General features: G+C 44.0%; 1 protein-coding gene across 1 annotated transcript; it reads left to right on the top strand.

The window, feature by feature from the left end:
• Positions 1–28315: 28315 nt before the first annotated feature.
• Positions 28316–55160, top strand: LOC126456528 (uncharacterized; the record flags this gene model as incomplete). The annotated part of the gene is made up of 2 exons (XM_050092276.1): positions 28316–28541; positions 53927–55160. Coding segments are annotated over 2 exons (678 nt in total), but the record flags the coding sequence as incomplete, so codon positions are not given.
• Positions 55161–72089: the final 16929 nt, after the last annotated feature.

Genomic DNA, 72089 nt, shown 5'->3' with positions numbered 1-72089 from the left:
GCGGCTGGATGAAGCGGCGAAGTAACTGTAAAAAGTGCCGGTGTCCCTCTACAGGTGGCGACCGTCCCAAATCCGTGTTCCAGGCACTTCTCCAGCAGTCGTGACAACCGGAGACATCCGGGAGGTGTCCAGCAACACACGCCGCTGCAATTACTGCAGCGCGTCCAGACGCCTACTGCAGACACAGTCTCGTATCTAATCTACAGACGTGCTCCGTAATAAGAGTAATTGCGAGAGAGAGAGAAGCACAACTGACGACGGTTCCATTCTAACAGATACTGACCTAACTGTGACGCCGAAATGGGCAATTATAAAAGCGCTGCGAGACGAATTAAACCGATGCTAACCGACTTTCCCGTACCAGATAGGTCGGAAAGAAGTGGACCACAGGATTGCTTAATTAGTTAGAGAGTACCATTTCAAGTAGATTAGCACCCCTAATTTAAACATAATCCAGAAATGGGAACCTATCTCCCGGACCGTGCGTTGGGATGGTTTTATGACAAGGTGAGGTTTAGCTACTAAACATTCGGTATACAAAAGTGGTCAACAAGCTACTTAGAGAAGTGAGCCGTGTTGCAGCTCACGTTGGTGCCCTTGGTAGGTTGCCATCGTGTAATGGGGCTGATGGCTTCTCGTTTTTTTCTTGTGTTTGCTGGCGCCACTACGTTTGCTAGCGTTGTCTGTCTGCGAGTGGCAGCAGCAGCTGTTATCGATACCTAGTACCGTGGATGCTATCTTTGGAAGGATGTCAATTGTTTTCTGGGTGTGAATGTGTTGCGGAGCTGGGTTGGGACGGAGCAGCAGCGGGGTCCAGCAGTGCGACGACATGCTGGGACCGCTGGCGGTAACGCAGGCACTGCCGGATCGGGGGGCTGTAGTTGGGAGGGCCACAACCTCGTTGTCCACCTGACCCAGGACGTTTAAGTTGAGTGAACATTAACCCAGTAGTGAAACCTCCAGTGCCGCGCGGGATTAGCTGAGCGGTCTGAGGCGCTGCAGTCATGGACAGTGCGGCTAGTCCCGACGGAGGTTCGGGTCCTCCCTCGGGCATGGGTGTGTGTGTTTGCCCTTAGGATGATTTAGGTTAGCTTAGGGACTGATGACCTTAGCAGTTAAGTCCCATAAGATTTCACACGCATTTTGTAACCACCAGTATTTTGAGATCACGCCATTTCTTCGTGCGTTGCTGCTCGCAGGGTCGCTGAGACCAAGAGCAACGAGTGGAGTGTTTGATGTTGGCGAAATTAGTTAGCCATCCTCCGCTTCTTATTATTAATCATTGAATTCCTTGCGTTTATTGGCGAAGTTCAACGAGCGGTATTTTTGTGCCTAGTGGCCGCTAGGGCCCCAATTACCAGTCCTCGAGGTTAGCTTATTTTTGCGGCAGTGTACCTTTTCTCGCCTTGTCACTGTTGTCCGGTAAGGCGTGTAGTTAGACAACCTCCTGTAGTTCGGATATGTTGTTTCTGTTGGACTGCTTTGGTCGTAGTCGTTCCTTCTGCTTCCGGATGTTCTAAACGCCGGATTCTGAAGATGCAGTACTGTTCGCCGGTTCCGCCTAGCCTGGCTTATTGCATCGTTGTATTGGTTATCAGACGTTAGGCAGATTTTGAAAGAGTGTTGGTCTGTGTTTAAACTGTCACTAGTTTGAGTTGCCAACCGGTTAAGTGAATACAACTCTTGACTGCCTGTCTCATCGGTTACGAAGTTGAGCGACTTTCCCAGGCTGATCCTTGGAGCACTGTCTGAGGCCTACTTCTCTCTTGGTTGATCAGATTGTGATGATTGTTTTTTTTAAATATTTTAATTTTGATTTATTACTGTTGGGGCCTTCAGCTGACAAGTAATCTGAATTTCTGGACGATAAGGCCTTCAGCCATGAATGCAGTTTGTCTTAAGAATTTTTTTTTTGTTTAGACATTGTGTCTTAACAGTCAAATTTGATAATTGTTCCTTATTGTGAACCTTATTTGCAATTGGTTCAAAATAAAGTGGACGTGATTAAAAAAAATACTGAGCAACCAACGGTAACTGAGTAAAGCCCTGTCCACACCGAATCCTGCCTTTCCCTAAGGACCATGTTTCAAGAAGGTCTGTAACAGAAAGCGCAAATGCTGGAGAAATGGTGACGTGCAGACATACACAGCAGGGTTTGCCGAAGATATGCAGAGACCAGGTAGTTTGATTACGCTCCCCGGGGACGAGTTGGCCATGTCCGGAAGTCATCCCTTTTAAGAAGTCGGCTGCGCATCTTTTCCGACACCGCCGATACAGGGTGATTCCGTGATAATGTTTCAAACTTTTAGTGGTGATACAGAAAGATAAATGTATCACTTTGAAGTAAGAGTCCTTGGTTCGGAAACGATCGAATCGAAAGTTCTAAGCGACAGTGGAATACATGTATCGTTGCTGTTGTTGATAAAATTGTAGGATGGACAACTTTCACAGGTGGTAGTGTGGAACAAAACGAGAAAAAAAGTCTATTAAACATTGGCTCTTAAATGTATACCTTAAGAGCTATGAGCGCTGTTGAGTCTTGATACTGTGAAATACATCTCTTCTACTGAATAAAAGCCCACAGTTCTTCCGATGGTAAGGATTTTAGAGTCGATAGTCACTGGAAATTTTTTTACTGCCTTGTTCTATACTACCACCTCTCAAAGTATGGAAAACAGGGAGCTTGTAGCAAAAGACATGTGTTTCACAGTATCGAAGATGAACAAATGCCTATAGCTCTTAAGGTATGCTTTGAGAGCCCATGTGTAGTAGACTTTTCATTTCTTGTTTTTTCGCCTACCCCACAATCTTAGAAAGAACAGCACCGGTACGCGGATTTCACTGTCAGCAGCAACAGAATATTTTCGCTTGTAACTTTCGGCCCGTTCGTTTCGGGCCAGGGTACCTTATGTCAAAGTGATACAGTTACCGTCCCCCATCACTCCTGAAATTTTATAACATCATCACGGTCACCCTCATAAGGATCCGCCTCCGGTAGCTGAGTGGTCAGCGCGACGGAATGTCAATCCTAAGAGCCTGGGTTCTATTCCCGGCTGGGTCGGAGATTTTCTCCGCTCAGAGACTGGGTGTTGTGTTGTCCTAACCATCATCATTTCATTCCCATCGATGCGCAAGTCGCCGAAGTGGCGTCAACTCGAAAGACTTGCACCCGGCGAACGGTCTACCCGACGGGAGGCCCTACTCACACGACACAAACACACACACACCCTCATAATGTTAGTCCTTCCATATATTGAAGCCACCAACACAGCGTCAGGTACAATATTTTCATTCGGAAAATGATAACTGTTTACTGCTGTTTTATTAAATTAAGTAATTTCTCCTTCTGAATGCCTTTATGTGTTTCTTCGTTATGAATTCCGTGCTATACAGGATGTCCCTAACAGGAATGATCAATATCGAGGATATGACAGGAATGCTCATTAGAAGCGGAAAGCTTCATATAGACATGTGCCCTATTCCGAATTGTTTCCCAACCAGAATACACTTAATGTAAGGGAAAGTTGGGTAAAGTGGCCAGGGCGGAAAAAATGGCCACAGCATATTTTTTGTGCTGAACAGTGCTGCCGCCTGCCGAGAAGTGGTGAGACTAGTTTTAATAAGCACCACAGTTGTTGCCTGTGAGTTTGGCAGACGAAGCTTCTTCGGGATTTTTCTTTTTTGTTTGTACAAAATTTTCTGATTTTCAGTCGACTGATGTAAGTAATTTATATTGTTCTTGTTACTTATCTCACTTGTGCGTCGAGAATGACTTATTTACCCTACCAGCATTGAAACAACGTCTTTTGTCCTCCATAATAGTGCCTTGTTGTTTTTATCGTTTTGATAGTTTCTTCTGTGAACCGCTAATGTGGACATGGTGTTCGATCGGGAAAAGTGGCCACGCTACTCGTCGGGATAAGTGGTCAAGGTTTTTACCCAGTAAGAATTACTCGTGGTTACTTCCATAGATCACGCTTATTACTACAGATCAGACTGACTTCTAACCCTTTTATAAATAAAGGGCTCATCCAACATTCTATCCTTTTCTAAAGATTTTGAACTAATTAATTAATTAATACGTCTTTGTTCAGTTATATTTGGCGCAATACAAAACTCCGTTTGAAAATAGTCTGCTCCAGGTGCTTCGTATTCTGTCAGATGATAGGCAGCATGATGACTAAAAATATATCTGGAAATCAGAACAGAATGCTGTTGCGATGGCAATGGCCACTTAACCCTCGTGGGTAGGGAAAAAATGTAACTATGTAAGCCTTTAGCCTATGTAGCTCTCACACGTTATTTTCTTTTTAACTGACAAATATTTGATATGCTACCTTATTATACGTAGATTCAGAATGTGTAAATGGATGTGTAAATGCTAACATTCTATCAGTAACCAAGGTTTGCTGAAAATCCAATTTCCCTGAGAGTGGTCACTTGGCCACTTGGTCCCACCTTCCTCTAAATTGTTATTTATTTTCTGTACTAATCAGTACATTGTCAGGTTAACACATGTACGCATGTGTGGCACTGTCGCAAGTGTGAAGAATGTGAACATATTGTGTGTGAAACGGCTACTGGTTTTCCTCATGTAATGTTCGCTATACACGTTTTCGTGGGGCTTTGATACGTGCAGAAAGTCATCTTTTGGTAACGGTAGGACTAAGCTGCACCACTTCAACAATTTGTTGTTGTTCCTTCACAGGCTGTTGACCTTCATGTTCCGAAGAAAAATGGGAACTTGGAATAATACCTGTATCACGCAATGTGATGAAAATTCTGGTTAACGCTCTACGATCAGGAATTCGACGTGTCCGGAAACGCCAATAGCAGTTTTCCACAGCAGGAACCGTAAATATACTCTGCATCTAAATATTCTTCATCAGGGTAGATGTGTGGCATTTTATCCAGCGCATGTACAAACACAGTTAACCAGTGCTGCTCTCTGACACACTCTCAAATCCCTCGCACTACTTCACTCACAACACACCATGGGTAACTGCGCTTTCAGTGGACTAATTTAATGGCAAAAAGACGTTGAGAGGAAAGAGCCTGAAAGCAAAGAGGTATTTTGGACTGCTATAAAACATCAAAGACGTTAGTTGGGTAAGACGCGCGTGCAGCCAGATTAAAAGCAAATGCAGATTAAATGTGTTCTATTTCGGAAACCATTCGGAATAGGGCGTATGTGCGTATGAAGTTTTTTGCTTCAAATGAGCTTTCCTGTCATATCTCTGAATATTGACCATTCATCCTGGAACACCCTGTCATACTGAATTATTGTTAAGGAAAAAAAAAAAAAGAAAGAAAGAATTTTTCTCCTTCGTTGAACCAATCTTTTATCGTTATCCCATTGTCGACAAGTAATTTGATTATGAGGCTGCCCACTACTGAAAAGACAGAAGTTGAAATGTTCCAAGCCACTTCGTCAGTCCTTAAAACCGGTCACAAAGGCTGTGTCGCCCGCCAACCTTAGTTCGAAAATGGTTCAAATGGCTCTGACCACTATGGTAATTAACATCTGAGGTCATTAGTCCCTTAGACTTAGAACTGCTTAAACCTAACTAACCTAAGGACATCACACACATCCATTCCCAAGGCAGGATTCGAACTTACGACCGTAGCAACAGCGCGGCCCCGGACTGAAGCGCCTAGTAAAACTCGGCCACAGCGGCCAGCGCCAACCTTAGTACTAGTGTCTGTTTCCACTGCATTTTTAATGCACGTCCGAAAGCTTCTTGCACTTTCTTTGTTCTTTCTTTGATGTTCATCGTGCAAATAAAATATTACTCTGAGGTTCTCATTTCGAAATGGTTGTGTAAACTACAACTCCCGAGACAGTTGTAAGCACAGTAGACAGCGGTAATGCAGACACACCACTGAATTTCGCCGTGTAGTTAAGCCCAGCTATTCGTCCACTTGCGGAGTAATTGCAGTTCATCGATCTTGTGCTAGACCATGATAATATAAGTCTTGTGCTAGACCGTGATAGTATAATTACGCTCTCTCAAAGAAGCAGTGCAAGAGCAACCGAGATATTACCGGTCAAATGGCAGTTTTGAACAGTTGGTACTTCTTTCGTGTACGGAGTAGCGTTGTGGGGCATTTATAGTGACTGCTAGTATTTCTTCTTTCAATTGTCTTTCGCACATTGTAATTAAGCCCGGGACACGAATGCTGTTAGAAATATGTTTTCTATTTGGTTCATCATTACATCATTATTCACATCTGAATTTATGTGTAAAAAGAAGTTCATAAGTTACACACACACACACACACACACACACATACACACACACACACACAAAAGCGAGCGCGCGCGCACACACTCACGACGCATTATGTCAGAGGCATAAATGAGAATAAGCAGTATTGTTTATACTCATATTAGTTCAGAATAGGTACAGGCAGCTGATGGACCCCGGTAAAAAAATTAGAAATTTGTGGTAAGGTCTTATGGTACAAAACTGCTGAGGTCATCGGTACCTAAGCTTACACAGTATTTAATCTAACTTAAACGAACTTACGCTAAGGACGAGACACACACCCATGCCCGAGGGAGGACTCGAACAGGGGGGGGGGGGGGGGGGGGGGGAGGCGGGGGGGAAGCAACGCGGACCGTGACAAGACGCCTGAGACCGCGTGGCGTGTGAAGATCCAGATGTAGTTTGGACTGTGTACATTCTTTTATCGGTGCGTACTGAGGCTGAAAACGACGCCACTTACGAATATCAGAAGCGTTAAAGGTATCGGAACATGGTTTTCGACCAGTGATTGTAGGAGAAACATAAAGAAATAAGCAAGAATAATACTATCATATACATATATATATATATATATATATATATATATATATATATATATATCATATATATACACTCCTGGAAATTGAAATAAGAACACAGTGAATTCATTGTCCCAGGAAGGGGAAACTTTATTGACACATTCCTGGGGTCAGATACATCACATGATCACACTGACAGAACCACAGGTACATAGACACAGGCAACAGAGCATGCACAATGTCGGCACTAGTACAGTGTATATCCACCTTTCGCAGCAATGCAGGCTGCTATTCTCCCATGGAGACGATCGTAGAGATGCTGGATGTAGTCCTGTGGAACGGCTTGCCATGCCATTTCCACCTGGCACCTCAGTTGGACCAGCGTTCGTGCTGGACGTGCAGACCGCGTGAGACGACGCTTCATCCAGTCCCAAACATGCTCAATGGGGGACAGATCCGGAGATCTTGCTGGCCAGGGTAGTTGACTTACACCTTCTAGAGCACGTTGGGTGGCACGGGATACATGCGGACGTGCATTGTCCTGTTGGAACAGCAAGTTCCCTTGCAGGTCTAGGAATGGTAGAACGATGGGGTCGATGACGGTTTGGATGTACCGTGCACTATTCAGTGTCCCCTCGACGATCACCAGTGGTGTACGGCCAGTGTAAGAGATCGCTCCCCACACCATGATGCCGGGTGTTGGCCCTGTGTGCCTCGGTCGTATGCAGTCCTGATTGTGGCGCTCACCTGCACGGCGCCAAACACGCATACAACCATCATTGGCACCAAGGCAGAAGCGACTCTCATCGCTGAAGACGACACGTCTCCATTCGTCCCTCCATTCACGCCAGTCGCGACACCACTGGAGGCGGGCTGCACGATGTTGGGGCGTGAGCGGAAGACGGCCTAACGGTGTGTGGGACCGTAGCCCAGCTTCATGGAGACGGTTGCGAATGGTCCTCGCTGATATCCCAGGAGCAACAGTGTCCCTAATTTGCTGGGAAGTGGCGGTGCGGTCCCCTACGGCACTGCGTAGGATCCTACGGTCTTGGCGTGCATCCATGCGTCGCTGCAGTCCGGTCCCAGGTCGACGGGCACGTGCACCTTCCGCCGATCACTGGCGACAACATCGATGTACTGTGGAGACCTCACGCCCGACGTGTTCAGCAATTCGGCGGTACGTCCACCCGGCCTCCCGCATGCCCACTATACGCCCTCGCTCAAAGTCCGTCAAGTGCACATACGGTTCACGTCCACGCTGTCGCGGCATGCTACCAGTGTTAAAGACTGCGATGGAGCTCCGTATGCCACGGCAAACTGGCTGACACTGACGGCGGCGGTGCACAAATGCTGCGCAGCTAGCGCCATTCGACGGCCAACACCGCGGTTCCTGGTGTGTCCGCTGTGCCGTGCGTGTGATCATTGCTTGTACAGCCCTCTCGCAGTGTCCGGAGCAAGTATGGTGGGTCTGACACACCGGTGTCAATGTGTTCTTTTTTCCATTTCCAGGAGTGTATATATACGCTGTAAAGGTATATAAATACCGAGTCTTCCGTGGCAAGTGTCATTCCGATTAAAATACTTGTGGATGTACTGTTGCGTCATCTTATAAAGTACTTAAAATGCTTAAGATAGTAAAATATTTTTTGTATTGTAGATATTTTATTACCTGACGCAGCAGAACGTCCCCCGTAAAATGACAAAAATAGTAAAACATTTTTAGCATTTCGAGTATTTTATAAGCTGAAACGGTGGCACATCCAGTATGAGACCGTAAACCTAGTTCGTCAAGGATATCGGAAAATATTTTCATAATCATTTACATAAATATAATTCGATATGTACTATTCCATTTGTGTTACCAACAAAGTTTTATAGTACTTTTCGTGCTGCTCACGGTGCTGCTATCATTGCAACAAAATATTTCACTACGTACAAGAGGTTCAAATGGTTCAAATGGCTCTGAGCACTATGGGACTTAACTTCTGAGGTCATCAGTCCCCTAGAACTTAGAACTACTTAAACCTAACTAACCTAAGGACATCACACACATCCATGCCCGAGGCAGGATTCGAACCTGCGACAGTAGCGTCGCACGGTTCCAGACTGTAGCGCCTAGAACCGCTCGGCCACTCCGGCCGGCCGTACAAGAGGAATTGCTATGTATTTGTTATCTCTGTTGCTTCATTATGGCTTTTTTTTGTTTGTTACGGGTAGTTTAACTGGAAATGACACAGCCTAAGTCCTTCCTTTCCTGACTTGTGATTCATCTGCAATGAAATCGTCACCGCTAGAACATTAAATCCTTATCTTCCTTTCATGTTTATCTTACTACGCTTGCTAAGCATAGTCCTCATGCATTATTGCCAGCACAGTAAATAAAATTTTCACTTGCTCTAAAATGTATTGTGGTATTTCTGGACAAATCAACTCCGACTAGCTACACGTCTGCTTGCAGGCCGAGACAGAAAGCGTCGTGAGAGACTCGGTACTTTGTTAAGCTGACATCTTGAATGGCTTCTCCACAACAATTTCACTGCTGACGAGATGCTATGATAGAGTTCATTACACGAGAGCTTTTTCTGCTGGTGCACTTTCGTGTCGGAAGACGTCCACTTTTCCACTAAGCCCGTTTAGGTGACGCCACGGTCGGAGACGGCCACGAATTCGCGACGCTCCACTTTCTTTGAGAGACGCTCAGAGGAGTGGTGGACATGCCCTGGGCGGAATGGCAGGGAAGATTTTGAACGGATAGTTACGTTCGAGACAAAAATGGTATTGGCGGGCAATTTCGTCACCTAGCGCAGGTAGTGATTACCAACAACTCCATTAACGGTTTAACACGCCATAAAATAACATACGCCTGTCCGGACCGGCCATCGAGCGGCCGGAGAAGGGAATTTGATCCGGTCTATTAATTCTGCAGTGCGCAGGCGCAAGAAAGGGAGACCGCGCGTGCCGTGACGGGGCAAATTCCAGTGCGCATGCGCCGTCCATCCCCGTTAGCACGGCGTCTGCGGCGGCAGTTTTTTGTGCCGTCTGCGGTTCGCGGCCGGACTAGCGCTGGACTCAGGAAGCGGTGTGGAGTCGCTGTACCATACCGGACTGCTGCTGCGAAGAATGACGACCTCCGCCAGAACACTTTGGAGAACCAGAGCACAGTATTCGAATGTTTTGTGTACAGCAGTAATTGCCGTGACACTCCCTCGAAGTTTTTCCGAAGCAACTTTGACATCTCACCATTTCGTTACATTCAGTGGTGACTCAGCGAGTGAGGTGGGGCACACCGGATTTGCATCCAGGAGGACTGCAGCTCAAAGCCCTGACAGACCATCCAGATTCAGGTTTTCCAAGATTTACCGCGCGGTTAGAGGCTCCATGTCACGGATTGCTCCGCCTCTCCGCCGGAGGTTCAAGTCCTCCCTCGGGCATGGGCGTGTGTGTTGTTCTTATCATAAGTCAGCTTAAGTAGTATGTAAGTCTAGGGACCGATGACCTCAGCAGTTTGGTCCCTTAGGAATTCACACACAGTACTGGCTGGTTGCTATTTTATTCTCTGCAAGAATTAACATGTATTACGTGGGACTGCTTTTCATCAATTTTATACACCGAAGAGCCAAAGACACTGGTACATATGTCTAATGTGTAGGGCCCCCGCGAGAATGCAGAAGTGCCGCAACGCGACGTGACATGGCCTCGATTAATGTCGGAGGTAGTGCTGGAGGGAATTGACACCATGATTCCTGCAGGGCTGTCCATAAATCCGTAAGAGTACGAGCGGGTGGAGATCTTTTCTGAACAGCACGTTGCTAGGCATCCCAGATATGCTCAATAATGTTCATATCTGGGGAGTTTGTACGGCAGGCGGAGGTGTTTAAAATCAGAATAGTGTTTCTGGAGCCACGGTGTAGCAATTCTGGACGTGTGTGTGTCGCATGGTCCTACTGAAATTGGCCAAGTCCGTCGGAATGCACAATGGACACGAATGGATGTAGGTGATCAGACAGGATACTTACGTACGTGTCACTTGTCAGAGTCGTAGCTAGTCGTATTAGGGATCCCATACCACTACAGCAGCACACGGCTCACACCATTACAGAGCCTCCACCAGCTTGGAAAGTCCCCTGCTGACATGCAGAGTCCATTGATTCATGAGGTTGTCTCCATATCCGTACATGCCCATGCGCTCGATACAATTTAAAACGAGACTCGTCTGTCCAGGCAACATGTATCCAGTCATCAAAATTCCAATGTCGGTGTTGACGAGCCCAGGCGAAGGGTAAAGTTTTGTGTCGCCTTCGGCTCCGAAAGCCCTTATCGATGATGTTCCGTTGAATCGTTGCACTTCTGCCACGTTGAACGATTCTCTTCAGTCGTGGGTGGTCTTATTCTTGCAGAATCTCTTTCTGGCCGCAGCGATGTCTGAGATTTGATGTTTTTTCCGGATTCTTGATATTCACGCTACACTCGTGAAATGGTCGTACGGAAAAATCCCCATTTCATCGCTACCTCGGAGATGCTGTGTCCTGTCGTTCGTGCGCCGACATAAGAAGACCACGTTCAAACTTACTTAAATCTTGATAACCTGACATTGTAGCAGCAGTAACCGCTCTAACAACTACGCCAGATACTTGTCTTATGCACGCGTTGCCGGCAGCCGCGCCGTATTCTGCCTGTTTATATATCTCTTTATTAGGATACGCTTACCTATACCAGTTTCATTGGCTCAAATGGCTCAAATGGCTCTGAGAACTATGGGACTTAACTTCTGAGGTCATCAGTCACCTAGAACTTAGAACTAATTAAACCTAATTGACCTAAGGACATTACACACATCCATGTCCGAGGCAGGATTCGAACCTGCGACCGTAGCGGTCGCTCGGTTCCAGACTGTAGCGCCTAGAACCGGACGGCCACTCCGGCCGGCGTTTCTTTGGCGCTTCAGTGTATTTGTCCCCCATATACTTGTGGCTCGACAGCTTGGTGGCCTGTCCTCTTGCACACCAGCTACCGCTTAATAGTGATGTAATAGCTGAAACTGGCCAATAAGTAACCAATAATTGCAGTCGATGGCGGAAAAGGGGTCATTTCAATATTTTTGTACGACTGTGGTATCTGCCCGAAGGAAAGTACTGTCATCAGTTTCAAAATGAGCAACTTACGAGTATTTTAGCCTCGTCAGCACCGCAGATACTCACATTCCATGTTTTTTTCCCCTCTGTGAAACCGAAACCCTGCGAGCGCAAAGCGTGTGTCTTCCTGTCGACACGGCAAGGCAACAAGAAACCGGAGCCCCGGGGCCAGCTCCCGAGACTAGCGTGTGGATGTCGCCACAGCACGCATGTTTTGTCTACACCTAGGAACCGTCGTCGTTCCCACGGCCTCATTTCGCTGCCGGAGGTTTCGCCAATTTCGGCAAAAACCGCGGGTCCTGTTCGTAGCCCGGTTCCCAAGGTCTCGACGGCGCTACTGTCCTTCCGGTCTGCTTCTGGCTAACAATAGGCCTACTCCTGGAAGACTGAGCAATATGATACAATAGCACAGACTGAGAGAAGCACGTAAGAATAGGTGAAACAGTGCATCTCTAAAGACAGACCTCGAAAGAAGAAAGTAGCACGGAATGCATCTCGAGCAGCTTTGCACAAAGTACATACCTCTTGCTCAATTAATTATGTCTTTTTCTACCAAAAATCCCTCTGTTTCCCACAATAGAAGACCCACATAAATAAGTTCCACCGCAAAACTACATATGACGCCCGGAGTACTACGAGAAACAGGATTTATGCTGCTACGTTCTCGAAATTTAATGGACCAACCATCTTTTTATTTCGATCAGTATTATTGTTATTATTATTATTTACAATGTCATAATTATCATTAGTTAAATGAACTCTGATAAATTTTTTGTGTATGTAAAATCCATTTGTAGTGTAAGAGAACGCTTCAAGGCGTTTTTTTATTTTATTTATTTATTTTAAATTTTGGAATATGGTTTAGTGCGAAAGTGGAGGAATATTAAATGGGATTTCATAAAAATTTCCTACGGATATCCAATCAGCGTTGTTGCAAGAGTGGATATCTCAGCAGTAAGTCGAGAAGTATCTGCAACCTTATCGCCATTTCTACGGAGTGTACCAAACACAGTTTAGCAACCTGAAAACGCGGCCGCTATCACAGGCCACGCTCCACACGCATAACGACAGTTGGTCAATAGATTCATAACATCAAAGACATCTAGTGGTGGAGCTTGCCTTAGTGACAATCACTAAATAGTTCAAAAGGTACTAAATACATGATATATTTCTATTGTCATAGACACTACTTACATATGTAATCAAAATCTATGGTTAGCACTCTAAATTATGATGTAATCAAAGTCTATGGTTAGCATTCTGAATTATGATGTAAGGCATTATTTATTTATTTGTGCACTTATTTTATTTGACAAGATTTCATCTAACGAGACCTCCATACAGAATGCATGATATTGCATAATAATAATATTTACTGAAATGCATACGGATATGACATTAACGTCAGTCTTACGAACATTGCGCTAAGCAGTTTTTTCACAACACAATGTTTCTGTTCAATGGGAGTAATGACATACTAACGAAAATGCATAGCAGCTGTGCAGAATAAATTAATTTGGAAAGATAGAATGGTCCTTTGAAAAGTGGGAAATAATGGGTTGAAGTTATCAGAGGCAGAAGAAGAAAATAGAAACAGAGAGAGATGAATGCTGAGATAGTACTGATAATGTGTCTTGTTAGACACAAATAATACAGTTGGCGTAAGACGTGCGAGAAGTTACGGCGATACAAGAGACAAAGGCGTGTTTTGGAGCAGACACAGGTCACTGGTTCGTTTGGCCCAAAGTCGTATCGCGAAAAATGAGAGGGAGATGAAGTGAAGTTTAGCGCTTTGCGTAGGAGCAGTGAAAATGGTGTTCGCCCCCGGTAGCTGAGTGGTCAGCGCGACAGACTGTCAATTCTACGTTGTGTTGTCCTAATCATCATCATTTCATCCCCATCGACGCGCAAGTCGCCAAAGTGGCGTCAAATCGAAAGACTTACACCCGGCGAACGGTCTACCCGACGGGAGGCCCTAGTCACACGACATTTATTTATTTTAGTGAAGATGGTGGACGCATCCGCTCTATCAGCGCAATTATTGTATGATGGTAGGCATTTGACATCACAGGAACGGTATTGAGGAAACCAGTTACTAGGAAACTGAATAAGGGAACAATTAGTATGAAAATCGCATCACCTATTTAGTCGTATCTACCGTAACTGAAAACAATTACCCAATATTATCCATTTGTCTAATGCAAACGTTCATGGATAGATAGAATTGCCTTTTGCTTTCGCTGTTTCGGTCATGTAGAACTACATCAAAATGTAGATGAAAATATATTTCTCTTTAGTTCAAATGGCTCTGATCACTATGGGACTTAAATTTCTGAGGTCATCAGTCTCCTAGAACTTAGAACTACTTAATCCTAACTAACCTAAGGACATCACACACGTCCATGCCCGCGGGAGGATTCGAACCTGCAACCGTAGCGGTCGCGCGGTTCCAGACTGTAGCGCCTAGAACCGCTCGGCCACTCCGGCCGGCCCTGTTTAGTTGCACGTAGGCAAGAGAAGGAGGTTCCATGCATTTTGTGACAGTTTATTTTATTGTTTCCGGTTTAAATTCTCACCCAAGATTATGCCGAGATTTTTTACTGTTTCTGTAACAGTAACTGGATGCCGTCAATGAGGGCATGACATTTAAGAAATACATTCAGCCCAATCTTTCACCTCTATAATGACAAGGCCATCATTGTATATGACAGTAGACACCTGAACTGCAGAGAATCCGAACACGTGCGCACTGCAATTTGTACGGTATCAGTGTCATCGTTCGTATAGCACGACTCAGATTCAGTAAGCATTGCTGTTATTATGTAATTCGCAGCAGCTGTAGTATTTTCTGTCCTCAGTGTGAAATCTTTGACCGTTGACACACTCAGCAGCGCTTGCATCTGGAGGGCATTTGAGGTTAAGCGGAGCTTTTTTGATGTGTTCCCATTGCACGGATCCGTTAACAATTACTGCCGTCGAATCGCAGTGGCTTTTCTTACTCGAGGTCGGGAAGAAGCGCGTGAACAAGTAGGTTGGAGGCTGTTTTGCAAGAAAGAGGGAGCGCCCGCCACCGAAAGACTGACTGACGCCGTTGTTGCGGCGGCACGATTGAGGCTAAGGACGTACGCTTCTTCCGACCCAATGCCAGCAGAACAGCGCTCAGTTATTCGGCACCTGTAGCCGTGATCCACAAATCTGACGGAAAAAAAATGGCTCTGAGCACTATGGGACTCAACTGCTGTGGTCATAAGTCCCCTAGAACTTAGAACTACTTAAACCTAACTAACCTAAGGACAGCACACAACACCCAGCCATCACGAGGCAGAGAAAATCCCTGACCCCGCCGGGAATCGAACCCGGGAACCCGGGCGTGGGAAGCGAGAACGCTACCGCACGACCACGAGATGCGGGCTCTGACGGAAAACTACAGTGCCCAACGCAAAGAACTGTTAAAGAAAAAGGCCACTGGCTCCGACTCACTGAAGAAAATTTTGCATCACCATACATTGATGATGCAAAAAAACATTATGGACACCTGCTTAAGAGCGTGTTGGTCCACCTTTGGGGAGCAACACAGAGGCGATTCTGCGTGACAAGGATTCGAAAAGTTCTCGGTAGGTTTCCGAAGATAAATGGCCCCAGATGTCTGCGCACAGACGACGTATACTGGTAAGCCAAAACTTTATGACCATTGCCCACCACGAAGTTGGATCCGCCTGGCGGAGTCGCTGACACTTGACGCAGTAATAAAAGAATGTAAGCGAAGTAGACGCGGACGGGAAATCATCCTAGCGAAGGTATGGGTGCAAATGTGGTGACCCATCGAGATGAATGACTTTGTCAAAGGGCAAATTATTACAACGCAGGGCCTGTGAAATACTCTCTCGAAACCGTCGAAGCTGGTCGAATGTTCACGTGCTCCTGTCGCGAGCATCTACGGAAAGAGGTAGAAGGACAGTGAAATTACCACTAGCCGCCAAATGCTTTCCTGTCCACAACTCTTCACAGAACGTGGGGTTCGGAGGCTTGTCTGCTCTGTGAAGTAGGGTAGATGGTGATCTGTGGCATCTCTGCCGAAAGAACACAATGCTGGTGTACGCACTAGTATTTCAGCGCACACAGTTCATCGTACATTGTTGAACATGGAGCTCCGCAACACTCACCCCTAAGTGTTCGAAACACTTGTTGACTCAACGACATCGTCACTTATGACTGCAGTGGGCACGGGACCATCGGGATTCGACCGTCGATCAGTGGAAACGTGTCGACTCTTCGAAGACACTCTGGCAGTTGCGAACCACCTACATCCCTTCGCCGGCTAGAGTGGCCGAGCGGTTCTAGGCGCTTCAGTCTGGAACCGCGCGACCGCTATGGTCGCAGGTTCGAATCCTGCCTCGGGCATGGATGTGTGTGATGTCCTTAGGCTGGTTAGGTTTAAGTAGTTCTAAGTTCTAGGCGACTGATGACCTCAGATGTTAAGTCCCATAGTGCTCAGAGCCATTTGAACCACACATCCCTTCATGCTTGAAGTCTTCCCCAACGGCGATGTCGTCTTTAGACAGTATAATTGTGCGTGTAAAATTTTGTGTTTGTGGGGATCCACTGCCTCCAGATGCTTAACAAACGTAACCATGGTCCGTAGTACGCTGTAACGTGATTTTTAATTAATCGTGCGGTTAGCTTGTCATTGTCAAGCACTTGACAATGACAAGTAGTCGAAATTAACTAATCGCTCGATTAAATAAAAATCATGTTACACCCTACTACGAACCATGTTTACGTTTATTAATTGGGCGTGTCTCGGAGACGGAACCGTGCTACAGCGGTTTGAGGAGTATTATAGTGAACTCACGTTGATAACTCTGCGATCAAATTCGCCTGTTGTAAATCCTATGCAACCCATCTGGGTCACTATCGGGCACCATCACCGCGTACGCAAATCAGCAGCAAATTATTTACGCGAATTACATGACCTGTGCACGTACCTCCTCATTAGCCGAGCGGTCTAAGGCGCTGCAGTCATGGACTGTGCGGCTGGTCCCGGCGGAGGTTCGAGTCCTCCCTCGGGCATTGGTGTGTGTGTGTTTGTCCTTAGGATACTTTAGGTTAAGTAGTGTGTAAGCTTAGGGACTGATGACCTTAGCAGTTAAGTCCCATAAGATTTCACACACATTTGAACATTTTTCGTACCTCCTCAAACTGACCAACAGACTGTCGGTTTTCTGACAAGCAAAATCAGTGATGTATTTCGTTCCAAAGACGGACAAACGAATGATTAGGCAGGTGATCATAATGTTTTGGCTCATCAAAGTAAGTTACGGGATGATGGTTTCTGGGCGTACTAATTGTGTCCCATCTGGTACTGATCAGGCGAGTTTGCTGCCCAAGACATCAACATTAGTTTACTATTATGCTCATCAAATCACTGTGGAACCATTCTGGACTTGAGACACGGGCAGTTGTCTTGTTGAACCATGGCATCACCGTCGGGGAAAATAACAAGCACGAAAGGATCTGAGATGGTCCGCACTCCACGTCGTGGTGCTTCGGTTATTGCTGCAGGACCCGCCGAAGCCCAAGTGAATATCCCCCAAAGTTAATAGTGCCCCCACTGACATGCGTCCATGGCGCTGTTTGTGAGTTCTAAAATTTCCGAAAATTTGGAAAATCTCGGAGGATTTACCGCAGTGGTGACACAAATTTCCGATATATAGCCGAAGTTAAGCCCTGTCCCCTTTAGGTGGGTGACTTTCCAGGTCTGCCGAGCGCTGTCGTTTTGGCAAGCACGCTTCACTCAGTCCTTATGAGGCCAACTGAGGAACTACTTGAATGACAAGTAGCGGGTCCGATCACGAAAACCGACAACGGCCGGGAGAGCGCTATGCTGAACACATGCCTCTCTGTATCCGCATCCAGCGACGCTTATCGGCTATGCGGTCGCTCAATACCTTTGGACCTTCCGAGGCCTTTTCGGATGGACTTAAGTTTTTAATTTTATTTGCTTCAGCAGATCCCGCTCGATTGACTGTCCCTTTCCTTCTGCGCCGTCGCTGTCTCTCGTTAACGATTGGAGGCTATTGTCTACCCTCCTTTGTTCCTTTTAGTTTGTTGTCAAAAAAGTCTGGGGTTTCTTTTTCTGCCAACAGCTATGGCTGGGCGCTAAATTCCAAAACAAAGGACAATATTGCCCAAGAAACTGCAAGGAATCGATTAGCAGCCTAACTGGAAAAAGATTTGCACTTCTTCTCTAACATGCAAAAATGTTGTCCCAGAAATTTTTCATTTTAGTGTACATGCAGGTCAGTGCATGTGGAGAAGAGTGTGGTATTTCTGTTGTGGATGGTTCAACGTAGAACCGACATCAGGCGCCAGCAAATACTGGTCTCCGCTCAAATGGACACAAAGGGAGCCGACTATTTTAACATCCTCGTCAGTCGGAAAAAGGTCACATATCGACATTCCGTGAAGCTTTACGGATAAGTTTGGGATTTATTACAAAATTTTGTAATCCCACAGTGTCTGATCGTTTAGCATGTACTACACACGCCATCCAGCAGCCAGATACGTATCTTCGTAGCGGGTTTGCCGCCACTATGTTAACACTTCGCTGGCAGCATGGTGCTGTAGAGTAACCTTGTCGAATCATGTTCCTACCAACATGCATGGGTGACGCTTGGATTTTATTAACCGTTTGCGTTTTATCATCTGTGGTCATTTTGTCGATTGTGTGCATTTTTTTTTCAACTGGATTTCTGTCAAGACACGTATACTTGAAGACTGCGTTTTATGCTTTTACTTCATGTAATGTAACACTGCAGTTTTATGACAAGTTCTAGAAGATCAGATGATGGTAGCATAAGACTACTGAAACCGATCATCTTGGAACAATGAAGTGTCTATACTACGATCGCGGCGTACGAAGTGTGTTCATTTTCAACCATACCAATCGCCCCACAGCACCGCATGTAGTCCGGAAAAAATTTCCGGCACCTTAAGATAGGAAACCCAACTTTACAGCCATCCACACGTGGGATGAATGATGTAACCTTGGTTGTCTAGCTTAAGGCGCAGGAATTATTTTCCGGACTAGTTTTACATTGCCCACCATAAATACAGGGTGTCCTGGAGGAATGGTCAGTATTCAGGGATATGACAGGAACGCTCATTTGAAGCGAGGATCGTCTTTTGGACCTACGCTCCCGGTATCCGTGATAGAACACATTTAATGTACATTTATTTTTTGGGTAAACGGCGCGCACTTGTGTGTTTTACCCACCAAACTTTTTTGACGTTTTATTCTAGCCCAACCTACCTCGTTGCTTTCAACTTTGTTCGGGATACCTTTCTGCCATTAAACTGGCACGTTGAACACGCACTTATCCACGGTGTGCTGTGAGTGAAGCAACGGAAGTATTAAGAGCGTATCAAACAGAAGAATCGGTTAAGTGTTTGTCCATGCGCTAGCTAAAGTGCCGCACGTTTACACTGATGAGGAACATGCAGACATAGTTTATGTTTACGCCTGTAGCAGTGCTCTTGCTGCTGTGTAAGAATAATCAGAGTTATCAGTACATTGTGTGGAACAGGTATTCTTCCAAGTTTCATTTTTCTTCTGAACATATTGTTCAACAACTTGCGCAGAAGCAACAAGACATTGTTGAAATGTAATGCAACTTTTACGGTATTGGATAGAGGTGAATGTCTTAAAATTACGTTTTTGTCAGTTGAAACTTTGTGAAACTCATATTACAATGAATAAGCATTTTAAGAACTTCTCAGCGAAACATATGTATACATGTAAACCTGACAACGAACTGAATAACACAATAAATAAATTAATGTACATTAACAGTGTTTTACCGGAATAGGGCATATGTCCATAAGAAGTTTTTTGCTCAAAGGATCGTACCTGTCATATCCCTGAATACTGATCATTCTTCCTGGGACTCCCTGTATACCAAAAATAATAACAGCTTTGTGACCCTCTTTCAGAGTACTCCGAAAATATACATCTATCCATTTCGTCCCATTAAGAACTCCGCGTCGAGATCTATGTGTTAGGAAGTCCTGGATCTGATCAGATATCCTGTAAGCCCGTATTTCGTTCACTAAAACGACGGTGTGGAAATGTATATAATGCCTTCTGGAAGTCAAGTAACACAGCATCAACGTGACTGTAACCAAACTGCAATATCTATGGGCTAATATATTGCGATGAGTGCTTGTTCACCTTTCTCCATGACTTTAACCATTAACTGACTGAAAGTGCTGATCATTTAGGGAAACGGATGATGACGGAATCGGTTGAGAACAATGATTGTTAAGAGATCACGAACTGTATGTTTTATTACGGATACTCAAAATTATGGACACTTTAAATTACACATAGCTAAGCCACGTTCCACATGCCGCCACATGTTACCGATCTCGTTCATACTAAAACTTACACGGTAACCGACCGCACAGCGAATAACCATTTTAAGAACTCGTTAGCAAAACTGCCTAACAGCACCGGCTAATTCACTGCTTCGACTCAATTCCCAGACTACTCCGCTGCTAACTATTACACTCGTTCTCGTGACAAACAACAACAGTTACCGTCCTCTGAAAAGTATTGTCTGCTGTCAAATATTATTTCGTGTTTCTAACTCGGCTAAACAAGAGAGAGCTATAATACACAGCCTATGACGCGGCGGATCGGTAACTTCGCCGTTAAAATTAATAGATGATGTCAAACATCTTGCCGTATGATGGTACCGTATCCTCAAAAGCTCTTCGGTACCAAAATCTTAATAATGCAAATTTCTGTCCACACGCAGGGACAAGTGATACGCCACTAACTACTCTGCCATTGGATGTATCGAGACTCGGTAAAGGGCGCGTATCTCTCCGATCAACGAGGCGGTTTCAGCACAAACGAAAAACCACGAATACGTGCTCGGAGTTGGCTTCGTTATCTTATTAGCGTCTGTGAAGCATTCGCACGTTCCACAGCGCAGACAGAAGCCGATAACGCGAGGCGAGAGATTGTGTTGCGGACATCAAAGCGACTGCACTTGGCTCGCGCAGTATGAAAGAGAACGGTAGACGGGCTGGAGAAACGACCGCGGTGCCCTTCACCTTGATGAGAGGTGCGGATAAACGTGCCGACACGGCGACCTGACCGGCGGCAAGGCCGTTCGGGGAGAGGGGGAGAGAGGGAGAGGAAGAGAGAGAGAGAGAGAGAGAGAGAGAGAAAGAGAGCGGCCTTGCAAGGCCTGCAGCCCACGGCACGCCCCGCTGCCCGCCCGGAACGTCCGCTGCGCGATACTCGGAAGACCACGCAGCACGGAGCTCCGGGAGCAATGGAGCTACTGGAAGCGGCACACCTGCAGCCTCAACGCTCCGATGTTGAACGCACAGAATTCTGGAATAGATAGCAAAATCTTAAAGACTGGGAAAGAACAATGATACGCTCAATTATGCAACATTGCTATCCTGTTCGGAAGCGAGAAGGAGTTGCAGGACCTGTTGAATGAATCACGGTATGAGAAATTATGGCAGAATACAGAATCGTCAGCCTGGTCAAAACGTGTCTGGAGACATACTGTGGCTCACTGTTGAGAATAAAACTGGACTGAAGCAAGGTGAGGCGTTATCTTCACGTATCTTCAACCTCGTCCTGGACGAAGTAGTACGAAAAACTAAACAAGCAACAAATTGCAACATCACAGATGACCAACCAAGTCTACTGGCCTACACAAATGTAGTTTTAGTAGTAAATAACAGTGGAGAAACTGAAACTAAATGAAATCGCCATAGAAATAGGTTTAAAAAATTAATGAACAAAAGACAGAGTACATCGTCAAAGAAAGGGAAATTATGACTTTAGAACAATGTTATGACCTCCATACACACAGTTTAACGGCTATAAGTGCAGATATTTCTATTGGTGAGTGAGGAAAGTGTACTGAACAACATTACATCAGTATTTACATCATTTGCAGAATAATAGCTATAATGACTGCAAGTTTTATGCGTTTAGGTTGGTTAGTATCTGCCAGTACATGCGGCAACAGCAAGCAATTAATTCCTCTGGACTGCAGGTCAGGTGTTGAGGTACGACACGTGGACACAAAACAGTTAATCTCTACCGACAGCTATAGTCAACTTAATGGTGTAGTTACGACCGTACAGAAAATATAGAGTTGTAAAATATGTGATGTGTCTGCGAGAAGACTGTTAGACATAGGTAAAGAACAACAAACAGACTGATGTGTGTGCGTCCTAGGATACCATATATATCTAAATATCTGAATATATACCCCCCGTTGCACCCTGCATAAGGAGTAGCCAATAGAAAAATGAAACACATGGGAAAATGCAAGTAAACTGTTTATTATTTCAGAAGTAATTGACATAGCTATTGGTACATTTATCCTACGATAGGAACAAAACGATCAATGCCTTCATTGAAAAATGTTTCTTGTTGTCTGCGGAACCATGGTGTACCCAGGTATGCACCTATTTGTCTGAAGCAAATCGACCGGCACGAATGTCTTTCTTCAGGGCCAGCTCACACTTGCCAAGATTGTTCCGACTACACTGCGAAAGTTTTGCTGGTAAGCCCTTATACATCCTCCATACAGTCTGTATCTCCACCCATGCACTTTTCCAAATATTTGGAGCTCTGAATAAAGACATTCATGGTTCCAGACGAAGAGGTGCGCGCCTGGGTACAATCACCGTTCCATTCGCAAACATTTTTCCATGAAGGCACTGACTGTCTTGTCTCATAGTGAGATAAATGTATTAACAGCTATGGTGATTGCTTTTGAAATAATAAACAGTTTACTTACTTTCTTCCATGTGTCTCATTTTCATTTGATTGCCTGTTACAATAAACTACACTTTCAGGAACATCCCCAACTTCAGACACATCGGCGTAAATGTTAATGACTGTAATAGAATAGAAGACGGATACCAAATTAGACAAAGTTTACTTTTCACTCCAAAATCTTCTATCATACAAACATCTGACCAGGAAAACCAGGCTGAAACTCTATATCGTCATCACCAGTCCAGTACTAGTGCACGTAGCGGAAACATGAAGCGTTTACAAAAAAGAGAAGAGCACCAACCAGCATTCTTCAAAAATAAAGTGTACAGGAAAATCTGTGGACCAAATTTGTTGGGTTGGGTTGTTTTGGGGTCTCATCTGATTAGGGAGGGACGGGGAAGGAAGTCGGCCGTGCCCTTTTAAAGGAACCATCCCGGCATTTGCCTGGAGCGATTTAGGGAAATCACGGAAAACCTAAATCAGGGTGGCCGGACCCGAGATTGAACCGTCGTCCTCCCGAATGCGAGCCCAGTGTGCTACCCAAATATGTCCACGCAACACAAAGCTGGGTGTATACATCCAGTGCAGAAGTAGTTTGGCTGGTCGCGCAACCCTCGACATTGGAAATCGGTAAAGCGATGTGTTTGCAATGGGCAGGCTATGCTGTGAGAAAGTGTCCCAGTCAGAATAGTCCGTCAGATATTTGACAGGAAGATTTAAGGCTCAACACGCTATGGAAGGTGAATAATTAGTTGGGAAGATTAGAGTTATGGTCCCGTCGACAGTGGGGTCATTAGCGACGGACACAATCTCAGACAGAGAAGGAAATCGACTCTGTAATTTTCAAAGAAACCACCCCGGCATTTGCCTGCCTGGAGCAATTTAGGGAAATCACAGAATACGTAAGTCCGGATAACCGTACAGAGATTTGAACCGTTTTCCTCCCGAATGTGAGTCCAGTGTACTAACCACTGCGCCATCTTGGTGTGGCAATATTACGTGAACTCAGACTGCTCAGAGATGGGTATCGCTGGATGGAGGAAGCGGCGCAAGGCAGGAAGAACTGGAGGCAGATATAGTGATGTGGGATCGTCACATCCCAAAGAAGACAACGGAGCGAGTGTGACAGCTGAGTGGAATCAATAGTTCTCTGGATTGAGAGATAAGACTTAAGTATAGAGGCGCAGCAGAAATGAGATTAGCGACAATTTGCCATCATTAATTGGGACAATATAGTAAAGGATGTGCAGGAACCCTTCTACTTCCCCTCCCCCCGCCCAAGAAACCTTGGAGCTACTAGGATCAAGCATAGGCATTGATTTGAGGAACACAAACAGAGGAAGAGAGGATGTACGTCTGAAGCACACCACTGTACGGAAGTGAATCATAAACTGTGAGAAAACCAGAAACGAAGAGAATCGAAGCGTTTGTGAAGTATTTCTACAGAACTATATCAAAAATTTGATAGTCTTATAAGAAATCAGGAGATTTTCTGCAGAACCGGCAAGGAAAAGAACATGTGTAAAACACTGACAAGAAGGGATGGGATGATAGAACATGTTAAGATATCAAAGGATAACTACCAGCGTATTTGAGAGAGATGTATAGGGTAAAAACTGTAGAGGAAGACAGAGATTGGAATATATCCAACAAATAAATGAGATCGTTTCACACAGGTAGCTGAAGGGGTTGGTACAGGAGAGGAGTTTATGGCGGGCCGTAGAAAACCAGTTAGAAGATTGATGACTCAAAAAAAAAAAAAAAAAAATCAACTTCTGCATAGCACCAAGTCTTGATGACTGGCATTTAAATCACTATCTAGGAACAAGAATTATCAAGCACAGTGATGTACTCTGACCTTATTTTGGAGGGTTTGGCGAAAGGGGGGGAGGGGAGGATCATGACTGTTCTGATTGCTCTTGATTGCTCTGATGCACTCCGTCGCGACTTCCTCTCCTGTGTGGACCACTTGATTTTTGATTAGCACTTCGATTCTCTACTTCTCTGGTTTCGCCACAGTCATGCAATACAGTGCTCCAGACCTACAGTCTCACAGATTTCTTCCTCATATTAATGCCCACGGTTGACACCACTAAAATCTTTCTGCCGAGAAAAGTTCTCTTTGCACGCGCTAATCCGAATGAGAACATGCATGCGAGAGACCAGGTGCTACGTAAGCCTGCGAAGTGCACTGAGATCCATTTCCAAGTTGTCATTCTTTTATAAACTTATAGTTTTTGATTGCTATGAGCACTAGAATGAACGGACAGCAGGGCAGAAAAACGAGCAGAAAATTTCATACTGACCATTGAAGCAGCCAGATATAGTAAATATGCGGAGATGAAATGATTGGCGTCAAATACAAGAAGTATATGGACGGTATAAAACCAATAGAAAGACTTTAAAAGAGCTGAAACTTTTATTACTTAACGAGCACACTCTACAGTTTAAAAAATTCAGAATATGAGTTCACAGTATATAATACGCTTTTCCTTAGTTACAGAAATGCAATTCTGCATTAAAGCGCTGTGAAAACAATGTTATCTTTCTTTTCATTAAATCTACCATTGACAATATATCTCTGGCACTATTCCAGTACCTGTTTCACTTGATCTCAACTTTACTGCAGTTTTTCAGTATGCCACCTCTTTATGGAAATCTGGCTCCAGTCGTCTGCCGAATAACTGGTCGACCGACACTGTTCTTAATGCCAACGATGTCTGTTAATTACGTAAACTCTGGCGAAATGGCCGTTAAGTACCAATCTAGCTCCAAATTATTGCAAAGAACCAGTTCTTAGCGAAATTTGCCGTGCTTTCCATGCTTCGCGTGATTGCTGCCATAATTGCACTGAAAGGGCAGACGCTCTCTGTTCGATCGCAAACTTTTTGTTTTGCGCCGTCAATTTTTTTCCACTGGTTATATGAAATTTTCAATTTTTCAGCATACTGTATGCCGATCTCCTTGTCTCCACGTGCTTATTACAGCCCAGTACCTCAATTAACGGAGGCATTTGCAGCAATCTTCGTCTTGTGTTAGGACATTCCTCTCTGCTTAACATCCCTCTAGCAGTCTGGCTAGCCCTAAATACTACTCACTCGCCTACTGTACTTCGGTATTCCGCCGTGACTCTGAAGATTTTTATGAAGCACCATGTATATAACGAATGTAGTCACTCCACATATGGCTGTTAAAATATTTATTGCTATTTCAGTTTCGACATTTTTTCATTTTCAAGCACACTGAAAGTAAACTCTGTCACCTAAAGAAATGCGCGTGCATTAAAAAGAATCTAACAGAACCCAAAACTGAAAACATAAGCACACGATGTTCTAAAGCACACTTTACAGCTTCATGACATGCTCGAACATAGCTCCCAGCAGTCTGGATGAAAACGTATTTTGGTGGTAAAAGTATACCAGCGTCCAATGCTTCTGCACACCATACAAGCACGAACCACGTGCCGTGCCAAGCACAACAAAACATTTTCTGTGAAAAAATGTCTCTCCCAATGTCTTTCCCCTGAGAGATAACTTACTGAATGAGAATTAACAATAAATTCAAATAAAAGTTTCAAGACGATGGCGATAGCTGTGCATATCAGGTTCTACGACCAAACTAGGACGTTCAGTGATTAGCAGACTGTATTCGTATTCCGTAAGACCGTGGTTCAAAAAGGCTTTTGAACTGATGGATCATGCATCGCCATACTGGTCCTCCACTCGGTATTATGGTTTGAGGAGGTATTAGATTCCACTCCCGCACCCCCTCCCTTCCCCTCACCACCCCTAGTACGCATTGCCGTTACACTAACCAGACAGCGTTACATCTCTGAAGTAATGGAGCCTGTTGTCCTCCCGACGGCCACAGTACAACAGGATAATGCGCGACCACAAGTGGCACGCACTGTTCCAGACTTCTTCTTCGCCCATCTGATTGCTTAGCTGCCTTGGCCTCCCTTTGCTCCCAATCTCTCGCCTATCGAAAACTGGGTGATGACAGTGGGACGAATGGCCCGGAATACCCAACCCGCTGCTGCACCAGATTTACTTCGGCAGTATGTGGATGCATCGTGGGCTGCTGTGCTCCAAGGAAGTGCTGTACCCTGTAACGTACCCTGTCTGTTATGTTATTGTTGTTTTGTGTTATTGTAGTTGTAGAGACATGAAATTATTGTAGCGGTTTGCTTAGTCAGCCGTACTTCGGAATTTTTGACACTAAATGGAGCCCGAAACTTGCGTAATAAATACTTCGCGTGAAGTGCGATTTGCTGCATAAACAAAAATTAATTGCGGAGATGTAATCCACTGAATATTACCAGAAAAGCTTTAGAACAATGCGCACGACTGACTAGGCACATTCAGAGCGTACGTACATTCGCGTGCGAGTGGTTGCGATCTGATGAGAAAGATCTATCTTAATTTTTTTAAATAATTACGTCGTAACACACTAGGAGATTGCGAACGTACAATCAGGGTAGAGGCACGTACGTTCTATCATTCCCCGTGGCCTGGGTAAAGGAATTGCAATTATTTAAATTTAAGAATATTTCTTTTTCTATCGGACTGCTATTTTTATACGAAAAGTAAGATTGCAGGTTCTGAATGTCTCGGCAAAAACACATCGGAATTGATCTTAGCGGCCACCAAAGGAAAGTAGTGAGCATAATCACATACCTCCATTGTTGAGCAACACCGTCGCGAAGATCGTCGCTCCATCTAAAATTCGCCTTCTCGAATTAACAGAATAATTTGTACTCCATTGGTATGGGATTTAGGCTTGATCTTGACAGAAATTATAAAACACATTTTTTATCATTTAACACCTACATTTAATACACACATAGACATGAAATTATACAGTACGTCTTTACGCCGGCACATCAGAACAAAAAGTAGTTAATACAAGAAGTAATAAAAGAATCTCGAAATTAGTCCTTTGTCTATCAAGGATAAAACAGTTTTTCAGAGTATTCCTCTGGTATGACAGTCGAACAAAATTTTCTTATTGTATCTTTGAGATTAAATTACAACACTTTTTAGTTCCTTTTCAACCCCAACAGCGGATCCAGAGCCTCTTTGGTTCAACGCCGAGGCGTGTAGCTGTGGTTATTGCCAGCATCTCCCTCACTTCACATGAGGCAGTAATTTCGATCACGTGATTTTTGTACACCGTGTTACCTCCCAAACCAATCTGGCTGTGATACCTCCGGTCCTTCTTGGTGTTGCATTTTGCATGACCAGCAGTGTAATTTCGTGCGGACGTTAAAAGTGGGCCAAAATCACACTGTCCATCACCATATTAACCATACCTTTCTTATTATTGTCCAGGTCCTCCACGAGTTACGCGTCGCTCTACGCTGCAAGGGCGCTGCTGCTGATTCTACTTTCGACGGCGGCGAGGGCTGCGCCAGTGGCGCTGCAACAGCCGGAGGCGGCTGCGGAGGCGGCTGCGGAGACGCGGCAGTCGGTGGAGGAGGAGGCGGCGCCGTGGGCGGACCGCCTCGCGCAGCTGGCGGGCCTGGCGCAGGTGGCGGCCGAGTGGCCGGGGGCGGCAGGGGCGGCGGGGGCGGCGGACCAGCAGCGGTGGCGCGTCGTGCCGTGGCCAGTGGGCGTGCCGCTGCCGCCGGGGGCCGAGGTGGTGGGCCAGTGGCCGCCCCCGGGCCAGGCCCCCGCCGACGAGGGCAGCGCGCAGTGGCTGGCCGACGGCGACGCCGAAGACCCCCAGAGACGCAACGACAAGGCGCTCGCCTACTTCCAACTCTTCCAGCCCTACCTGGGCTACGGCGAGGACGAAATAGAAGGTACGCTTTTGCAAACCCTCGTCGCGTTTTGTAAACGCCTCGTCGCTACGGCTGTGGAGGCGAAGAAATCTGGAACAGTGCGTGCCACTTGTGGCCGCGCATTATCCTGTTGTACTGTTGCCACTGTTATTACGGTAGGCCAAGTTTGTGAGTTCGTGAAACGGCTTCTGGGGAAGTACATCTACATCTACATTTATACTCCGCAAGCCAGCCAGCGGTGTGTGGCGGAGGGCACTTTCCGTGCCACTGCCATTACCTCCATTTCCTGTTCCAGTCGCGTATGGTTCGCGGGAAGAACGACTGCCGGAAAGCCTCCTTGCGCGCTCGAATCTCGTGATCGCCTCGGGAGGTATAAGTAGGGGGAAGCAATATATTCGATACCTCATTCAGAAACGCACCCTCTCGAAACCTGGACAACAACCTACACCGCGATGCAGAGCGCCTCTCTTGCAGAGTCTGCCACTTGAGTTTGCTAAACACGCTATCACGCTTACCAAATAACCCTGTGACGAAACGCGCCGCTCTTCTTTGGATCTTCTCTATCTCCTCTGTCAATCCGACCTGGTACGGATCCCACACTGATGAGCAATACTCAAGTATAGGTCGAATGAGTGTTTCGTAAGCCACCTCCTTTATTGATGGACTACATTTTCTAAGGACTCTTCCAATGAATCTCAACCTGGCACCCGCCTTACCAACAATTAATTTTATATGATCATTCCACTTCAAATCGTTCCGCACGCATACTCCCAGATATTTTACAGAAGTAACTGCTGCCAGTGTTTGTTCCGCTATCATATAATCATACAATAGAGGATCCTTCTTTCTATGTATTCGCAATACATTACATTTGTCTATGTTAAAGGTCAGTTGCCACTCCCTGCACCAAGTGCCTATCCGCTGCAGATCTTTTTGCATTTCGCTGCAATTTTCTAATGCTGCAACTTCTCGTATACTACAGCATCATCCGCGAAAAGCCGCATGGAACTTCCGACACTATCTACTAGGTCAAGTACATCCCTAAGGCAATTAGATAATAACTGTAGAAAGGTGCAAAGTACCAAATTTATGAAATGAAGTTATTACAAACAGTCTGTAGTGCAATGTTTTAACTATTTGTTCCTCAAATTTTTCCATGTTACAAATGAGAGTATCTTGCCGTATATTAGTGGTGGTTTCATGACAATTGGACCTGTTTGGGCTGAAGGAAATTCAAACAGAAACGCTTGTGAAAGCTGCTAAGTGCCATCGATTTTTTGTTCTTAGTCGTTCTCCACAGATCCGTATATAGTATTCTTTATGCTCATTCTTTTCCATGTAAGGTATCATAGCCTTTAAATCTTTCTTCTTTTCATCTGTAATTGAGTGGATTGAGGAAATAGTTTCGAAATTAGCAGATTGAATGTTTCATGCATGTTTCCCTTTTTTGAGCACATTCACCTGTCGGATCCTTTCCACGTCAGTGTAACATTCTCCTATTGCTCTTATTGCTGCATCTGTTGAATCATATGAAAGGCTTATTTCAATAGTGATACAAGTCCATTACCTCCACTTTTCTGTCTATAATGTTTCTGAAATTAATGTTCCAAACAAACAGAAAGAAAGGTTCATCTCTAGCAAGAAACCATATGTTTGAATATTTCTGGTATCTCAACTGCAGATTTTTCAGCGCTAATTTAACTGTAGGGCTCTGTGTCTCAAAATGAACAAAAATGGAATTGTACCGCTACTGAAATAAGCCCTTCATATGTGATGCTGACATCCTTTGCAATGTTCAGCTTTTTTGTAGAGAGTTTCTCGTCTGCTACACCTTGAATATTAAAAAAATCGGAAGTATTCACAGACAATACTTTGAAAGGTCTAACAACCTTTGCTTCCTCGACCATTTTGCGTAGGTCGCTGGGTACAAATGCCTTTTTTATTTTGGGCCTCCTTCCTCCCCTATAGCCCTAACTTTTCCTCTCCAAAAATGCCGCCATCCTCTAGTGTCGACGCAGCACGTAAAGCAAGGTGCTGTTAGTAGCAAGACTTATTGCCAGAAACCGAAAATAAAAGCGGAGGCATACTCTGCTATGCCTCAGGGGGCGACGACACACTACTCAGAAATACACCTCTCTCTGCAGGTGTGAAGCAAGTGATGAGTTTAGTAACTAAAAAGCAAGAAATAAATAAATACAGAAATGAAGGCAAATTAAAAACGGGGACGGCAGCAGACACAAATGAAAACGAAACTGGCGAGATAATCCCATCGCCCATAGAATTAACGAAGTAATAATCCTCTAAGATGGATTACATGTTTTCTCATTTTCCAATAATTTATCATACAAGGTTCACACAATTCTCATGTTACCAATTGCCGTATTATCAGTAGCATAGAAACGTCTACGCTAGTGATGCCCAGAAGGCCAATGTCAAATCTTGGGTATAGGCAAGTCAAGGGTAGTTTGAAAGTCCGAGTGACACGGATCCAGGGGTAAACTCAGGCAATTCCTGGACGGGGTGCCTTAGTCAACCCGGAACACCTTTTGATAACCATGAACCATTGCAACTTTCAGAAATCTTGCAAAAGTAATGGTATATTTCCGGTCAGATTCCGCCAGGCGATGCTGGCTCCACAGGTAGTCCATGAAAGAGACAGCATCGGTGAGGGAAAGGTCATAGATCGTGAAAATGGTGTGGCCCAAGAGTCACACCATTGCGTTACGTCGTGGTCGGGGGTTGGTCTGAATATCAGGGGTAAGGAACCAGTCGATTGACACATTGTCTGGTGTCGTCCCACCGATCAGTGCTAATAGCACACGTGCAAGGTCCCACACTTCTGTGACGTGAGGGCATAAGAGAGGATGCTCTCTGGTGTCTACGTCACCACACGGGCCGCGAGCAGCCGAGGGCCGTAGGCGGATGGCCGCCAGGCGATGATTAGTGGGGATTAAATTGTTTACGACACGATACCATAGCGCTGAAACTTCCGTGGGAAGGGCTGGGTTGTTGATATTAGCCCAAGCTTGGTGCCAGATGACCGACGGTCGTCTGTCCTCTAATTTATGTGGTGTGGGCTGGCCTCGAAGGGCCTGGTAAAGGCGCTTCGACGTGCGTGCCTTGTCAGTGGCCACTGTTAGGACGTAACTTTGATTGAGGTAATAGTCCTTGACTGTCGTCATCCGGAACGGAATATGTGTCAAACATACTGCTGCACGCGCCGATCGTGGGCGATAACGGTCGAAAAGAACCGCTGTTGTCCCACCTGGGTCAGTTTCACGCAAGGTGGCGATACGGTGAATCAGGAGGGCCGCACATTTGCGGGGAAAGTCAATGAGTCCAAGGCCACCATCGACCTTTGGCAGTGTACAAGTCTGCGCATCAACTTTGAACAGTGCATGCCGCCACAAGAGCCAATATACTGTTTTTGAGATGGCTCTGCCGGTTTGTTTCGGTAGCGTACGGAGTTGTGCTACATACCATGCCCGTGATAAGATGTAAGTATTAATCAGTTGGATTCGTTGATGGAGGTCGAGTCGTCGATCAGCGTGACTCACACCAAGTCCTCTGATGCGCGTGAGAAGCCACCTCCATGTGAGTGTTAACATGCGCTGCGGACAGGCAGTCACCTCAAGGCCCAAGATACGTTGTTCCCCCACAACTCGGTACCATGGGCGTTCGATGGTCAACGACCGTGGTCCTAGCGGGATCAGCACCGTTTTGTTGGAATTTAACATGGCACCGGATGCTCGTTCATAAACGTTGAGAACTCGGCGAACTGAATCGATGTCCCTGGCGTTTGCGACGAACACACTGACATCATCCGCATATGCCGCACTGCGGAAGGTGACGCCTGGGAGAGCGACACCATCGACCATCCGTCCGATGTCACGCAGCATGGGGTCCAGCGCTTGTCACCGACTTCCTTCTCTCTATCAAGGCAAACTCAGAGTCGCAGGGGAGGAAGCTGTGCCCACTAACAACAAACCGTTGTTCTGTTCGTGTGAACAACCCATTTGCCACCAGAAAAAGAAATATCATCATTCAATTCTTGTTTTGGGCAGCACAGTTGTCACTCCAAACAATAAGGTTTTTAATCAAAATATCCACGGGTGTGCTGCCGGTCTATAGTGTCCAACGGGCACAATATTTCGGCGATCATACATGTCGCCATCATCAGGTGAACTGACGGACTGAGCTCCTGTGAACGTGCCGGTACGGAGATCCGTACGCTATGGCTGCTCAGAGGGAACTGGGTTCGGTCGCGGCGGCGGCCGATTTAAATACCCTCCGCCCGCGGCGCGCTCCCTCCGCCGTCCGCGCCACGCGCCACGGTCGCGCGGTGGAATAGATTGCGACGGCGTCTGAGATGACGTCGGTGTGATGGCTCTGTCCGCCGTGGTCGTCACAACTATACGTTTGCTCGATTTACTCTTGATTAACCCGATCGCTGGTTCCCAAGCCTTGCTAAGATTATAGCCACAGTCACGGTTTATGAGGTCGTCATTGGCGCGAATTTCGATGGCCTCTCTAACAATGCTGTCCCAGTATCTCGACGTCTGTACCAGAATCCTCGTGCGGTCATACTCCATGGCGTGATTTTCTGACAAACAATATTCAGCGACCGCCGGACGGCGGGGGGAGCGCGCCGCGGGCGGAGGGTATATAAATCGGCCGCCGCCGCGACCGAACCCAGTTCCCTCTGAGCAGCCATAGCGTACGGATCTCCGTGCCGGCACGTTCACAGGAGCTCAGTCCGTCAGTTCACCTGATGATGGCGACATGTATGATCGCCGAAATATTGTGCCCGTTGGACACTATAGACCGGCAGCATACCCGTGGATATTTTGATTATCAAATACGCCGGGAGAAACTCAAGAATCACAATAAGGTTTTTCTCCGTTATTATCCCGGTGTTTAACACTTTCAGGATGCATGACGCTATTCCATTTCCACCCCTACCAGCGATACTCTCATCCCACGTGCACAGGTAAGACTGAAGCGTGTCACAGACACTGCCATGTTGTAACAAGACACCTTGGTGTGTGTTAGCTTGGGTTCAAACATAACCTGCTGCGTATCAATCGATATGCACACACAACTGAATGGCACATTGCACCATTCTTATAAAATCAGCCGGTAACTTAGCACCATTGCCATCTTGTGGTGGCAAAGGTACCCACTTGCAATTGTCGGTGGACACAGAACTTTTCATATGTAATCCTCCTCGATGTCCTGCACGTTTCAAACCACTTATCACCGAGCGGGGTAGCCTCGAGGTCTGGGGCGCCTTGTCACGGTCCGTGCGGCTCCCCCCGTCGGAGGTTCGAGTCCTCTCTCGGGCATGGGTGTGTGTGTTGTCCTTAGCCTAAGTTAGATTAAGTTAGATTGTGTGGAGGCTTAGGGACCGATGACCTCAGCGGTTTGGTCCTATGAGACCTTACCACAAATTTCAAAATTTCAAACCACTTAGCACATTTTTCATGAATTTGGTACTTAGCACCTTTCTACAGTTAAGTATCCAATTTCTCTCTGCCACTATTACACAGCTATGCCCCAGTGTCGCGTTGCAGGTTAGGAGAACGAAGGGTCTACAACAGTCCAAAAAATTAGTAACAAAGCCACACAAATGAGTTAAAAAGGTTTCCTTATCTTTGTGGCTTGTCGAATAATAAAGTCTGCAACACTGCATGTAATATAACACAAAAAGTCGCTCAGTGGCTAAGTGTAAATAATCGTAGGTAACCTTCACAGTACACAGCAAATGCAGTTTACAACAATTGTGTGTTCACTTCTGAGAGTTCACTAAAAAATGGTTCAAATGGCTCTGAGCACTATGGGACTTAACATCTATGGTCATCAGTCCCCTAGAACTTAGAACTACTTACACCTAACTAACCTAAGGACAGCACACAACACCCAGCCATCACGAGGCAGAGAAAATCCCTGACCCCGCCGGGAATCGAACCCGGGAACCCGGGCGTGGGAAGCGAGAACGCTACCGCACGACCACGAGATGCGGGCAGAGTTCATTAAACGACGTTCCCTGTCTTAGTCAGCCCTGGACAATGATCTATAATCAAGTGGCTGAGACCTACCGAGTAGGCTTCTGTCCATTGTTTTCCGGTCATTGGCGGACTGTACTCGGCCAGCAATTGGCCGAGGTGAAGACGATATCTTCATACTCAGCGCCGCCCGTTGTGCTGGTGGAACTCGTGCAAGTGGCGAGTCTGTATGGCACTGGCTCCAGCCCGCATCTTTGCGCCTGTGGTGCATTTGCCCTGGCTGTGCCTTGTTCGGATGACACAGCATAACCGACTGCAGCAGGGTCTCAGGACTATCTCACGCGACATGTCTATCACTGGAGGCTCAGGTCAAATATTTGCTTATTTATTAAATAACTACCCCCTGCATTATTGACCGCGGTTAAACAGTTATTTATGAGGAAATATTAATACCGAAACTCACTACCCACGCGCATGCTCCATCATAAAAGATATCCCATGGAGGCAGCGGGCGCGAGCCACTTGCCACTCACCAAACCGCGCAACAAGAAAAAAAAAATACACCAGATTTTGAGACGATGGGAGAAGCTGACAGAATAAGTGTCGCTCACAACTCCCTCTTTTATTCAGGAAAGACATTTTTACACTACCGAGTAGCGAATTACAAAATGTGGCAGGCAAGGGAGTAAATACACTTCTGGAAATTGAAATAAGAACACCGTGAATTCATTGTCCCAGGAAGGGGAAACTTTATTGACACATTCCTGGGGTCAGATACATCACATGATCACACTGACAGAACCACAGGCACATAGACACAGGCAACAGAGCATGCACAATGTCGGCACTAGTACAGTGTATATCCAGTGTATGCCATTTCCACCTGGCGCCTCAGTTGGACCAGCGTTCGTGCTGGACGTGCAGACCGCGTGAGACGACGCTTCATCCAGTCCCAAACATGCTCAATGGGGGACAGATCCGGAGATCTTGCTGGCCAGGGTAGTTGACTTACACCTTCTAGAGCACGTTGGGTGGCACGGGATACATGCAGACGTGCATTGTCCTGTTGGAACAGCAGGTTCCCTTGCCGGTCTAGGAATGGTAGAACGATGGGTTCGATGACGGTTTGGATGTACCGTGCACTATTCAGTGTCCCCTCGACGATCACCAGTGGTGTACGGCCAGTGTAGGAGATCGCTCCCCACACCATGATGCCGGGTGTTGGCCCTGTGTGCCTCGGTCGTATGCAGTCCTGATTGTGGCGCTCACCTGCACGGCGCCAAACACGCATACGACCATCATTGGCACCAAGGCAGAAGCGACTCTCATCGCTGAAGACGACACGTCTCCATTCGTCCCTCCATTCACGCCTGTCGCGACACCACTGGAGGCGGGCTGCACGATGTTGGGGCGTGAGCGGAAGACGGCCTAACGGTGTGCGGGACCGTAGCCCAGCTTCATGGAGACGGTTGCGAATGGTCCTCGCCGATACCCCAGGAGCAACAGTGTCCCTAACTTGCTGGGAAGTGGCGGTGCGGTCCCCTACGGCACTGCGTAGGATCCTACGGTCTTGGCGTGCATCCGTGCGTCGCTGCGGTCCGGTCCCAGGTCGACGGGCACGTGCACCTTCCGCCGACCACTGGCGACAACATCGATGTACTGTGGAGACCTCACGCCCCACGTGTTGAGCAATTCGGCGGTACGTCCACCCGGCCTCCCGCATGCCCACTATACGCCCTCGCTCAAAGTCCGTCAACTGCACATACGGTTCACGTCCACGCTGTCGCGGCATGCTACCAGTGTTAAAGACTGCGATGGAGCTCCGTATGCCACGGCAAACTGGCTGACACTGACGGCGGCGGTGCACAAATGCTGCGCAGCTAGCGCCATTCGACGGCCAACACCGCGGTTCCTGGTGTGTCCGCTGTGCCGTGCGTGTGATCATTGCTTGTACAGCCCTCTCGCAGTGTCCGGAGCAAGTATGGTGGGTCTGACACACCGGTGTCAATGTGTTCTTTTTTCCATTTCCAGGAGTGTATGTAGATATTTCTGGTTCTCGACGCACATGGGCAGCCAACTTGGATTTGTCCCTGTGGAAAACATTGCGTGCCCAGGTATTTGTCACTTTTAACGTTTCTCCTTGACAGTTAATTATATTTATCCCGATAATATCACAATCTAATACACTTCCAAACATTCTACATGTTGCAAAATATTATCATGTGCATATGTTACGTTATTACGGAGTTTATGGACGATTTTGTACTGCACAAATGGCTCTGAGCACTATGGGACTTAACATCTGAGGTCATCAGTCCCCTAGGACTTAGAACTACTTAAACCTAGGACATTACACACATCCATTCCCGAGGCAGGATTCGAACCTGCGACCGTAGCGGTCGCGCGGTTCCAGACTGTAGCGCCTAGAACCGCTAGGCTACCACGGCCGACTATACTGCACAAATATTTCTGCTATTTTAGATTTATGTATGTACTTATTTAACTTGTCAAAGCAAGTAAAAACTAATCTCTACGTTCAATCTAAGGCATTCATTTGATAGTTAACTTCCACTTATTACATTTTAGCCACGTTACCCATCCCAAGGGAACAATAGTCTCTTTCACCATCCCATGGGAACAGTGCTTTTTTCGGAAATAAATGTAGCCTATGTGTTAATTGAGGGTATAGGCTATCTGCGTTCCTAAGTTCATCCAAATCCGCCCAGCCGTTTCATCGTGAAGGAGTAACAAACATACTAACTTCACGAAGAAATAAAGAAAAAGTAATTTCTAGTCCAGTGCAGTGATAATTTTATAATATTTGTGTATGCCTGATACCAGCGGATACTCTCGCATATCTTAACCAAATCCAGTCTCGCTAAAAAGCGTAAACTTAACTAGACTCGCTAAAAGCGTAAAATTTAAGTAGACTCGCTGATGGCGCTGCTGGTGCAGGTTATTTTAAACTTTCGGCTGGATACCATTGTAGTGGTTAGGATCTGGGAAGTTGAATTGTATTGTGATTGTAAGACACAGTTCGATCATTATATATTTGTAGGTGCATACGTACAGTATTTATTAGTCTTGAATGTACTGCCTATACATTGTAGTATACGTGAATAAATGTGGTGAAGAGCTGGACAACTTTTAATCGCGCGAATGAATTCTGGAAATGAACAAGTATTATCTTTCACATCTACGTGTACATGTTTACGTGATTTATATTATGGACTTTCAGTCTCATCGCTTACATTTTCGGCAGGAATGCAATACGCAGGAATGCAGTACCTGCTATGTTTGACAGTACTGATGGATATGAGGCGCCGTAATAAATGCAATTCACTTCCAAAGTTTGGAGCACTAACAACGACATGCTACAATTTGAAATCATGCCAGCGTAATGAACAGCACTTGGTTGTGAACAAACAGTTATGGCAAATTTCTTGTAATACGTAAAAAAGAAATCAGTAAACAGCGACTGATTGCCGTTCGTTCGTAAATTAATTGCTGTCTTGTAGTTACATACTTAAATAAGACAGAAGATCACTTACGAGACTGTGATGCTTAAATAACACTGTCGTAGTGGGTCTTCAAGCGCCTCAGAAGCTATAAAACACGGCTGACGCTCAGTGGCTAAAATTCAACGGGCTTGTATAGCAGCACGGATTAAATTTTTTGAGCACTACATAATCACTGTATTCATTTCGTTGAATCGTATTACTGTGTGCAGGACACATTAAACAAAAGAACCATTTTCACTAATACGATACGGTTCAAAAATGAAAGAGCAAATAGCTTTTTCTAAGAGGATATTGTTCCACATTTCGCGTTATATTCTTCAAACCAGTAAATTTCTTGTACTTCAAACTTCCAAAAACCAGCCTATTTGTTAATTATGGGTATAAAATTTCTTCAAAATCGGTCCAGCCATTCAGCATGGAGAAGTATCAAACATACATACACAAAAGCTTTTGCATTTTTCATTATTATTATTACACACTTTTGCCTCCAGGATAGTGGTTAACTCGGATGTTAGACAACTATTCATTTCTTTCTGGCTTTCTTCTTCTTTTTCTCTTCCCGAGACCTGTTCATTCTTTGGCTGTATTCCTGTTTCCTTTCCTCTGTCCATATTTTACCTGCTTTCTTCCTTTCTTTTACTTCAAATTTCGTGTTCATAATTTTGTTTCTAAATTTATCTCTTTCATTTATAATTTCAGTACTGATCTCTATTTCTTTTTAGTCTTCTTCTATTTCTTGAAACAGTTTTTTTATTGAACTGTTTACCACATCAAAAATCCTCTTTATGAGTTCGTTGTTGTTCATTCTATGCATGTATCCATAGAATGTTAGTCGGTGTTTTTTGATCATGTATGTGAGCCTGTACGTGCGTTCATATAATTCTTTTGTTGGTCTGTTCATCCATATACCATCTGCGTGTACTGCTTCAAAAAATTTTCTGAGCATTTTGGGTTCTATTTTTTTCTGACTCTGTGATGCCTGATGCTCCGATTGTGGCCGTTTCTGTTGCGTTGTGTCCTTCTGGTAGTACAACTGGACTACAGTGCCTGAGTTTGTCCTGTCTTGAAATATTTCTTTTATTGTAGTGCGCCCATGCCAGTTTGTACGCTTCCTGAAGTTTTTCTTTTCTTTCTGTGTTGGATGCCTTGTTTGATCCTCCTATTTGTATATATTCCCCAAGATATTTCGATTTCTCCACCCTATTAACCTTCCCGTATATTGTGTACAAAGCATGGTTCTATTTGTCCTTTCTTTCCATGTGTTCTGTGTATCCGTAGACCTGATTTTTGGCAGTGACTTTATATATGCATTATAATATACATGGGATTTTCATCTCAACCCACCATCCCCCTAAGGACAGCAGGTTGGCAACTGTTGCTCTACAGGCATTATTTTTTTAGTAAAGCAATTGAAACATCCAAGTATGTACACCGTGCTTCAGAATCATTACATCAAAAGCCTAGGGGGCGATAGAGCATGTTAAGGAACAACATTTGGTAGAGACAAAATGTTCGCCACCACTTCCCCGCGATGCTAGGTGTCTTTTACTATCGATTACGCCGCTAAGCGGCGGCAGGGCATAGGCGTTCTGTGGAGTGCGTATGCAATGTCTATTGTTTATTATCCAATCATCTGCTTCGAGCGAAAGGTGGTAAATTACGTAAAATTAAAGTTCTTGAGCCTCTCGGAGTGGCCGCGTGGTTTGAGGGGCCATGACACGGACTGCGCTGCCCCTCACGACGGAGGTTCGAGTCATCCCTCGGGCATTGGTGTGTGTGTGTGTTGTTCTTAGTTTAAGTAGTGTGTAAGCCTAGGGACCGATGACATAAGCAGTTTGGTCCCTTAGGAATTTACACACATTTGAACAAAGTTCTTGATTCGTTACTAAAATATCTATCTCCGTTTATAAACACTAATTCTTAATGCTTTCGTGTTGAAATCCACTCTAGGAACTTACTGGGGTAGGTCATATGCAGATGCAGTACACTTGGTTAGTAGAGCCAGTTAGTTCAGACCTTAACGAAATATTTTCCGGGACAGTTTTTAAGTAATCAAGAGATGTCTGACGTGATACTGATGCGCAAAGACCTAAGATCGATAGAAACACGTGATGTGTATCCACAGGCCATGTGAATTGTAGTTGAAAAAGTGACTTTGGCATAAGATTACGGATTGGTTACCCTCTGAGATCTCCGGGAGAGGACCGTCAAGTGAGGAATAACCATCAGCAAAATACTGAATGATCAACGGGAGAGTAACAGTCTACAAGTCGGAGACTGGACGTCAGAAGTCTGATTGTGGCGCGGAAGATAGAAAATCTGAAAATGGAGATGCAAAGGCTCATTTTTCCGAATACAGCAAGAGTAGAGGAGCGCGAGAACTGCCGCACCGTCAGGTTAACAGCTTATGCATCCGAGCTGCTGACGAGAATAATATAGAGAAGAACAGAATGGACAATTTAGGATATCTTACATGTCTGTCGCTTTGGATTTAGAAAAGGTAACGGCATCAGAGAGGCAGTCCTGTGTTGCGCTTTATAATGGAGGCAAAGCTCAAGAGAATCAAGACAATCTCATAGGATTTGTCGATCTAGAAAATCGTTCGGCTACGTAAAACGGTCAAAGGTGTCTGAAATATTCGAACAAGGAAGATATAAGCTATGGCGAAAAACGAGTAATATACAATATGCACAATAACCCAGGGGGGTCTATAGGAATGGAAGACCAACGAAGATGTGCTCGGTTTAAGGAGGACACTAGCAGATATAGTGTCTCCCCGCCCCCCCCTCCACCCCACACACACACACCACCCACATACTCATAGTGTTCTAATTGCTTTAGAGCAAAGAAGCAATGACGGAAATTTAAATAAGGTTCAGGAGGGGGATTAAAATTCAAGGTGAAAGGGTGTCAACGAAAAGATTCGCTTATGATTTTGTTATCTTCAGTGAAAACAAGAATAATTACAGGACCTGTTGAACGAAATGAATAGTGTAATCGGCACAGGATATTTACTGTGCATAACTAAGAAATATGAAAGTAATTAAGACTAGCAGAAATGAGGCTACCAATGAACTTAACATCAAAGCTGAGAGGCAGCTAATAGACGACATGAAGAAATTCTGTTACCTTTGGAACAAAATAAATAAATGAGGACGATGGGCTTTAGTCCTACCCTTCACAACCCGCCCACTTTCTTATTGGTCTTTCACTCCTGTTTTCCCTCGTGGTTCGTCTGCATATTGTACGAGGACGTGCTGGAAAGTAATGCTCCCGAATTTTTTTATCGGAAAAATTCTCCCAAGAAGTGACTTGTTTGTTGATACCGCCATTGTAGAAGGTTTTACTTTGTTGACGGAACCACAACCTTACCTCTGCTTGCACCGTTTCGTCACTAACAAAGTGAAGTCCGCGAAGTTGTTCTGTAGGTTTTAGTTCAAATGGTTCGAATGGCTCTGAGCACTATGGGACTTAACGTCTGAGGTCATCAGTCGCCTAGGACTTAGAACTACTTAAAACAAACTACCTAAGGACACCACACACATCCATGCCCGAGGCAGGATTCGAACCTGCGACCGTAGCGTCGCGCGGTTCCCGACTGAAGCACCTAGAACCGCTCGGCCACCTCGGCCGGCAATCACACGGACGCCTTCAGTTAATTGCAGAGTAGCAAAACGACATCTGTTAATGGAAAGTCACAGAGGACTATGCCGAGTAGCAGCAAATCAGGAATGTATTCATTATTTCGATTTTTTAACATTTCGGTGTAATGAGCCACAAATATAAATCGTAAGAATGGACTGTGTACATATTGCGATGCAGAGAAAGTCAATTAACAAAGACTTTATAGCCCCTGATGGTGTCTGCAGCATGGAGGGACGAAACGTTAGCGACGAAAACCTGCCTTAAATCACAGCCTAATGCCTATGCAACTAAAGTAACTAGGGATACAAAAAGCGATAGTTAATTGTACAACAACGAAACAGCGTGATTTGTTCTCAGATTTTAAAAAATACAAGATAGTCTAGGAAGACAGGAAGTTTTGAACGCAGATGATGGCGGCAATTAGCTACATGATAGGAAAACAGCATCACTTGCTTCTCGCTAATCACACGGACGAAATGGTTCAAATGGCTCTGAGCACTATGGGACTTAACTTCTAAGGTCATCAGTCCCCTAGAACTACTTAAACCTAACTAACCTAAGGACATCACACACATCCATGCCCGAGGCAGGATTCGAATCTGCGACCGTAGCGGTCGCGCGGTTCCAGACTGAAGCGCCTAGAACCGCTCGGCCACCTCGGCCGGCAATCACACGGACGCCTTCAGTTAATTGTAGAGTAGCAAAACGACATCTGTTAATGGAAAGTCACAGAGGACTATGCCGAATAGCAGCAAATCAGGAATGTATTCATTATTTTGATTTTTTTAACATTTCGGTGTAATGAGCCACAAATATAAATCGTAAGAATGGACTGTGTACATATTAGTTCATCCCAGTGTCTAATACCACGCGTGAAGTCATTTTAACTGGACGAGTAACCCGTATGTGTGTAAAGCAAAGTAAACATTTAGGCATCAAATTTCATGCTGATGCGATTCAAGAGGTAAATGAAAATGACTCCAGAGTGTTGTAACGCCAATTATAACACAGTGAAATATGCGACAAGTGCGCCTTATTGCGTTTTGAGTGACTACTAAATGAGCCACCTTCTTATGACTTTTATATTGGAAGTCAGTGACCGTGAGAACGTTCGCCGTGTTGGAATTTAGTTTGGCCCACCTCTTGAATGCTGACGAGATTTCACATATAAAGCAAAACAGTATACTTATTGCAACGTCCTGGCAATATTTTCTTTGATTAATAGGTAACAGGTAACACATATTTCATTTCTTTAATCGTTTTCACTTTAACTCTGTGCTTTGTACATACGAATGGCTTTCTGTACCAAAGTGGCGTGTGCGCAGAACTAGTCATTTCAACCAACGGTAAGAGTACCAGCATCAAATGAGAAATAGTCATAAACAAAATATATGACATTCTGAATTCTCAAAGCATACATATTGATGCCGATTTAATGAGAAAAAAAACAAACAACAGGAATACTTGTTGGAATCGCCTACTTACGACTAGACCCTCTCAACGTTGCAATAGAATTACCGCCTTGTCCCTCGGGGACAAGAAATGAATGACTAGGCTTAACTCCCCCATGTTTATTCAATGAGGTCTAAATGCGTAATATTCTGATGTAAAAACGTAGCCGTAAAAGGAAAGTAATCACAGCCTGAAAAATGTTTAGCAGGAAAAACGTCTCGTTCTGACTTCTGACATGCAATATCTCGTACACTCTCTTCGAAGTAGCCATGAATACTAATGACATTTTCGTACTGCAGTCTGTACTCCAATAATCGTAACGAACGGTCTATACCTAAGGGAGAGTAACGATTAAAATTATAATTTCTAACGAAAATATCGTTGTCTAAGAGAGTAACGAACTTTCCAAGAAAGTGCTTCTGACAGTGGAAAGTCGCTCTGCTCATTATTGCTCTTGGGGAGCGTCACGCTAAAAAATATGTGAGAAGTAGTTTGTGTTGTAATGCCTCAAGAGATGGCTTGGTCGGTACGATACTAACAGCGAAACACAAAAACCAGTGTTATGATTCGCAGTTTACACCCGAAAGCTTGTATCTTAATTAGTAACAAATTGAAAAAGACATTTCTGAGGGTAAACTTTTGGAGCACAGCATTGTATGGAGGTGAAACACGGACTGTGGGAAAACCGGAACAAAAGAGAATCGAAGTATTTGTGATGTGGTGCTACAGAAGAATATTGAAAATTAGGTGGACTGGTAAGGTAAGGAATGAGGAGGTTCTCCGTAGAACCGGGAAGGAAAGGTATATATGGAAAACATTGACAAGAAGGAGGGACAGGATGATAGGATATCTGTTAAGACATCGGGAATAACATCCATGGTACTAGAGGGAGCTGTGGAAGGTAAAAACTGCAGAGGAAGACAGAGATCGGAATACATCTAGCAAATAATTGGGAGGACCTAGGCTGCAAGTGCTAGAGCTACTCTGAGACGGAAAGGTTTGGACACGAGAGGAATTGGTGGCGGACCACGTCAAACCAGTCAGAAGACCGGTGACTGGTCTGTCAGAAAAATACAAAAATATCGGAAAAATTTGACTGATGAGCGTAGAAAGGTCCATTCTGAGAGAATGAAAGTATTATGGGTACAGAGAAAGGCCAAAACGTTGTTGTCTGAGACGTATTTGAGAGGTTTCCATGTATTGTAAAACAAATATTGAAAACGGAAGTCCGCTCTCAGATGGATCCCAGTTATTATTACACTAATAACAATAAGGTGGAATGTGAAATTTCACTCTGCATCAATGTGTGCGCTGTGGATAAACTTTCTATCAGATCAAAACTGGCCTCATGACCGGATGCTATTCTCCAAAACGTTGGAACCTGAGGCACAGTGGTTGGAACACGGGATTCTCAGTCAGAAGTGAGATTCAAACCCCCATACGGCCATCCATATTTAAGTTTCTTGCACTTTCTCAACACTACTTGAACCGAATTCGCGAGTATCCTTTGAAAAGAACAAAGCCGATTTCCTCCCTCGTCCAACACAAGCTTGTGCCCAGTCTTAAGTGACTTCTGCCTCGAAGAGACGTTATACCATAATCACCATTCCTATTTCAACTCTTAATGGAAATAAGGCCTTTTTCGTCGCGGTGGAGACATTTGTAATTGATAAAACTATTCATAAAATGGTTTATTGTCCAGAAAAATTATACGATAGTTTGCAATGGGATTTTTGGCTTCGGCCGTCACCGACCATCTTGACATCATAATACCAAGCAGCATTTCATTCACTGGTACAGTACATTTAGAAAGCCACTTTGTGAATCATGTGCAAGAGAGGCGTTGTGCATTACAGTGTGATTTGCTGTTAAAGTTCCGAGAGCATACGTTCTTAGAAGAGTCAACCATTATACTGATTCCTCCTACGTACATCTCGCAAAAGACCCTGGAGGTAAAATTAGTGAGATTTGTGCTCACACAAAAGCTTAACAACAATCGTTCCTGCCGCTAATCAGTTGTGACTGGAACAGGAAAATTTCAGCTCTGCTACTACCTCCCTCCACTGTCCACTCTTCACAGAGCCCCTCCTGTATACCTTTCAGACGATGCATATCTCAATGGAATGGCTTTTCTACAACCTACGACTCGTTTCCACCAAAATGAATCCTACACTCTGGACAGGATGTGGAGCAAGAAGGGGTGAGGAGGATTGTGAATGAGCTGTTGCGAAACTTCCTGATAGTTTCAAGCTCCTTGTTGAAGTCGAGTAGGAGCGTCGCGAGGCGTGCCTCAGTTCCGTTTCACAATTTTATTTTCAAATTTCACGACATGAAATTTGTTTTCTGGAAGCTATCTACATAGTGCCATACTTACACTGAGCCATCGAATAGCGATATGCACACGTATAGACAGCGGTAGTACCGCGTACACAAGATATGAAAGGGCAGTCATTGGCGGGCTACCATGTGTACACAGGTGATTCATGTGAAATGATCTACTATGTGATTATGGCCGCACGACGGGAATTATCAGGCTTTGAAAGTGGACTGGTAGTTGGAGCTAAAAACATGGGACATACCATTACTGAAATCGTTAGGGAATTCAGTATTTGGAGATCCACAGTGTCAAGAGTGTGCCCTGAATACCAAACTTCAGACGTTGCCTGTCACCACGGACAACACAGTGGCGGACGCCTTCACTTAACGACCGAGAGCAGCGGCTTTTCCGTGGAGTCGTCAGTGCTAACAGACACGCAACACTGCGTGAAATAACCGTAGAAATCAGTGTGGGACGTACGAACAACGTATCCTTTAGAACAGTGTGGCGAAATTTGGCGTTAATGGGCTATAGCAGCAGACGGCGGACGCGAGTGCCTGTGCTAACAGCACATCGGCTGAAGCGCCTCTCCTGGGCTAATGACTACTTCGGTTGGACCATAGAGACTGGAAAACATTGGCCTGGTCAGTTCTTTAGTCGTAATGGTAGGGTTCGAATGTGGCGTAGATCCTACGATTCCATGGACCCAATTTGTCAACAAGGCACTGTGCAAGCTGGTTGTGACTCCGTAATAGTGTGGGCTGTGTTTACGTGGAATGGACTGGGTCCACTAGTCCAACTGAACCGATCACTGACTGAAAAAGGTTATTTTCGACTACTTGGAGACCATTTGAAGCCATTCAGCGATGGAATTTTTATGGATGATAATGCCCCATGTCACCGGGCCACAACTGTTCGCGACTGGTTTGATGAACTTTTTGGACAATTCGAGTGAATGACTTGGCCACCCAGATCGTCCGACATGAATCCCATCGAACATTTATGGGACATAATCGAGAGGTCAGTTCGTGCACCAACTCCTGCACCGGCAACACTTTCCCAGTTATGGACGGGTGTAGAGGGTGCAGGGGGGACTTCTAACGACTTGTTGAGTCCATGCCACGTCGAGTTTGTGCACTACGCTGGGGAAAAGGAGATCAGACACTTTTGTCACCTCATTGTAGTACAACAATAAGCTTCACCTTCAAACCTACTACTCCTGATAGAAGCAAAACAGCCGTTTCTCTGTTACTCAGAAGAGTTCCATAAACAGCGATACAAGGCAAATTGTTTCACTTGTGTTTCTGGAAAAGGTACGGCAAACATCAGTTGAAATGGCTAGCACTGTCTCTCCAAGCATTCAAAAATATACTTAAACATCACAGTCTTATTGGACCAGTATAAATTGAACAGTTTAAAACTAAGAGTAACAATTTGCATTCTGGCCAGCTCTAAAAAACGTAAATGTATCGGCCTGATAACCTGCAATATTCAAGATCCAAACCGTAACGAAGTTTACATCACAATTTGAACTTATATTTTTATATTTCCTTCCTAAGAAAGGAGCTTAATACTCTCTTAACAGCCAGATGACTGTCTCGAAGCATAAGTGCGAAAGCGTTTTGGAATTTTTGTGCGTGGACGATAAAATTACCTAATTTGTACTTATTCCCAGCAATTTTTATGCCAATTCCAGTTTAATTTCCTGTTTTCTGCCTGCTGTTCCTTTCTCTTCATTTTCTGCTGTTTCATTCGTTTGATGGTGCGTGTCAAAATGTGGCTGCCTTCTTTACAGTGTGTGGCAGATTTCTCATTTCCTGCATAAGACGCGACAGAGCTCCGTTATGCTTTCTTCAAGGCTCGTGGAGAATCTAATGAACTGTCCTCTAGAATAAGTTAGCTTACATATTAAAATTTCCACAAAAATCTTCAAATTTTCGTCACAGGTTTTTCAGTTGAAATATCTAAACGAGGAAATGTTACTCAAATTACTTAGGTTTTGTAACAGTTCGTCATCTCCACAAATGCGACTGTAATTTCTCACGAACTCGTGAGAGTTCAGACGCTTCCATGTTTACGGCCACTAGACAAAGAAAAGGTTCTCCCTCCGATGATACTGGGTATAAATCCTCGTAGTGGAAACGTTAGTTATATGAGAAACTGCCTCTCGTTGTATCCATCCTGAGTTAATTATGTTGTGATAATCTACCTGATCCTTGCTTTATTGAGTATAAAGTTTATTTCAGGGGCAGAGAATGAAACGTACTACGTTAATGCCTCCATAAAGTGCTACAGCATCTACTAAGTACGTAAGGTACACATGTTATACTGTGGAGTGACTGGTATGGTTGGAAATGTAGAACACAGTTCGTTGGCCGCGATCGCAGTGTAGAAACTTTTATTGTTCCAAGATGACCGGTTTCAGCAGTTTTATGTTCCCATCGCCTGCTCTACTAAGGGGAAAACATGAAGATAATGAGGGGAAGGAGCATAAAAGGCTTTGACTTCATGTAACGTAATGTGGCACTTTTATAACAAGGTCTATAAGGTACGTGAAATTTTGTATTTTGTATAATGGATGAAATTAACTGTAATAACCCCCCACCCCTCCCCTTCATTATCTTCATGTTCATATCAGATGATGGCAGCATAAGACTATTGACATCGGTCATCTTGGAACAATAAAAGTTTCTATACTGCAATCGCGGCGTACGAAGTGTGTTCTTCATATCCAGCGTAAAGTATGTTATTGAATACTATCTCGTCCAATGTTGACACTGTTAAAATGTTAACTTATTCGGTTGCTAAAATGGAATTACCCTTCAGACTTTCTCATACACAATGTATTTGGTTCTTCGGCATGTGGTTATCTTTCAAGCAGCTAATTTTTCTAATTATAAGTGTGTACGACAACTTTTAGGGTTGATTGCAGCGACCACGATAATGGAGAGCTGACCTCTAAGGAATGTGTACCTATATTCTGCAAACCATTGTAAAGCGCATGGCACTGGGTAAGTTCCATTGTACCAGTTATTAGGGCTTTTTCACTTTCCAGTCACTCATGGAATGCGGGAAGAATGACAGTTAAAATGCCTCTGTGCGCGCTGTGTTTAGACTAATCTTGTGTTCGCATTCCCTGGCGAGCTTCTCAGCGACGTGATAGTAGCACCTGAAGATGGTGGGCAGTTGTCTCGCTGAAATATTGTGCGGTTTTTACAATATTATCCGGCGTAATTCCCGGGAACCTATCAAGCAGATGCAGCGGCGGGAAAGTCTCAAACAGCACAATTTTTGCTGTCTTCTGACCACTTCAGACCAGTTTTTTCACTCTCCTCCCTTGGAATCCTTCCATATTCAATACTTTTTCCCTAAACGCTTGTTTGTCAGTTGCTTTTTCAGTTTTTATGTTATTTTTTTTCTAAATCCTTTTTTATGTCGTGGATCTAACTTTCTGCTGTCTTTTTGTCTACAACTATTTGAAGGTGCTCTTGATTAATCTGTATCTTACATTCGGTGCATGTCCGAAAAATACCAGTCTGCTATTTCTCTTCACTTTTGATATGTTTTCTACGTTTCGATAAATTTAACCAATACTTCGTAATTTCCAGACTTAGTAGTTTTTCGGAAGGTTAATGTTTTCTCATTGACTCGCTTTTCTAATTCACTTAATTATAGTTTAATTCTAGACTTCGCTTTGCGATAGACATTCTTGCTTCACTACTGTACTTTAATACCTCATTTTTGCATTTTTGGACAGGCATTTTTTATTGCAAAGTTCTTTAGCAGTACCAGACGCACTTCCCATTTTATAGAACCTTCCCTCTATAGCTGTTTTTTCTAGATCATTTTCTCGGATTATCTCACTAAGATATTTAAATTTTTTAACTTTCTCTATTTGGCCAACGTCTGTTTACAGAAATTTCGGCGCAATTTGAACCCACATGATACCAGAAATATTTTGGCTTCCAAAATCCTCCCATACATACGGTCAAATCATTAAAGTATCACACATTTTAGCATTTTAGCAACATGGAATGGATTTTAGTTTTGTTTACATCACATTTTTCAAAAATGTTCAAATGTGTGTGAATTCCTAAGGGACCAAACTGCTGATGTCATCGGTCCCTAGGCTTACACGCTATTTAAACTAACTTATGCTAAGAACAACACACGCACCCATGCCCGAGGGTCACATTTTTAATTGGAACGTTTTCCTGCCAGTGGTAAATGAAGGGGTCGCAAATGAGGAATCGCGAAAATCACGTTTTAGGAATAAAAAGAACTAACTAATGCAATTTCTAAAGAATGGTTTAATATTCGTAGTAAGCAATAAAATCAAACTTCGCATGCCTTAAACTATATGCTTACGAAGTTTGTCAACATTTTATGAATTGTTTCTTTAAGTATGTTATTTACTGTACGTTATAAGGCTTTTGACTCTTGGAGGGTAATATTATATTTTTCACGTTAGGTCAGTGTTCTGCTTCCCCGCTGCTCACTTCTGACCAGTCAGTGTTCCTTGCCATCATATTTCATAGCAGTGTGAACCTTAAATTTAGATCCGTTGACTGACCTGAAAATGCTGTTACTAAGAAGTACTTGGAGACAAAAATCCCTTGTAAAGCTCAGGAGAGGAATATCAGGTTGACTGAGCGTTCTGTCGAGGCAGTTTTCAAATTTTCTTTGAAGTCCGCAAACTTTGGACTGTAAGCGAAATATCAAGGAATCTTACTTCTAACACTGTGCTCATTTTTACGTCATTTCCTCTTCTTGTTTGATAGAGCATAAGTTTAATATTTCAGTTTTGCTTCATTTTCAATCATGAAACTCCTCTCTTCTTTTTTATCACATACATCTGTTTTAAATTCACCTTCCTTTTCTTTCTTGTCTAGGCTTATACCACTCCTAGTTCTTGAAGGACATACTGCCTTTACTTGTCTAGTCTTTGCTTTGCTGATATTGGGCTGCTGTGTCATTTCATGTATGCTAGCAAGATTTTCGCCACTCACTTGAAAGCTGTGTACATTTTCTAAGTTGTTTTACGTATTTCAGGCGCTTTACCTGACATTTCTAGTTCAGTTTTATCAGAGGTAGAGATCACTAAAAGATTAACTATACCATTGGAGTAGTCTCCTTGGAAAATGTTCAGGATTTCCTTCTGCTTCATGATCTGACATATCAGACTCAACATCAGTTGCATATCAGAGGAGGAAAGATGATAACATCCACAGTGTTTTTATCATGCTCACCATCACGTGTCCAATGCGTCAGTATTTTTTTATATGTCCATCCTTTTGACTGGAGCTCTTGGGAACAACGGTCGTTCACTATTGTAAGAAAATGAAACGCCTACAACCGTTCTTATTTATGATCTTCTGTATTGTGTAGCTACCAGTTTCGGCGCTTTGATGTGCTACCTTCAGGCTGTAGTTGACGCTGAAGGGGTTATCACGATCCATATGATCGCTTCATCAATGGCCAATGTAACTGGATTACGCAGGCTGTCTATAACAGTGAAGTCAGCACTCCTGTTATGTCAGTTGGCAATTGATGGTTGGAGTGCTGACATCACTGTTGTCGATAGCCTGCGTAATCCAGTAGGCCACTGATACAGCGTATATATGGATCGTGATAACACCTTAAGCATCAACTATGACCTGAAAATGGCACATTCAAGCGCCGAAACTTGTAGCTACAGAATAAAGAAGATCATAAGGAGGGCTGTAGGTGTTTCATTTTCGTACAATAATTTCATTGTCTGGTAAGACTGTAGAAAGAATAACTATTGCTCAGTTGAAACTTTCATGGCAGATTAAAACTGTGTGCCGGACCGAGACTCGAACTCAGGACCTTTGTCTTTCGTGGAAAAGTGCTCTACCATCTTTCTTTTTCTACAATGTCCAAATTTTGACAAGTAGTGGTTAATTAGAAATTAATTAAATAAGGAAATGAATAAAATTCGAAATGTTCAAATGAAGACGACATGACGACATCGGTGATAGCACAAATACAAAAGAAACATACTCCTCTAGCAATGAAATGAAATTCAAGTCGGAGGCGATACCTGATCACCACCCGACGGTCGATAGAGCAATAGAGCCATCTATCGACGCGTTCTCCAGACGTTTGCGTAAGGCTGGGTCGTCTTCTCGAAGATAACTAAGGGTCCGTTAAGTGTGGGCGATGTCTGTCTCAGCTTACTTCGTCTATCTCACCTGTCACCCGTCACACCCCATCTGGCCGGCGGGTCGGTAAATGTCCGCCGCAGATAATTAGCGAAGTCTTGCCTATATTTCTTACGCTGCTGCAGCTTCGCGTGTCCATCCAGGAGAAAATGCCAAAAATCCATTTTGTCCTTTTCCGAGTCATTGTTGACGTAGCCCACAACCATTTCCCGTACCCATGTCACTGCCTTTGTTTTATGGACCGGAAAATAAGATTCTTGGGAGAAAAGGAGTGAGTCCGATGAAACTGTGTGAGGGGCGGTGCGAAACAGGAACGCCAGTATCTGTCGTGCCACGTGCCACACCGGAGCCGAACCACTACATGGTAAACGGCGTTCATCAGCGTCCACTGTTGCACAGCTTAAACATAATGGAGTGTCTGACAAATGAATAGCATGCCGCCGTTGGTTCGTTGTGAACTTCCTATTTACCACCACATACCATGTTGAGCGTACCGACGTTGGGAGGTAAACGTTCCGTATAATGCGCCATATCTGTCGCCAGTTGTTGTCTGCGTACTTCTTTTCCAGGATACTCCTGCGGCACTGACGCCGTAATATTTGGTACACATCTCGCGTCGTCGGTAGTTGTGTTGTTGGGAAGGCTTCTCTGACATAGCTAAGCTCCAAAAAGAAAAACTTGAAATGTGACATCTTCGGTGAAATACGACCCACATTGAGTGGGGGCACCATTGAAGTGGGCGCCAGTGCATCGGCCAACGCACCCGAGATACTACGAAATTGACCGCGCCACTGTCGAAAAAACGTACTGACGAATAACGCCCGTGCCATATCATATATGTTCACCAGGCCAAGTCCACCCTTTCCAGGTGGTAGTGTAAGCGTTGTGTATTGGATCTTAAACAGGTGTCCCACTCTCACGTAAGTTCCGAAAGTTGCTTGAATCCGCGTTGCCATTGTGGCGTTAAAGGCAGGACAAGCGCTACGTGAGTGAGTCTCGGTGCTACGTACACGTTAACACCATATGAGCTACCCAAGAACGACTCACGACCCGTCCTCGCAGCTTTAATTCCGCCAGTACCTCGTCTCCTACCTTCCAAACTTCACAGAAGGTCTCCTGCAGACCTTGCTGAACGAGCATTCCTGGAAGGAAGGATTCTGTGGAGACATGGCTTAGCCACAGCCTGGGGGACGTTTCAAGAATGAGCTTTCATGGGAGTCTCGGTCCGGCACACAGTTTTAATCTGCCTCTGAAAGTTCCATATCAGCGCACACTCCGCTGCAGAGTGAAAATTTCATTCCGCATATTGCTTAGTTACTATAATCCAACCTTCTTATAATGAGACTGTTATATACCATTGGCTGGAAAACCTGCCAGCCATAATCAACAATAAAGTAAAGCATAACAATGGAAATGAATTACTATAAACTTAAATATATCTTCAAATATAATGTTTAAGTATTACATTACACTATTTTTGATTTACCTGTATGTGATATGTGGCATACATTATGAAGCTAAGAGATGTAAACTCTGGGTTTGAACATTATTGCAGACAAATCTCACAACAGAAATGGCTTGTTGTTTGTTGAGTTAAAAAAAAATGGTTCAAATGGCTCCGAGCACTATGGGACTCAACTGCTGAGGTCATTAGTCCCCTAGAACTTAGAACCAGTTAGACCTAACTAACCTAAGGACATCACACACATCCATGCCCGAGGTAGGATTCGAACCTGCGACCGTAGCGGTCTCGCGGTTCCAGACTGCAGCGCCAGAACCGCGCGGCCACTTCGGCCGGCTTTTGTTGAGTTCAGTGACAACATGCGCAGAGGGCATATCTGTTCTACATTCTCACAGTTGTTTGTATTCAGCTGTCATCTAGAGGGATAAACATGAACCAGCTATACCTGGGAGGAAAACCTACCACTGGTATAAAATGGGCTAATGTCGGTTAAAAGTTTGGTTCTCCCTGCAGAAATTCTTAAGCCATTCCTACCGGCTATTTCTTCTAAAAGAGTCAGCAGACGTGAAATTTCCAGAAAGTGTAGTAAAGTCATCTGCAAATGCGAGACAATTTATTTTGATATTTTTGTTTCCTCTTGTTAACATTGTTGATGAACTCTCATGATTTCATATGATTTCATTCTTATTAAATCTGTGCAATGATAACAAAAAGAGTGAGTGCCAGAAATGTGGTATAGTAATTAATACACATAATGTGGCCGCTATTGGAGGTCGGTGTCGACAGCACCGTGTGACGTCAATCGCACTGTGTCCGCAGGAGACCCCGACTCCGGGCTGGAGGCGTTCTCGCGCGCCGGCGGCCTGCGGCTGCCCGTGGGCGGCGCCTCGACGCGCCGCAAGCCGTTCCCCGACTCGCCCGTCTACTACATCCGCATGCCCGCCGCGCCCTACGTCTTCGTGCCGGGCCTGGGCTACGTCAGCCAACCGCCCCCGCCGCCGCCGCCGCCCCCGCGACGCGCCGCCACTTACAACCCCTTCATCAACGTGCCCGTCGAGTTCGTCTCCAACGGCAAGCCGACCGGCGTCTACCGCTGGCAAGGTCGTCCGGCTTCCACTACGACGACCCCCAAACCGGCGCTGCAGCAGTCGGCCGTGAACACCCTCGACAAAGGGCCTTACGTCTTCAACGGCAAGCCGTCGCGCGTGCACGTGCTCCGCGACCAGTACAACGTGCTGTACGCCGACGCTCTGCAGAACTTCTACCCCTAGGCTCCCTAGCTCGCGAGCCGAGGCGTTCCGTAGTGCTGCTCTATGAATGGACAGTGTGCATGGAGAGCTAGCTTTGACTTGAATGAGAGGAATCTGAGCATGAGAAGATCAAGCTTGATCGTTTCGTAAACATATCGAACTGCATCTTTACCTTGTCTTATCTCGACGTGTATTCGAGTAGCACGGAAAACAAGACATCAGTTCTTCCCCAAAACTGTTCCCCATTTTTTAAAGTTATAGAAACACAACCTCACTAAAAAAAAAAGAAAACAGCACAGGCCTACTTTTCATATGCAAAACAGAATTATCAACAAAAATGTGGATTCGTTGTCTGTCATCCAAAATCTCTGAAAAAACGAAAAAAAGCGACCTAAACACACAACCTACTGCCCACAACGTCACTGAAAAAAAAAATATAATCTCAACAGAGTTCCAGGAAAAATCCTTATTTCACTATATTCTAGCGTCATGCCGCCTTACAGCCACAACACACACACACACACTATATATTAAAAATTTTCGCCTGCTTGTTTCCTTCATACACTATTCAGGACATCTCACAAGACTGGACTTCGTTTTCTGTCATTGTCAACTTCGTGTTATCAGGATTTTGTTTTCTTTCAGTGGCTAGTTTAGCTATTCCTTTGTTGTCTTATCAAGCACAATATCACTTCCGTCTTCCACGTGTCTTCAGTGCTCAAAGTTATGTGTCTAGCTGTTAGATCAAAGCCTAGTAGCTAAGTTTATTTAATATTTATATCAGTAACTTATGAATATGAAGTCTGCATTGCAATAGTTGTTTAATGTGTGAAGTGAATGCATTCAATTAAAATTTTGTTTTTGTAATATTCGCTCTTCAAATGTTTATTTACATTCCTGCTTCATACGATAATACGTGGGCTATTCGGAAATTAAGGTTCGATAGGTCGCGAAATGGAAACGACACAATGTATCGGACAATGTCTCTACTATGGCTGCAGATTGCGTCACATCGTTCTTTTCAGTTTTGAGCACACAGTGAGTAGGTAAACATGCCTTTAACAATGGTGTCCCCGCCAAGTATGGGTGCCCAGTGCAAGGTTTCACCTGATTTCATGCAACCCCACATAACGTACCAGTCATGCATTTCCTTCTTCATGAAATTCCTGGCCGCACACTGCAGGGGCAGTGAGCACACTACTGCAGCGTTTTCGATGGGAAGTGTTTGATCGCCCACCATTCAGCTCGGAATTGGCTCCCTCAGACGTTCATATCTGCCTACATGAACAGCTGTCTATGAAGACAATATTTTGGCACAGGCAACGACCTGCAAACAGCTTAGAGTAGTTGTGGAAAGCACGGGCGCCTGCTGCTTATAACAAGGGTATTAAAAAGTTGGAGCAACGCTACGACAAATTTCTAAGTCGGAGACACGACTATGTAGAGAAGTAGCTGGAGGACGTAGCAAACTGTTGCAAATAAAACATTTTTTTTATTTTCACGAGCGATCGGACCTTACTTTCCGAATAGCCTTCGTACTTCGCAGAAAAACCTTCCCTGAAATATTCCTCAGATGTTCTTAAGAACCGACATTTCACTGGAAATTAAACCACCACCAAAAAGTGCTTTGTGCTTATTGTCATCACGTCTATTATGGTGCAATAGACCCAATTTCTCATAGTATAACCTACACTGCTTTTAACGTGCACTGCATAACGCACAGATGGTATGCAGGTTTTAACACAGCTGTACTGTTCTGTAAACAAATATTTTAAGTTATGAGCAACGTTGTGGGAATATATCGAACGATTTTAAGAAATCAAAAGTCATAATATTAATGTAGATACGTCACCTACGTCTCACTTGAACTCGCGAAATTTGCAGTGAGACAGGTTTCGTACAATCGTTCTTTGAGGAATAGTCGCAGGGAATTGTATCGAATAATGTTCCTAACGTTCTTTGAGGCCCCAAACTATATCCAGTGGATGACAAACGGTGCATGCTGTGCAGTGGTCAGTGGTTTGAAGTACCTGTCGTGTTATTATGAGATTCAACGTCACACTGTCAATATAGATTATGCTCATCTTGTAACTTCATCTCTCGCTGGTTTTATGGAATCTGCACGTATTCAGTTATCCTACATAATTTATCATCTACAACACAATCCTTATGCGATGTGTCACAAGCAGGGTTCACATCGGCCTAATCCAGTGATGTTCTTCGTGAATTAAGAAAAAGCTGTAGACAATAAGTCATTTCTTATTAATTCTGTCGTGTTGACACCTAATGAAAGCAGAAACTGTTTCTTAATGCGAGTCTCGTTACTTTCTGTGTAAGGTAGCAGATAAATATTATTTGTACATTTTGCTTACCGTCAGTAAAAGGAGGTTGAAACGCTACCGATTAATAGGACGTCAATTATTATTAATCTAAATAGCAGCCTAGCTTTGATTTTGATGTGAATCTGGCCTAATAGATAAATGTTAATCAGATGTAGCTGCTTCGGAAGACATTTATAATTAGGATACGGCTGCTCAACAATGTTCACAAAACGATAAAGAGTTTTGCAATAACCAGTGCCAAAATGTTGTACGTTGTTTGACCTGTATGAGGCAGACACTGCTTTCGTCTCACACATATAACTACGATTAATCTCATGACAGGTCAGAATTTTTAGTATTATGTCACATCTTTATTGCAGTTCAAGATATTACCAGTGCAGTTGGAGCTAGCTCGAAAATACGGTACACTGAAAAATCTTTGTAAAACACTTGTAGGGAATATCGTAAGTCAGCTATCGGTAATGTTTTGCTGAGGATCAACCCACGGCAGTGGAGATTCACTCAGCCGGTACGATATGAGTTCAAGCCTCTGCCTGGACTTGACCGACTCCAAATTCGAACTCCTCCCTGACGTATCTGACACTTCATTCACTTAGTGCTAGTTTTGAAATTTGAATTGTGCAGTGAGCGCTTGTGATTTATTTTTGACTTAACGTAAACAAAAACGTCAGATGATGTCGAAATGCTTCCGCCCGATCTCGACGGACTCCAAATTCGAACTCTTCCCAGACTCGACCGACATTTCATTCACTTACACTAGCAGCGCTTGACAGCCGATTTTGCCTATCATCGACCTGTGTGAGGCAAAAATGTATTTACTGTTGGGTAAGTGACCATGGGATACCGAAGTACTAAGGAATGACGAGATACTCTTGAAGTTAAAAAATGGTTCAAATGGCTCTGAGCACTATGCGACTTAACTTCAGAGGTCATCAGTCGCCTAGAACTCAGAACTAATTAAACCTAACTAACCTAAAGACATCACACACATCCATGCCCAAGGCAGGATTCGAACCTGCGACCGTAGCGGTAGCTCGGTTCCAAACTGTAGCGCCTAGAACCGCACGGCCACTCCGGCCGGCCTTGAAGTACTCTGGGCTATGGATACAGCAATAACGAATAGCTCAGTAGGGAGTACAGTAGAAGAGGAATGGACATCCCTAAAAAGGGCGGTAACTGAAGTTGGGAAGGAAAATATAGGTGCATAAAAGGTAACTGCGAAGAAACCATGGTTAACAGAAGAAATACTTCAATTGATCGATGAAAGGAGGATGTACAAAAATTATGAGACTGAGGAATACAGAAATACAAGTCACTGAGAAATGAAGTAAATAGGAAGTGCAGCGAAGCTAAGCTGAAATGGCTGCATGAAAAATGTGAAGAAATCGAAAAAGAAATGATTGTTTGAAGGATGGACTCAGCGTACAGGAAAGTCAAAACAACCTTCAGTGACATTAAAGGCAAGGGTGATAATATTAAGAGTACAACAGGAATTCCAGTGTTAAATGCAGACGAGAGAGCGGATAGGTGAAAAGAATACATTGAAAGCCTCTATGAGGGAGAAGATTTGTCTGATGTGATAGAAAAAAAAAAAAAACAGGAGTCGATTTAGAAGAGATAGGGGACCCGGTATTAGAATTTAAACTAGCTTTATAGGACTTAAGATCAAATAAGGCAGATGGGATAGATACTATACCACCAGAATTTATAAAATCGTTGGGGGAAGAGGCAACAAAACGACTATTCATGTTGGTGTGTAGAATGTATGAGTCTGGCGACATACCATCTGACTTTCGGAAAAACGTCATCCACACAATTCCGAAGACGGTAACAGCTGACAAGTGCGAGAATTATCGCACAATCAGCGTAATAGCTTATGCATCCAAGTTGCTGACAAGAATAATTTACAGAAGAATGGAAAAGAAAGTTGAGTATGCGCTAGATGACAATCAGTTTGGCTTTAGGAAAGGAAAAGGCACGAGACAGGCAATCCTGACATTGCAGTTAACAACGGATGCACGACTAAAGAAAAATCAAGACACATTCATAGGATTCGTCGACCTGGAAAAGGCGTTCGACAATGTTAAATGGTGCAAGATGTTCGAAATTCTGAGACGCAACGGCGTCGTCGCAGTGGATACACCGGTTCCCGTCGGATCACCGAAGTTAAGTGCTGTCAGGCTTGGCCGGCACTATGGGTAACCATCTGGGCCGCCATGCGCTGTTGCCTTTTTTGGGATGCACTCAGCCCCGTGATGCCAATTGAAGAGCTACTCGACATAATAGTAGCGGCTACGGTCAAAGAAAACCATCATAACGACTGAGAGAGCGGTGTACTAACCACACACCCTTCCTATCCACATCCTCAGCTGAGGATGACATGGCAGTTGGATGGTCCCGATGGGCCACTTGTGGCCTGGAGACGAAGTGCTTTTACAGGGAGAGATGGGTCATATATAATATGTACAACAGCCAAGAGGGAATAATAAGAGTGGACGACCAAGATCGAAGTGCTCGTATTAAAAAGGGTGTAAAACAGGGATGTAGTCTTTCACCCCTACTGTTCAATCTGTACTTAGAGGAAGCAATGATGGAAATGAAAGAAAGGTTCAGGAGTGGAATTAAAATTCAAGGTGAAGGGATATCAATGACACGATTCGCTGATGACATTGCTATCCTGAGTGAAAGTGAATAAGAATTACATAATCTGCTGAATGGAGTGAACAATCTAATGAGTACAGAGTATGGATTGAGAGTAAATCGAAGAAGGACGAAGGTAATGAGAAGAAGTAGCAATGAGGATAGCGAGAAACTTAATATCAGGTTCGATGGTCACGAAGAAGATGAAGTTAAATAGTTCTGCTACCTAGGCAGTAAAATAATGAGTGATGGACGGAGCAAGGAGGCCATCAGAAGCAGACTAGCAATGGCAAAAAGGGGATTCCTGGCCAATAGAAGTCTACTAATATCAAATATTGCCCTTAATTTCAGGAAGAAGTTTCTGAGATTGTACATCTGGAGCACAGCATTGTATGGTAGTGAAACATGTACTGTGGAAAAACCGGAACAGAAGAGAATCGAAGCGTTTGAGACGTGGTGCTACACATGAATGTTGAAAATTAGGTGAACTGATAGGGTAAGGAATGACGAGGCTCTGTGCAGAAACGGAGAGGAAAGAACTATGTGGAAAACACTGATAAGGAGAAGGGACTGGGTGATAGGACATCTGTTAAGACACGAGGGAATGACTTCCGTGGTACTAGAGGAAGCTGTAGAAGGCAAAAACTGTAGAGGAAGACAGAAATTGGACTAGGCTGCAAGTGCTACTCTGAGATGAAGAGGTTAGCACAGGAGAGGAATTCGTGGCGGGCCGCATAAAACTAGTCAGTAGACTGATGGAAAAAAAAAAAAGTGATCGTAGACCCCTCACCAGGTCTGAGAAGTTGTTCGAGATGAGAAAGTTTTTTGTTTGGGGGGGGGGGGGGGTCGGCCGGTGCGAAGCTCGCAACACAAATGTATTTTGGACTTTTGCCTTTCGTACTGACAAAGGAAACTCCCCATCGCACCCTCTCAGATTTAGTGGTATGATGGTCCAGTGGACAGCCCGTCAAAATCAGAACACAGATCAAGCATAAAAACAGTAAGGTGTACTGAACTGTGAAGAAAAAGCGAAATAGAAACAGTCATCGGTCCAAGGACATGAATTACAAGAGCAGCGGGGTAGTGGTTTAGTGGTCACGGTGTTGGCGAGCCACGTTCAAATTTCCCTCTTGCCAAATTTATTTATTTATATTTTGACTGTTAGCTGTATTCTAGTTTATGACTGTGTCGTGGTGTAACGTCTGTTTGCAGCTGCAGTTATAAGGTAGGGGCCTATAATGACAGTTGAACCTGCACAATTACTCCATCAGGAGGCGGAAGGAAGTGGCTTTCGAACGGGAACCGCAAACGTTTGATGACAAGCTGCAATTTGAATGAAAATGCTGACACGACACAGCCATTTGGATGCACTTTTAATAACTTTTCTTATGTCTTTACCACTCTTATTTTTCCAACAACCTTACGCGTTTCTACTTTCTGTCATTTTCAAGGCTGTATTTTGTAGCCTTTGAAAATGACGGAAAGTCGAAATGCGTAAGGCTATTGGAAAAATAAAAGTGTGGTCAAGACATGAGAAAAGTTATTTGATGACAAGGCGACAAGTCAGCCGAATCCTCTACCGAAAAACACGTCTGATGTGTCACACCGGCAGTAGTGACACTACGTGTACCACATGATAGAAATCTCTTATCGATGCACCTGAATTGTACGTCTGGTAAGTGAGTGAGATACGCCTCCTTGCCCGTCTTAGGTGTTCGTACGAATGTAAATGTGATCACTCCCAAGGAAATGATGAAAACATAATAGTTTGTCGCAAAAGCTGCAGCAAATGAACGCAACAGTTTCGCAATCACAGTTTCTCTGTGCTCTGTCAAAACGTATGTTTTTAACGTTTTGAAGTTCCGTTCCGTTTTGGAAGTTTTGACTCTTGAATTCCTTTGTTGTAACATAGTTCACGCCCGTTTATTTGTTGTTTTCATTTCTGTGAGACGTCTATGTTGTATCTCGCCTGCTCTCACTATTCATTTCATTTACTTGCGACGGTTACGTATTCTTTCCGTTCATAAACTATAACCAACGTATAGTATGACAACTGCCAAGACTGAAGAGAGAGAAACAATCCAATGATCGGATGGGCAATTCATAAATAAATAAATGGCACGACGGAGTTTTGAACACGGCTCGTCCGGTTTACACTCCAACACCGTGACCACTTAACCACGAGACCGCGGCTGTTCAACTTCTCTGGATATTGCATTTGTCGAGCTTGCTTTTTTTCACAGTTCAGTACACCTTCTTCCTGTTTTCATGCCTGATCTGTGTTCAGTTTATGACGGGCTCTCCACTGGACCATCTTACCACTAAATTTGACGGCGCTGCGATGGGTAGCTTTCCTTGTGAGGAATAAATCTCCACTGTGATATTCAAACCCTCCTCGTCCTTCTTCTGCTTCTACAGCCAGCAGCGGAACAGGAACAGCGGTACCACTCACTGCAAAGCGAATACGCTAGCAGACAATCACAACACTACATTCAGTACGTAGTGTATACTACGGTCGCTCCCATCATCCGCCGGCTCGACTGTCAGCTTGTACTGGGCGAAGAGAACTACAGTATCGTTGCATTACTAAGGCTGATAATGTCTACAGAGAAAACGTTAACGGTATTACGACTTCTACCATAACGGAACTTAGAAATTCAGCGATCTAGAAGTATTGGACAAGTAGTACATGTACACAGATGTATGCGAATGGTTTCACGGCTGGAGTAGGTAGCTGGCCGTTCAAACGGTTCAAATGGCTCTAAGCACTATGGGACTTAACATCTGTGGTCATCAGTCCCCTAGAACTTACAACTACTTAAACCTGACTAACCTAAGGACATCACACACATCCATGCCCGAGGCAGGATTCGAACCTGCGACCGAAGCTGTCGCGCGGTTCCAAACTGTAGCACCTAGAACCGCTCGGCCACACCGGCCGGCAGCTGGCCGTAGCAAGTAAGTATAGGTAAATACACAAGTATCTTCCATAAAATAATTCTGTACTGTTGTGTTAGATTTTGTAATGTAACAAACATTTAGGTCACTATTGTAAGTTAGTTTCATCGCATCTGATTACGGGAGCTGAAAAGAGTGATCTAGAGACACCAGGACCAACCACCAGCATTTATGGGGGTTCTTTTATCAGCGTCCTACGATAAACGATAGCCATTATGTAACATGCTGCAGTCTCATTTAGATCAAATTTGTTAAAAAGCTAATCCATGGCAAGCAGCAGAGTGACATTCTTTACGTTTGCTGAAGTCTGAAATAGTTGATTTTTCTCATTTTGCGAGAACTGAAGGGCGATCTGTCAAAAACCATTCAGAAGACAAGATCGCATAAAACATTCTTTTTTATTTAAGACAAACGGTTTCAATAAACTATGCTCTCCTCTTCAGGTCTTAAAATCTTCTGTTGTAAGACGTGTTCATTTTACACTGACCTCACGCATAAGATGTGAAACGGATAATAATAGCTAAAGTTATTAAAAACATAAAGCACAACAGGCTGTGCGACAGTCTATGTCCATATACATATTGCTCACAGTTGCTTGTTGCATAATACAAATACGGTGCACAATAGCACAACTGCTTACAAATGCTGGGCATATTATATACAGTGCAAATCCACTTTAAATGGTGTATAGTTGTATCTTATACGCCATTTAAAGTGCATTCGCACTGTTTAGAATATGTCCAGCATATGTAACCAGTTGTGATATTGTGTACCGTGTTTGTATGATGCAACAAACAACTGTGAGCAATATATATATGGAAATAGCCTGTTACAAAAGGCACTTTATGTTTTTAAACATTTTAGCGATGAAAAACGCTTTATAATGTTCCATTTTTATCCACTTGACGTCTTGTTGTGCATGAGGTAAGCGTAAAATGAACATGTTTTACAAGAAAAGATTTTAAGACCTGAAGATGACAGCGTAGTCTGTTGAAACCGTCTGTCTTAAATAAAAAGAATGTTTTATGCGATCTCGGCTGTTGAACGGTTTTTAACTCTTAAATAGTTAGTAATTAGTTCCATGCAGTTCAAAATACCATTCTAACGATGTCAACTGAGGTAGTTTTGGTTCAACTACCACTTTCTTTCTGGCCCGGTTGTGCAGAATACGTTTCACTTGGAGGCAATAAAGTCAAAAAACTAAAATAAAATACACATCCGCTGACATACATATTGTATTTTTTATAGATCCACAGCTGAAGCTGTTACATATCACCGTTGTTTTCCAGAGAAAATGGTACAAAACGCAAACGCATACACATTAATTGAGTGTCCTACCTTTTTCAGGAGTCATAATTCCATCGGCTGAGTGTCAGCCAGAGAGGCTGTTGCTCACTCTACCATTGTCTGACACACATAAAATGGTTATCATAATTATCCTAATACAGTCTGAAGGAATACTAAAGTGAAACTGAGACACATTACTGTGTCAAGTCACCATATTTGCAGAGACTTCGAACAGAACTAATATTTCAGTCATTCTGTATGGAGCTAACAGTCATGAGCTTTTTATGTAATAGAAGAAAGAAGCAATCTTTTCAAGTAAGACGAAGTTTCCCTGTTTGTTCATTTAGTTTGCTCAGTATACGACAAGTCTCTCTCTTTTTTCTGACAGTAAAGTTTTGAATTTTGACTTGTCCAAGGAATGAGTATAATTTGTTTTTTAGCTTAGTGTAAAGAAAAATGACTGTGTTGAAGTGCGTTATGTGTTCTTTATAGTTTGAATTTGTAAATGCGATATGTTTGGCACTTGAACTCTCTTCCTGCCTCTATCACCCCTGTTCAAGAGCGTTAGAAAAATTGTCGTACAGTTGGATGTCAGGGGTAAGGAGAAAGGGGGCTATGGCTCTTTATTGATTGTAATATTTTTTTGCTGGAAAATCGCAGGGTTTTGCCTTTATAACCGGTAGTGGTTAAGACGGGTCAGTTGTGAAACTACGGCGAAGCGTTTGCGGTCGCACTTGACGAGGCAGCCTGACAAAACGTCCTGGCCATTAGGTCGGCCATTGCCCGCAGCCGGGGAGATGAAAGCTCTTAGCCATCACCAAGGCGCTCAATGGCGGTCCTCTCAACTACGTCGATCACCTCTCGCATCTCCCTTTTGAAAGAAACTGAACTGTCTGCACACTTATCCTGCAAAACCCTTACGCTCCCACTGAACCCTTTTTTTTTCACTATCGCCGATTTATTATGCAGTTTGCTTTCTTACAAGACAAGCACACCCCCAACAGGTCAGCAGTTTTGCTCGTCTTTCAAGCGACTGTAGTATATACTTATACAGGATGATTCCGTGATGATGTTACAAACTTTCAGGAATGACAGAGGAGGGTAACTGTATTTGAGCTGGTAGGCCCTAGTCCGGGAATGACAGTGTCGAAAAGTATAAGCGAAAATCTGCACAAGTTCCGCCTTTGCCTCGCGCAGCACTCAAACTAAGGGCCGTAACATCTGAACCCTGATCATGAGGTACAGAATTCCCGCTGAACAGTCTCCTATGCCCTCAAACACACTGAGGCGACAATATCATGGGATATCACCTAATATCGTGTCGGACCTCCTTTTGCCTGAAGTATGGCAGAAACTCGATGTGGCATGGAAGTCCCCTGCAGAAATATTCAACCATGCTGCCTCTATAGCAGACCATAATTGCGAAAATGTTGCCGGTGCTGGATTTTGGGCACTAACTGACCTCTCGATTATGTCCCATGAATTTTCTATGGCATTCGTATTAGGCTATCTGGAAGCCCAGATCATTCGCTCGAACTGTCTAGAATGTACCGACATAGCGCATTGTTCAAAAATGGCTCTGAGCACTATGGGACTTAACAGCTGTGGTCATCAGTCCCCTAGAACTTAGAACTACTGAAACCTAACTAACCTAAGGACACCACACACATCCATGCCCGAGGCAGGATTCGAACCTGCGACCGTAGCAGTCGCGCGGTTCCGGACTGCGCGCCTAGAACCGCGAGACCACCGCGGCCGGCATAGCGCATTGTCATCCATTAAAATTCCATCGTAGTTTCAGAGCATGAAGTCCATGAATGGCTGCAGATAGTCTCCCTGAGTATCCTGTCATAAACATTCCCAGTTAATGATAGGTTCAGTTGGACCCAGCCCATTCGTGTAAACACAGCCCACACCATTATGGAGCTCCCATCAGTTTGCACAGCGCCTTGTTGAAAACTTGGGTCCACGGCTTCGTCGGCACTTCCGCTTTTACCAACCGAAATCGGGGCTCATCTGACCAGGCCACTGTTCTCCAGTAGTCTATGGATCAACCGATATGGTTACGAGCGCAGGAGAGGCGCTGTAGGGGAAGCGCTGTTAGCAAAGGCACTCTGTCGTCTGCTGCTATAGCCCATTAACGCCACATTTCGCCGCACTTTCCTAACGGATATATTCGTCGTACGACCCACATTGATTTCACACTGTGTTGCTTGTCTCTTAGCAAAGACAATTCTACACAAACATCGCTGCTCGCGGTCGTTAAGTGAGGGGTAATGACTGAAATACGGTATTCTCGGTACACTCTTGACACCGTGGATCTTAGTGCATTGAATTTCCTATCGATTTCTTAAACTGAATGTCCCATGCGATTAGCTCCATCTGCCATTTCGCGTTCAAAAACTGTTAGTTCCAATGGTGCGGCCATAAACCCTTTTCTCATGAATCACATAACAAGGAAACCTCCCCATCGCACCCCCCTCAGATTTAGTTATAAGTTGGCACAGTGGATAGGCCTTGAAGAACTGAACACAGATCAATCGAGAAAACAGGAAGAAGTTGCGTGGAAGTACGAAAAAATAAACAAAATATACAAACTGAGTGGTCCATGTGTAACATATGCAACATCTAGGCTAACGTAAGCCCAGGATCGCCGTGGTCCCGTGGTTAGCGTGAGCAGCTGCGGAGCGAAAGCTCCTTGGTTCAAGACTTCCCTCCAGTGAAAAGTTTAATTTTTTATTTTCAGTTTATGTGACAAACTCTTATGTTTTCATCACTTTTTGGGAGCGATTATCACATCCACAAGAAAACCGAAATCGGGTAAGGTAAAAGAATCTTTTTACCCATTCGCCAAGTGTACAAGTTAGGTGGGTCGACAACATATTCCTTTCATGTGACGCACATGCCGTCACCTCTGTCGTATAGAATATATCAGACGCGTTTTCCTGTGGAGGAATCGGTTGACCTATGACCTTGCGATCAAATGTTTTCGGTTCCCATTGGAGCGGCACGTCCTTTCGTCTACTAATCGCACGGTTTACCGGTGCGGTCGCAAAACACAGACACTAAACTTATTACAGTGAACAGAGACGTCAATGAACGAACGGACAGATCATAACTTTGCGAAAATAAAGAAATTAAACTTTTCACTGGAGGGAAGATTTGAACCAAGGACTTCTCGCTCGGCAGCTTCTCGCGCTAACCACGGGACCACGGCACTCCTGAGCTCACGTTAGCCTATATGTTGCCTATCTGACACATGGACTACTCAGTTATTTTTTCGTAGTTCCACACAACTTCTTCCTGTTTTCTCGATTGATCTGTGTTCAGTTTTTCAAGGCCTATCCAGTGTGCCAACTTATATCTAAATCTGAGGGGGGTGCGATGGGGAGGTTCCCTTGTAAGTACAAATGACAGCTCCGCCAATGCATTGCCCTTTTATAACTTGTGTACGCGATTCTACCGCCATCTGTAAATGTGCGTATCGCTGTCCCACAACTTTTGTCACCTCAGCGTACGTTCCTCTGTTGATGGATTAGTGGCACCACACGTAATTTGATGTCAGAGAGACCTAATATCCTGAGCGTATGGTACAGTGATAAGCGTACGTTCCTCTGTTGATGGATTAGTGGCACCACACGTAATTTGATGTCAGAGAGACCTAATATCCTGAGCGTATGGTACAGTGATAATGGATTCCATTTACCTACACAAGTTTCACAACTTGCTATATTAATAGCGGTTTTTCAAAATGGCATTCCTCAGCGTCTACAATGACGTGGCGTCGTTGTTGCACAAAGTATTGTCATATCCACTCTAATATTCCAGGACTCGTTTGTACAATGTCACACACAACCGGAATTCTTGCCAAGAGATCCTTTCCAATATCGACAGGCGTCTCGTGCACAAGATGATGGAAACTCAGGACATTTTCCTGAATAATTTGAAATATGCCAATGTTAAACCCCTCCATAAGGAGTATGATAGAACAGTTATCAATACCTACTGACCTGTGTCACTACTGAAATCATTTTCCAAAATTTTTGAGAAAGTGATGTATTCTAGGATAGTATGCCATCTGAGCAACAGTGATACTCTCAGTAAATCACAGTTTGGATTTCAGAAGAGCTACTCAACTGAGAACGCCATTTACATGTCTGGTCACCAAATTTTACAAGCAGTAAATAACAAAATAACACTGGTTGGTTTTTCATGTGACCTATAAAAACATTTCATTGTGTGTATCACAATAGTTTCCTAGATAAAATGAGATTTTATGGATCTGACAGTATGTATAACCAATGGGTGTCATGTGGAACCAAAAGAATGCAGGAAGTTGTACTTAGTAATTAAACTGGGTGAAAGTCATTTATGGGGCTCCACAAGACTCTGTCGCGGATCTGCTATTGTTGCTCATATCTGTAAAGAACCTTCCATTTAATATGTGTGGGAACAACAACCAACAATAGATATATTGTACAATTGAGCATTATAGATCAGAGAGAAACTAACAGTGCATGTGTTTTTTATATTTGTTGTCCAGCTATGTGTCCAGTTAGTCTGCAATTATCATGTTTCTCTTTTTCCCTCATATTTATTCTAATAAAGTGGTATAATTTCATTCAGACACCTGTGAACATTATTGTGCATAACCGTTTACACAGAGTTTCCCACACTGGTGATTTAACAATGTATAAGTAATGAGCAATGCAGCGCTCTCACCAAACAACAGATCATTCAAATAAAGGTTACTGTGTCCTCTAGCTCAATAAAGTGATGTTTTTAGTGAATTACAATATGTGATGAATGATAGAAGGCAGAAAATGTGTGATGTGAAAAGTGAGAGTGATTGTGGTTCTCCTCTTGTAAGGGTGTAAAACCACTTGGAACAGTTCCTCCAATTTTGTGTGGCACAGCTATTTGATCTTACTGATTTCACTTGTGAAACTGATCAAGCTACTTGCCCACTTCAGATTTTGATGTCAATTTTCACCACCAAGACAATGCTCCATATGCATTCCACATGCGTAAGCAGGACAAATGATTAGTAATACTGAAGAAAGTTGCACAGAACACAAACAGGCACACTGACCTCCAGCAACCCCCAAAATCAGCAATTGATGAACACAGCCTTGAAACCAACCAATGCAATTCAAGAACACAAAAATTCCGCAAAACTCATATCATTTTGGGACTGTGTACAATGAGCCAATTGAAATCTCACTAAATCAGAACCTCATCAACAAGGACAATGGATTTCAGTTTAGTCAAGCATGGGCTCTGGCACTGAAATTCTCCAGATGCAGCAGAAATGGATCACCAAGCATGGCACAGGTGATGCGCAGATTAAGGATCACCACTAGAATCGTGAGCATGACCTACCCACACCATTGCGCTGGGCTCTAAGCTTGTTTCTTTCCCCTATATGGAACCAGCTGGCAAGATTATTTGAGTGTCATCCTTGTTTTTCTCCTGTACCATGTATGATCATTGGGGTACCGTATGCTGACCCCCTTGGACTCACGTTTCCAACTACAGTCGACAGAAGGTGTACTGGTGTTGGTGCCATTCCCATTTTAGATAAAATGCTTACAAATGTTCTACATCTTTCTTGTACCCTAATGCTGGTCACGACCTGCAGTAGGTGTCAAGAGTTGTAGCAAGATGCAAAAAAACCACATTTTAAGTATTTATGCCAAACTGGTTTGACTGCATTTTCTGATAACAGTAGTAGATTGTAAAAAAAAAAAAAAAAAAAAAAAAAAAAAAAAAAAAAAAAAAAAAGTATTTTCTTGTTGACTCAGGTTCTGAAATAAGCACCTCCAGAAAACAGCAGCTCAAATACATACCTCAGATTCTCTTCTACAGCTCTAGGTAGCAAATGATGCCCCAATAACAGTGTATGGCACTACCAATTGCATCTCACTTGCATGGACTTTCCCTTGTCTAACATCACTGATCCATTGTTAGGCATAGACTTTGCACATCCCTTGATTTCATGAATGACAAACTTTACAAAAGCAGTGGGGAAAACCAGTGCCAGACGTTGTTGGTAGACCATCTGTGCCTACACTTCTGAACTCAATGTGCGATGTTCGCCTGCTTTATTTCCTCATTGACTGTCCTCGGTGTCGATGTACTGCATTGCTATACTGGCTGAAAAATAGGAGGGTGGTAGTTTAACACTGACTACTTTAAATGATGTAGCTGACAGATGCACATTTGTGTTTCACAGTTCTTTACTTTCAGTGTTCACAACCCCCCGTCCCAACAATACACAGTTATATGGCCAGTCCACTAATGGTTAACTTAATTAATAGCTTGCAAGCAAACATCAACAAACTGCTACAATAGTTTACTATTGAACATCTACAAGCAGTAAAAACCTAACCACAGATTTCTTGCAGAATAATATGATATGTATTGAACAGACACTGTCATTGTTACAACACATGGCCTATTTGTCTTATACTTATTTCACAGTTTAGGTGATGCATTGTTGTTGACCTAACTAGCATGGATTCCTGGTCTGAAACTCGGCCGTGGACTGACTGCCCTGGGACCAAAAATTGGGCCCTTGTATTTCATCACAATAACAAGCACTGAAACTAAACATTATTCAATGTTTAATTTACAGAAATCACAATTAAAATTTAACTCATTAAATTAAATGAATACATTGAAAACTTCCCTATTTTTAACAGTTTCTTCTACTACAAGGGTTAGGCTGAATTATTTGTTTAAATCATGAAATTAACAGATATAGGTATGCAAACGATACTTTTGACAAAACTGCTAATTTCTCTGGAATTAATTAATGGCTGGCTTTGCCAACATGTTTTCGAATAGAGCCAAATAAATACTTAAAGAATACCAGTGTTTTGTCTTCCAAATATTTATAATTAGTACAGAATTTATATTTGTTTATAAGTTAACAATAGGATTTAAGTTACAAAACAATTACTGATTTCACCCTAAAACCAAAGATTCTAACTAGGAATAGTCAAAATAAAATAGGAAACCAATTACATACTTAAAAATAAGCACAAAATTAGATCTGGTGTTATATTCTTTAAAACCGACAGCCAACCTTTCTCTTTTATGAAATAGCAGATCACACTCATGAATGTTAACAGTAATTAGTCAAAAATGAAAAAAATGAACTTTAAGGAGGCAGATGGAAAAACAAGAGGGGAAGTAAAAATATCCTAGCTTGCTTTGTCACATCACCCCCTCATTGGATTGACCAGATCATCATTATCATCATCATCTTGGACAGTTTCCAGCCTCTGGCCAGGTCTGTATGGAACAGAGGCCTCTCCACTGCCTTCTGTCTTGCCACCATCTCTCCATCTTCACCTTGGTCCAGTCTTCTCCTTTCTTCTGGATGCATTCCTCTGTTCCTTTCAGCCATCTGTCTCTCGGTCTTCCTCTTGGTCTCTTTCCTTCCAGTTTCATCTCATGTATCCTCCTGGGTATCCTCTTCTGCTCCATTCTCTTAATGTGTCCATACCTTCTCAGCCTTGATTTCTCTATCTCCTCCTGTAATGGTTCTACCTTCATTAACTCTCTGATCCTCTCATTTCTTAACCTGTCTATCTTTGTCACTCCAATAATGGTTCTCAAGAATTTCTTCTCACTAGCTTGTACTTTGCTTTTCTCTCTTCCTTTCATAACCCAGGTTTCTGATGGATTTGCAGGATCGGGACATAGTATGACCAGTATATAACCTTTTTACTGATTTGGGGTACATCCTTGCTCCATATTAGGCTTCTGACACTTTTCTGAAATGCTTCTGCTTTTCTCCATTGCTCGTTTATTTCTCTGTATCAAGGGGGACCAATGACCTCAGCAGTTTGATCCCATAGAACGTACCACCTGTATCAGGCTTCATAGGTACTTGAAACTCTCCACTCTCCTCAATTGTTCCCCGCCAATTGTTATTCCAGTTGTTCCTCTCTCCTTCTTTCTTCTTGTGATAATCATGTCACTCTTACTTACACTAAATTTCATCCCATATTCTTGTACTGTTCATTCCCATATGTCCAACTGCTCTTGCACTTTCTCCTCATTATTCCCCCAAATCATCAGTTCATCTGCAAATGCCATAGCTTTCATCTTCCTTTCACCAATTACTTGTGCTACTGTACTCATTATATCATTGATCACTACAATAAAGAGTAATGGTGGAACTGCACTTCCCTGCCTCAAGCCATTCTTCTGCTCAGTCCAAGCTGATCTCTCTCCTCCCACTATCACACAGCTCACACTTCCGTGGTACATTTCCCTTATCCTCTGAGTTATCTGTTTTGCTATTCCTCTTTCCTCCACGGCTTTCCACACTTTGCTTCTACATACACTATCATACCCTTTTTCAGTGTCCAGGAAGGTCATTAGTAGATCTATTTCATATTCATAGTGCTGTCCCTGCAGTTGTCTTACAGCAAAAATTAGATCCACCATGGATCTTCCTGTTCTGAAGCCATGTTGCACTTCTCTCATTCA

Source organism: Schistocerca serialis, chromosome 2 (genome assembly GCF_023864345.2).
Source record: "Schistocerca serialis cubense isolate TAMUIC-IGC-003099 chromosome 2, iqSchSeri2.2, whole genome shotgun sequence".
In the NCBI taxonomy this organism is placed as follows: Eukaryota; Metazoa; Arthropoda; class Insecta; order Orthoptera; family Acrididae; genus Schistocerca; species Schistocerca serialis.
This window is presented reverse-complemented; position numbering and strand designations above follow the sequence as displayed.